This window comes from Lutra lutra, chromosome 8, assembly GCF_902655055.1.
Source record: "Lutra lutra chromosome 8, mLutLut1.2, whole genome shotgun sequence".
Taxonomy (NCBI): Eukaryota; Metazoa; Chordata; class Mammalia; order Carnivora; family Mustelidae; genus Lutra; species Lutra lutra.
Window position 1 is genome coordinate 59,833,215 of NC_062285.1, and position 72,089 is coordinate 59,905,303.

Consider the following 72,089-nt stretch of genomic DNA (forward strand, 5'->3'; position numbering starts at 1 on the left):
TGATTTTACTCCGTTGCTCTGCCGCTCGCCGGGAGCCGGCCCCTCCCCCCGCGGTCTATCTTCCCGTCGCTTTGGATTCACTTCTCCGCCAGTCCTACCTTGCAGAAAGTGGTTGATTTTCTGTTTCTAGAATTGCTGTTCTTCTTCTCTTCGATCTCCCGTTGGATTTGTAGGTGTTTGCAATCTTTAGATAAGCTATTTAGCTGATCTCCCACTACCCGAAGTAGTCTCAGCCTGCTACTTCTCCGCCATCTTGACTCCTCCCTTGTTATATACTTTTATCAGTCTTTTTGTTTGTCTGTTTTTGTTTGTATACCTCATAAATCTTACCTTGGGGCCCATTTGGGCTGAACCTTCTCTTTCATCTTCCCTTTCTTTCCTCTCTCTCTCTCTCTCTCTTTTTTCTTCTTTTTCTTTTCTTTTTTCTCTCATTTGGGTGGGGAATCCTGATTGCTCAGAAGTGTTCCAGGGTGCACTCAGACTGCACCACGGTCGATACAACCAGCTACATCTGTTCAGTCATCTCTCACCAAAATGACTAGGAGGAGGAATGCCCAACAGAAGAAAAATACAGAGGATGGGCCTTCTGCAACAGAGCTAACGGCTATCAACATAGACAATATGTTGGAAAGAGAATTCAGGCTAACAATTATCCAGGCAATAGCTAGGTTGGAGAAAGCCATGGATGACTAAACGGAATTGATTAGGGCCAAGCTGAAAGCGATCAGACAGGATGTTCACAATGTTAGGGCAGAGCTAAAAGCTACCAGGGCTGAGGTTCACAATGCTCTCAATGAGTTCCAATCTAAAATAAATTCTCTCAAAGCTAGGGTAACTGAGACAGAAGATAGAATCAGTGATCTGGAGGACAAACAGATAGAGAGAAAGGATCAAGAGGAAGCCTGGAACAAACAGCTTAGAAAGCATGAAAACAGAATCAGGGAAATAAATGACGCCATGAAACGTTCAAACGTCAGAATTATTGGAATCCCTGAAGGGGAGGAGAAAGAAAGAAGTCTAGAAGATATAGTGGAACAAGTTCTTCATGAAAATTTTCCCAATCTCGTGAATGGAACCAGCGTTCATGTACTAGAGGCTGAACGGTCTCCACCCAAGATTATAGATTCCAGAAAAACATCAAGGCACCTGATAGTCAAATTGAGGAATCATAATTGTAGATATAATCTCTTGAAAGCCGCTAGGACAAAGAGGCTCCTTACTCACAGAGGAAAGCCCATCAGAATAACGTCAGACCTGTCCACAGAGACCTGGCAAGCCAGAAAGGGCTGGCAAGATATATTCAGGGCACTAAATGAGAAGAACATGCAGCCAAGAATACATTATCCAGCAAGACTGACATTCAAAAGGGATGGAGAGATAAAGAGTTTCCAAGACCGGCAAGGCTTAAAAGACTATGCAACCACCAAGCCAACACTACGGGAAATATTAAGGGGGGTTTCATAAAAGAGGAAAAATCCTAAGAATAGCATTGAACAGAAATATAGAGACAATCTACAGAAAGAAAGACTTCAAAGGTAACACGATGTCAATAAAAACGTATCTATCAATAATCACTCTCAATGTGAATGGCCTAAATGCGCCCATAAAACGGCACAGGGTTGCAGATTGGATAAAACGACAGGACCCATCCATATGTTGTCTACAAGAGACCCATTTGGAACCTAAAGATACACCCAGACTGAAAGTGAAGGGATGGAGAAGCATCTTTCATGCCAATGGGCCTCAAAAGAAGGCCGGGGTAGCGATTCTCATATCAGATAAATTAGATTTTAAACTAAAGACTGTAGTCAGAGATACAGAAGGACACTACATAATTCTTAAAGGGACTATCCACCAAGATGATCTAACAATTGTAAATATCTATGCCCCCAATATGGGAGCAGCCAAATACATATGAAAACTCTTAATCAAGATAAAGAGTCATATTGATATGAATACATTAATAGTAGGAGATCTTAACATGCCTCTCTCAGAAATAGATCATCGAAGCAGAAAATCAATAAAGAAACAAGAGCTTTGAATGACACATTGGACCAGATGGACCTCATAGATATATACAGAACATTCCACCTAAAACAACAGAATACTCATTCTTCTCAAGTGCACATGGAACCTTCTCCAGAATAGACCACATACTGGGTCACAAATCAGGACTCAACTGATACCAAAAGACTGAGATTATTCCCTGCATATTCTCAGATCACAATGCTTTGAAACTGGAGCTCAGTCACAAGGAAAAGTTCAGAAGGAACTCAAACACCTGGAAGCTAAAGACCACCTTGCTTAAGAATGCTTGGATCAACCAGGAGATCAAAGAAGAGGTGAAACAATTCATGGAAACCAATGAGAATGAAGACACTTCGGTCCAGAACCTATGGGATAGAACAAAGGTGGTCCTAAGGGGGAAATACATAGCCATCCAAGCCTCCCTCAAAAAAATTGAAAAATCCAGAACACACCAGCTGTCTCTACACCTTAAAGAACTGGAGAATCAACAACAAATCAAACCAAATCCACACATAAGAACGGAAATAATCCAGATTAGAGCTGAGATCAATGAGGTAGAAACCAGAGATACAGTAGAACGTATCAATGAAACTAGAAGCTGGTTTTTTGAAAGAATCAATAAGATCGATAAACCATTGGCCACACTAATCCAAAAGAAAAGAGAGAAAGCCCAAATTAATAAAATTATGAATGAAAAGGGAGAGATCACAACTAACACCAAGGAAGTAGAAACAATCATCAGAAGTTATTATCAACAGTTATATGCCAATAAGCTAAGCAACCTAGATGAAATGGATGCATTCCTGGAAAACTATAAACTCCCAAAATTGAACCAGGAGGAAATCGACAACCTAAATAGACTGATATCTAGTAATGAGATTGAAGCAGTGATCAAAAACCCCCCAAAAACAAGAGCCCAGGACCTGATGGATCCCCTGGGGAATTCTACCAAACTGTCAAAGAAGAAATAACACCTATTCTCCTGAAGCTGTTTCAAAAAATTGAAGCAGAAGGAAAACTTCCAGACTCTTTCTATGAAGCCAGCATTACCCTGATCCCCAAACCAGGCAAAGATCCTACCAAAAAGGAAAATTTCAGACCCATATCCTGGTGAATATGGATGCTAAGATTCTCAACAAGATCCTAGCAAACAGGATCCAACAGCACATTAAAAAGATTATCCACCATGACCAGGTGGGATTCATCCCTGGGCTACAAGGATGGTTCAACATTCGCAAATCAATCAATGTGATAGAACAAATTAATAAGAAAAGAGAGAAGAACCACATGGTCCTTTCAATTGATGCAGAAAAAGCATTTGACAAATCCAGCATCCGTTCCTGATTAAAATGCTTCAAAGTATAGGGATAGAGGGAACATTCCTGAACTTCATCAAATCTAACTATGAAAGACCCACAACAAATATCATCCTCAATGGGAAAAATATTGCCGCCTTCCTGTTGAGATCAGGAACACTACAAGGATGCCCACTCTCACCACTCTTGTTTAACATAGTATTAGAAGTCCTAGCAACAGCAATCAGACAACAAGAGAAATAAAAGTTATCCAAATTGGCAATGAAGAAGTCAAACTCTCTCTCTTCACAGATGACATGATTCTTTATATGGAAAACCCAGAAGACTCCACTCCCAAACTTCTGAACTCATAGAGCAATTCAGCAAATTGGCAGGATACAAAGTCAATGTACAGAAATCAGTGGCTTTCTTATACACTAACAATGAAAACACAGAAAGGGAAATTAGAGAATTGATTCCATTTACTATAGCACCAAGAACCATAAGATACCTGGGAATAAACCTAACCAAAGAGGTAAAGGAACTGTACTCGAGGAACTACAGAACACTCATGAAAGAAATTGAAGAAGACACAAAAAGATGGAAGACCATTCCATGCTCTTGGATCGGAAGAATAAACATTGTTAAAATGTCCTTCCTGCCTAGAGTAATCTATACTTTTAATGCCATTCCAATCAAAATTCCACTGGTATTCTTCAAAGAGCTGGAGGAAATAATCCTAAAATTTGTATGGAACCAGAAGAGACCCCAAATCGCTAAGGAAATGTTGAAAAACAAAAATAAAACTGGGGGCATCACGTTACCTGATTTCAAGCTTTACTACAAAGCTGTGATCACCAAGACAGCATGGTACTGGCATAAAAACAGACACATAGACCAGTGGAACAGAGTAGAGAGCCCAGATATGGACCCTCAACTCTATGGTCAGTTAATCTTCGACAAAACAGGAAAAAATATACAGTGGAAAAAAAACCAGTCTCTTCAATGAATGGTGCTGGGAAAACTGGGCAGCTATATGTAGAAGAATGAAACTCAACCATTCTCTTACACCATACACAAAGATAAACTCAAAATGGATAAAAGACCTCAACGTGAGACAGGAAACCATCAGAATCCTAGAGGAGAATATAAGCAGTAATCTCTTCGATATCAGCCACAGCAACTTCTTTCAAGATATATCTCCAAAGGCAAAGGAAACAAAAGCCAAAATAAACTTTTGGTACTTCATCAAAATCAAAAGCTTCTGCACAGCAAAGGAAACAGTCGAGTAAACAAAGAAGCAACCCACGGAATGGGAGAAGATATTTGCAAATGACAGTACAGACAAAAGATTGATATCCAGGATCTATAAAGAACTCCTCAAACTCAACACACACAAAACAGATAATCATATCAAAAAATGGGCAGAAGATATGAACAGACACTTCTCCAATGAAGACATACAAATGGCTATCAGACACATGAAAAAATGTTCATCATCACTAGCCATCAGGGAGTTTCAAATTAAAACCACATTGAGATATCACCTTACACCAGTTAGAATGGCCAAATTAGCAAGACAGGAAACAACATGTGTTGGAGGGGTTGTGGAGAAAGGGGAACCCTCTTACACTGTTGGTGGGAATGCAAGTTGGTGCAGCCACTTCGGAGAACAGTGTGGAGATTCCTCAAGAAATTAAAAATTGAACTTCCTTATGACCCTGCAATTGCACTACTGGGTATTTACCCCAAAGATACAGATGGAGTGAAAAGAAGGGCCATCTGTACCCCAATGTTTATAACAGCAATGGCTACGGTTGCCAAACTGTGGAAAGAACCAAGATGCCCTTCAACAGACGAATGGATAAGGAAGATGTGGTCCATATACACTATGGAGTATTAAGCCTCCATCAGAAAGGATGAATACCCAACTTTTGTAGCAACATGGATGGGACTGGAAGAGATTATGCTGAGTGAAATAAGTCAAGCAGAGAGAGTCCATTATCATATCATTTCACTTATTTGTGGAGCATAACAAATAGCATGGGGGACATGGGGAGTTAGGAGAAGGGAGTTGGGGGAAATTGGAAGGGGAGGTGAACAATGAGAGACTATAGACTCTGAAAAACAATCTGAAGGGTTTGAAGAGGTGGGGCGTTGGAGGTTGGAGGAGCCAGGTGGTGGGTATTGGAGAGGGCACGTATTGCATGGAGCACTGGGTGTGGTACAAAAACAATGAATACTGTTATGCTGAAAATAAATTTAAAAAAAAAGTTTAAGAAAAAAAAAACCACGTAACCAAGAAGACAGTAGAGTGAAATCTTTAAAGTGCTGCAAGAATGAAATAGTCTACAAATAACTGTCTACTCAACAAAGATAACCTTCAAAATTAAAGAATAAACAAAGATTTTCTAGGCAAACACAACTTTGAGAGACTACATTGCCAATATATATATCGAAAGTATGACGTACTTTATAAAAAGTTAAATGAGGTTTCTCAGGTATATGGAATATTATATAAGCTTAGATTTTGGACTAGTATAAAAAGTGAAGCGGAGTTAAAATTTTGTACTATAAAAATTCTGGACTACAACAAAGAATCAGAAAAAACTGCTGACCTAAAAAATTGGGGATGGCCATATAGAAAAGCATTGGAAATATTTTACCTGTGTCACCCTAACCCCTGGTCCAACGCAGCTCAGTTCCAGGAGGGATCTCCTCAGAGAAATTTCATCCCATGGGGAAAAGGAGAACAGGAGGATGCCAGCAAGCCTCCCTGCTGTGGATATTTGCAGTCTTTGCTCCTGAGGATTCCCACAATCTTCACCAGGGCTTATCCTAGCTGATGGAACTGCAGGAAGTCCCCACCACTGCATCTTCTCCCTGGGGCTGGAGATGTTGCTCTGGTGAGACCTGCCATCAGGGACCCCAATCACTGCTGTGCCCCACTTTCTGGGATCAAGATGCTATAATACCTTGCCATATATGGGACCAGAGCTGCTGATTCTCTGTGCCCTGCTTCTGGTCCCAGGTCATATCTTTGTCCTGCCATTACAAAGGCAGCCACTACTTCTCTGAGCTCTACCCCTTGTCTCCCAAATCACTCTTTGACCACTATTACTTGGGCTATGTTGCTGCTGCTCTGAGTTCTGCCCCCAGATCACAGGTTATGGGTTTGACTTTGTCACTACAGGGATACAGCCACCACTGCTCTGCAATCTTCCCCCTTGGGTCCTGACATGCAGCTTTAATGCACTACCACTGGAAACATGCTTCTGTTGTTCTGCAGTTGCCTCCTGGGGCCCAAGTTGAGACTTTGACCCCTTCATCCATAGGCTGTGCTGCTACTACACCCTGCTGCTTTGGTCCAAGCCACTGCTGTACCCTGTAATTCTCAGTCTGATGCTACTACTGCATTTCTTCTTCCTTCCTGATCAATTATGACAAGCTGTAGAGACCCAGACCCTTTTTCCATGGAAGGTTTGCACATTCTCATACCTTAGACACCAGTACCAGTGCAACAGCAGGTACATTTGTGCCAGGACACTGGCACAAATGCACCTGATCCTAGCATCCCAAATCTGCTATCACTTTGAGTGTCAGCATGCCAGATCAAGCACCAAGAGTGATCCCTTTGATGCTATTCCCATGGGCAAAAGAGGGCAACAAGAAGACCCCAGAAGGTTTCCTCTGAAAATAGTAATAGCCATAGCCACCCCTGCCATCCACAGGAATTCTGCAGTCTTGGCCACAGAAGACTCCCACAGTCTGTGCCAATGTTGACCTCAGATGATGGAGCTGCACAGAGACTATTCTTCCCTGCCCTCCCAGGAACCAAAGACATTGCATCCCACCCAACCAGTGCCATTGCAATGATCTTCAGATGAAGACATTCCCAGCGAAGCCAGTCCAAAATGGATGGAAGAGGTGAGTGCATCCTCAAATATGCAGACATCAATGCAAAGCCATCAGAAACATGAAAAAGCAAGGAAAGATGACACCACCTAAAGGAACACAATAGTTTTCTAGTAACTGATCCTCCAAAAAATGGAAATCTGTAAATTATCAGAAAAAGAATTCAAAATAATTATTTTAAGGAAATTAGTTGAGATTCAAGAGAACACAAATAGAAAATTCAATGACCTCCTGAAAACAATACATGAAAAAAAATGGTAAGTTAATAAAGAGGTAGAATCATAGAAAAGAACCAAACAGCAATTCTAGAGTTGAAGAATGCAATGAATGACATGAAAAATGCAATAGAGAGCTTTAACAGTAGGCTCAGGCAGAAGAAAGAATCTGTAATCTGGAAGATAGAGCTCTTGATATCCAGTAAGAGGAAAAAAGAAATTAGAGTGAAATAAGTCAAGCAGAGAGAGTCAATTATCATATGGTTTCACTTATTTGTGGAGCATAACAAATAACATGGAGGACATGGGGAGATGGAGAGGAGAAGGGAGTTGAGGGAAATTGGAAGGGGAGGTGAACCATGAGAGACTATGGACTCTGAAAAACAACCTGAGGGTTTTGAAGGGGCGGGGGGTGGGAGGTTGGGGGAGCCAGGTGGTGGGTAATAAGGAGGGCACGGATTGCATGAAGCACTGGGTGTGGTGCAAAAACAATGAATACTGTTACGCTGAAAATAAATAAATAAATAAATAAAAGAGTGAAGAAGCCTGTATGAATTATGGGCAACTATCACAAAGGAAAATATTTGCATTATGGGAGTCCTAGAGGAAAAAAGAGAAAAAAGGGAACAAAATCTTATCTGAAGAAATAATGGCTGAAAACTCCAAATCTGGGGAAAGGTATGATCAACCAGGTACACAAAGCTCAAGGATCCCCCAAAGAATTGAACCCAAGGAGATCTTGGGTGAGATACATTATGATCAAGTTCTCTAAAGTCAAAGACAAAAAGGAAAATTTAAAGGCAGCAATAGAAAAAACACTCACCACATTCAAGGCAATCCCAATAAGACCAAGATTTCTCAGCTGTAACCTTCTACCCAGGAGAGAGTGGAATTATATATTCAAAATATGAACAATGAGAGACTATGGACTCTGAAAAACAATCTGAAGGGTTTGAAGAGGTGGGGGGGTGGGAGGTTGGGGGAACCAGGTGGTGGGTATTAGAGAGGGCATGGATTGCATGGAGCACTGGGTGTGGTACAAAAACAATGAATACTGTTATGCTGAAAATAAAAAAAAGATTATAAAAAAATATTCAAAGAAAACAACTCTCAACAGAAAACTCTTTACCCAGCAAAGTAAGTTTTTCTTCAGAAATGAAGGAGGGATAAAGACTTTCCTACAGGAAAAAAAAAAAAGCTGAGGGAATTTTGTCACTCCTAGACATGCCTTACAAAAGAATGATGAAGGGAAATAAAAATTCTGAGACAAACAAAAATGGAAGCACAGAATGCCATATCTTATGAAATGCAGCAAAAGCAGCTCTGTGAGGGAAATTTTTAAAGCACCTATATTGAGAAAAAAAGAAAGATCTCAAACAACTTAAACTTACCTGTCAAGGAAATAGAAAAGAAAGGACAAAATAAGATCAGAAACAAATGAAATAAAGACTAGGAAGACAATAGAGACAATAAACCAAACTGAGTGTTGGTTTTTTGAAAAGACAAAATTGACAAACTTTTGATAACCTTAAAAGAAAGAACTGGTTCATAAATGAAAAAGGAGACATTACAACTGATATCACAGAATATAAGAAACATGAGAGACTATGTGAATAATTATATGCTAACATATTAGATAATTTAGAAAAAAATGGATAAAATCCTAGAAACACATAAGTTACCAGACTGAATTATGAAATAGTAGAAAATCTGAAAAAGCAGTAATGAGAAAAGATTGAATCAGTAATCAAAAATCTCCCAACAAATAAAATTCTGGTACCAGCTAGCTTTACAGGTGAATTCTACAAAACATTTAAAGAATTAATGCAATTCTTCTCAAACTCTACCAAGAAACGGAAGAGGAAGGAACACTTCCAATTGCATTTTATGAGGACAGTATTACCTTGATACCAAAGCTAGACAAGGACACTTCATGGAAGAAAATTATAGGTCCATATCCCTGATAAACATAGATGTAAAAATCCTCAAAAAAACACTAGCAAACTGAATTAAGAGCACACTAAGAAAATCATATGCCATGGTCAAGTGGGATTCACCCCTGGTATAAAAAAATGGTTGAACATCTGCAAATCAATCAGTGTGATACACCATAACAACACAGTGAAGAATAAAAATCTTCACAATCGCTTCAGTAGATGTAGAAAAAGAATTTGACAAAATACAACATTCTTTCATTATATACTAAAAAAACTCTCAATGAATTTGGTATTGAGGGAATGTTTCCCAACATAACAGAGTCCATTTAACCAAGGAGGTGAAAAACCTGAAAATTGAAAACTATTAAGACTTTGAATAATAAATTAAAGAAGACATAAATAAATGGAAAGATATGCTGTGTTGTGTTCTTGGATCAGAAGAATTAATAATGTTAAAACGTCCAAACTATGCAAAGCAATCAGATGCAATGCAATCCTTATCAAAATTCCAATGGCATTTTTCAAAGAAAGAGAAAGAACTATCCTAAAATGTCTGTGGAACCACAAAGGACCCCAAATAGCCAAAGCAATCTTTTGTATTTTTTTTTCAGTGTTCCAAGGTTCATTGTTTATGCACCACACACAGTGCCCCATGTGATACGTGCCCTCCTTAATACCCACCACCAGGCTCACCTATCCCCCCCACCCCTTTCCCCTCCAAAACACTCTGTTTTTCAGAGTCCATAGTCTCTTATGCTTCATCTCTCCCTCTGATTTCCACCAATTCACTTTTCCTTTATTTCTCATAACGTCCTCCATGTTATTCCTTAAGCTCCACAAGTAAGTAAAACCATATGATAATTGACTTTCTCTGCTTGAATTATTTCATTCAACATACTCTCCTCTAGTCCCGTCCATGTTGATACAAAAGTTGGGTACTCATCCTTTCTGATGGAGGCAAAATATTCCATTGTATATATGGACCATATCTTCTTAATCCATTTGTCTGTTGAAGGGCATCTTGGCTCTTTCCACTGTTAGCCAAAGCAATCTTAAGAAAGAAGAACAAAACTGGAGGCTTCACACTTTCTGATTCCAAACTGTACTACAAAGCTATAGTAATCAAAGCAGTATGCAAAGCACATGTATATGGTGAACTAATATTTGGCAAAGGTAACAAGAATACACAACAGCAGAAAGGATTATTTCTTCAATAGTTGGTGCTGGGAAGATTAGATATCTACATGCAAAAGAATGAAAATGGACTCCTATCTTATACCACTAACAAAAATTAATTTGAAATGGATCAAAGATGTAAATGTAAGACATGAAACCATAAAACTCATTGAAGAAAATGTAGGATAAAAGATCCTTGATATCGGGATTGAAAATGAACATTTTTTAAAAAAGTTATTTAAATTTCAGTTAGCTAACATAGAGTGTAATACTAGTTTCAGGTGTACACTTTAGTGATTCAGCACTTATATAGAACACCTGATGTTCATAACAAGTGCACTTCTGAATCACCATCACCTATTTAATCCATCTGCCCACACACCTCCCCTCTGGTAACTATCAGTTTTTTCTCTATAGTTAAGAGTCTGTTCCTTAGTTTGCCTCTCTCTTTTTCCCTCTCTTTTTGCCCTATGCTCCTTTGTTTTACTTCTTAAATTCCCCATATGAGTGAAATTATATAATATTTGTCTTTGACTTACTTCACTTAGCATAATACTCTACCTCCTTCCACATCATTGCAAATGTCAAGATTTCATTATTTTTAAAGGCTGAGTAATATTCCATTATATATAGATTTATTTATTAATATAAGTAATATAATATACTATAATACACACACACACACACACCATCTCTTTCTTATCCATTCATTGGTCAGTGGACACTTGGGCCATTTCCATAGTTTGGCTATTACAGATAATACTGTTATAAACAACAGGGCATATATGTCCCCTTAGTATTTTTGTATCCTTTGGGTAAATACCCAATAGCACAATTGCTGAATCATATGGTAGTTCTATTTTTCATTTTTGAGGAACCTCCATACTATTTTCCAGAATGGTTGCACCAGTTCACATTCCCACCACCATTTTAAGAAGGTTCCCCTTACTCCACATCCTGGCCAAAACCTGTTGTTTCTTGTGCTGTTGATTTTAGCCATTCTGACACGTGTGAGGTGATGTCTCATTGTAGTTTCAATTTGTATTTCCCTGATGGAGGAAAAAAAAAAAATGAATTCTTAAATAAGACACCAAAACCACAGGCAGCAAAAGCTAAAATATTTGTACAAGTGGGATTACACCAGACTAAAGATCTTCTGCATCACAAAAGAAACAATGTATAAAATGAAAAGGCAAATAAAGAATGGGAAAAATATTTTCAAATCACGTATTTGTTAAGGGGTTACTATCCAAAATATATAAGGAACTTATACAACTTATGGCAAAAGAGGAAATAACCCAATTAAAAATGGGCTTAAAATATAGTTCATTTGTCTTAGAAACTCTTTATCTCTCCTTCTATTCTGAATGAGGATCTTGCTGAATAAAGTACTCTTGGTTGCATATTTTTCCCATTTAGCACCTTGAATATATCATGCCAGTCCGTTCTGACATGCCAGGTCTCTGTAGACAGGACTGCTGCTAGCTTTATGTGTCTACCCTTGTAGGTTACCTCTTGTTCTGAACTGCTTTCAGAATTTTCTCTTTACCTTTGTAACTTGCAAAAGTTTCACTATAATATGTCAATGTGTTGACCTACTTTTGTTGCTTTTGAGGGGAATTCTTTGTGCCTCTGGGACTAGAAAGCCTGTTTACTTCCCCAGATTGGGAAGTTCTCAGCTATATTTTGTTCAAATAAACCTTCTGCTTCTTGTTCCCACTCTTCTTCTGGGCCCCTGGTTATCTTGATACTGTTTCACTTTATGGAATTGCTGAGTTCCCTAAATCTACATTCGTGATCTAATAGTTTTCTTTCACTCTTCCTTTCAGCTTCCTACTTTTCCATATTATCTTCTATATCACTGATTCACTCTTATCATTCAATCATCCTCATTTTTGTGACCTCCACTTGGGCTGTACTTCAGTACCAGCATGTTTAATTACAGCCTGACTAGATTTTAGTTCTTTATCTCTACAGCAAAGCTTCTGTAATGTCTTCTATGTTTTTTTCAAGATTTTAAGCCAAAGACTGTAATAAAAGATGAAGAAGGACACTATACCACAATAAAGAGGTCTATCCAAAAAGAAGATCTAACAATTATAAATATTTATGCCTCTAATTTGGGAACAGTCAAATATATAAATCATAATAACAAACTTAAAGACTCATTGATAATAATACAATAATAGTAGGGGACTTTAACACTTCACTTAACAGCAATAGACAGATCATCTAAGTGGAAGGTCAACAAGGAAACAAGGGCTTTTAATGACACACTGGACCAGATGGACTTTACAGACATATTAAGAGCAATTCATTCTAAAGCAGCAGAATACCCATTATTTTCAAGTGCACATGGAACATTCTCCAGAATAGATCACATATTGTGTCACAAATCAGGTCTCAACTGGTGCAAAAAGATTGAGATCAAATCATGCATATTTTTAAACTACAGTGCTATGAAACTTGAAGTCAACCACAAGAAAAATTTTGGAAAGAACTCATATACGGCTAAAGAACATCCTACTAAAGAATGAATGGGTCAACCAGGAAATTAAGGAAAGATTTTTAAAAAACACATGGAAGCAAATGAAAATGAAACATGACTGTTCAAAACCTTTGGGATGCAACAAAGGCAGTCTTAAAAAGGGTGTTTATAGCAATACAGTTCTTCCCCAAGAATGAAGAAAAGTCTCAAATACACAAGGTAACCTTACAACTAACGGAGGTGGAAAAAGAACAGCAAATAAAGTATAAATCCAGTCAGAGAAGGGAAATAATAAAGATTAGAGCAGAAAGCAATAAATAATATAGGGGTTCCTGGGTGGCTCAGTCATTAAGCGTCTGCCTTTGGCTCAAGTCATGATCCCAGGGTCCTGGGATTGAGCCCTGCATTGGGCTCCCTGCTTGGTAGGAGGCCTGCTTCTCCCTCTCCCACTCCTCCTTCTTGTGTTCCTTCTCTCGCTGTGTCTCTGTCTGTCAAATAAATAAATAAATAAATAAATAATTAAGAAAATAATGATATAGAATTTTTTAAAAAGACAGTAGAGCAGATCAGTGAAACTAGGAGCTTGTTCTTTGAAAGAATTAACAAGATTGATAAACCACTTGCCAGACCTATCAAAAAGAAAAGAGAAAGGACCCAAATAAATAAAATCATGAATAAAAGAAGAGGGTTCCCAATCCACATGGCAGAAATACAATTATAAGAGGATATTGTGAGCAATTATATGCCAACAAATTAGGCAGTCTGGAAGAAATGGATGCATTCCTAGAGATGTATAAACTACCAAAACTGAAACAGGAATAAATAGAAAATCTGAACAGACCCATAAGCTGGAAAGAAATTGAATCAATAATCAAAAATCTCCCAAAAAACAAAAGTCTAGGGCCAGATGGCCTCCCAGGGAATTCCACCAAACATTTATAGAAGAATTATTACCTATTCTTCTGAAACTGTTTCAAAAAACAGAAATGGAAGAAAAACTTCCAAACTCATTCTGTGAGGTCAGCACAACTTGATTCCTAAACCAGACAAAGACCCCACTATAAGAGAAGAATTACAGACCAATATCCCTGATGAACATGGATACAAAAATTCTCACCAAGATATGAATTAGTAGGATCCAAGAATATATTAAAAGTTATTCACCATGATCAAATGGGATTTATTCCTGGGCCTCAAGGGTGGTTCAACATTCACAAATCAATCAGTATGATATACCACATTAAAAAAGAAAAGACAAGAACTATATGATCCTCTTAATAGATGCAGGAAAAGCATTTGACAAAATATAACATTGTTTCTTCATAAAAACTCTCTGCTGTGTAGGGATAGAGGGAACATATCTATCTCACTATCATAAAAGCCATGTACAAAAAAACCCACAGAAAATATCATCCTCAATGGGGAAAAACTTTCAGTTTTTCTCCTAAGGTCAGGAGCACAACAGGGATGCCCACTCTCCCAACTGTTCTACCTTCAGCAATCAAACAATAACAAGAAATAAAAGGCATCCAAATCAACAAAGAGGAAGTCAAACTTTCATTCTTTGCTGTTGACCTGATACTCTGTGGAAAATCCAAAAGAATCCACCCCAAACTTGCTAGAACTGATGTAGGAATTCAGCAAAGTTGCAAGATATAAAATCAATGCACAGAAGTCAGTTGCATTTCTATATGCAAATGAGTCAGAAGAAAGAGAAATCAGGAATTGATCCCATTTGCAATTGCACTAAAAGCCATAAGATATCTACGGTAAACCTAACCAAAGACATAAAGCGTATGTATTCAAACTATAGAACAGTTATGAAAGAAATTAAGGAAGACAGAAGGAAATAGAAAAAGTCCCATGCTCATGGATTGGAAGAACAAATATTGTTAAAATGTCTGTGTTACCCAAAGCAATCTATACATTCAATGCAATCCCTGTCAAAATACCATCAACATTTTTCAAAGAAATGGAACAGATATTTCATGAATTTGTATGGAACCACTAAAGACGCTGAATAGCCAAAGGAGTGTTGAAGAAGAAAGCCAAAGCTGGTAGCATCACAATCCTGTACTTTAAGCTGTATTCCAAAGCTGTAACCATCAAGACAGTATGGTACTGGCACAAAAACAGACACATACCTCAACGGAACAGAATAGAGAACCCAGAAATGGACCCTCAACCCTATGGTCAACTAATCTTCGACAAAGCAGGAAAGAATATCCAATGGAAAAAGGACAGTCTCTTCAACAAATGGTGTTGGGAAAATTGGACAGCCACATGCAGAAGAATGAAATGGGACCACCATACACAAAAATAAACTCAAAATGGATAAAAGATCTAAAGTGAGACAGAATTCATAAAAATCCTAGAGGAGAACAAAGACAGCACACTCTTGATCATGGCTGTAGCAGTTTCTTGCTAGACACATCTCCAAAGCCCAGGGAAGCAAAAGCAAAAATGAACCATTGGGGTTTCATCAGGATGAAAAGCTTTTGGGTAAAAAGCAAAGGAAACAATTAACAAAACTAAAAGGCAGCCTTTGGAATGGGAGAAGATATTCTCAAATGACATATCAGTTAGAGGGCTAGTATCCAAAATATATAAAGAATGTATTAAAGTCAGCACCCCCCAAAATAAAAAATGCAGTCAAGAAATGTGCAGAAGACATGAATAGACATTTTTTCCAAAGAAGACGTACAAATGACCGACAGACACATGAAAAAATGTTCTACATCACTTGACATCAGGGAAATACAAATCAAAACCACAATGAGATACCACCTCATGCTGTTCAGATTGGCTAAAATGAACAACTCAGGAAAAAAACAGATGTTAGCAAGGATGCTGAGAAAGAGGAACCCTCTTACACTGTTGGTGGGAATGTTGGAGGGTATTAAGCTAAGTGAAATAAGTCAGTTAGAGAAAGACAAATACCATATGATTTCACTCATATATGGAATTTAAGAAACAAAACAGATGAACATGTAGGAAGGGAAGAAACAATAAAGAGAGAAGCAAATGATAAGAGACTCTTAACAATAGTAAACACAGAGGGTTGCTAGACAGGAGGTGGGGGATGGATCAGTTGGGTGATGGGCATTAAGGAGGGCACTTGATGTAATGAGCAGTGGGTGTTATATGCAACTGAAGAAATCACTAAATTCTACCCCCAGAACTAATAATACACTGTATGTTAATTAAATTGGATTTAACTAAAAATTAAAATAGACGTTAAGAATAGCACTATCCTACCATCGAGCAATTATACTATTAGGTATTTAACCAAAGGACACAAAAATACAGATTTTGAAGAGGTTCGTGCATCCTGATGTTTATAGCAGCATTATCAACAATAGCCAAACTATGGAGTCTACACATCCATTGATTGATGAATGGATAAAGAAGATGTCACACACACACACACACACACACACACAACTAGAATGGAATGCAATGCAATTCAATATTATTCAGCCATCAAAAAGAATGGAATCTTGCAATGATGTAGATGGAACTAGAGTGTATTATGCTAAGTGAAATATATCAGCCAAAGAAAAACAAATACCATATGATCTCACTTGTATGTGGAATTTAAGAAAGAAAACAGATGATCGTATGGGAAGGGCGAAAAGAAAAAAGAGAGGGAAGGAAGCCATAAGTAACTTTTAATGCTAGAGAACAAACTGAGTGTTGATGGAGGGAAGTGGGTGGGGGATGGGCTAGATGGATGTTGTGTATTAATACAAGTATATTAATACAAGTCCTCTTTTTTTTTAAAGATTTTATTTATTTATTTGACAGAGTGATCACAAGTAGGCAGAGAGGCAGGCAGAGAGAGAGGGGGAAGCAGGCTCCCCACTGAGCAGAGAGCCCGACGTGGGGCTCAATCCCAGGACCCTGGGATCATGACCTGAGCTGAAGGCAGAGGCTTTAACCCACTGAGCCACCCAGGCACCCCAATACAAGTCCTCTTTAAAGAGGACACTTGTGATGGGCACTGGGTGTTGTATGTACAAGTGATTAATCACTGCATTCTACTCCAGAAACCACTATTGCACTATGTATTAACTAACAAAATTTAAATTAAAAGAAATTTAAAGGTCCACAATGGACAAGATAATCTTAAAGAATAACTCTAACTTAATTTGTCAGATTTCAAGACTTGTAAAGCAACAGTAATTAAGAAAGTGTGGTATCAGCATAATAAACAAATTGATAATTAGAACAGAATTGAACCATATGTATATGCTTTTGATTTATAACAAATATGCTAATATAAATTAAGTCGAAATGAATGAACTGATTTGTTTGAATGTCCCATATGGTATGACATACTTCACACCATTAGAAATTCAATTTTATCCTATTTGTGATTAGTAAAACAATAACACTTTTAAAAGAAAATCTAGGAGAGTATATTCATGATCCTGGGATGAGCAAAGAGTTTTTGAACAGGAAACAAGAAACACTACTTATAAAAAGGTAAAATGACTAATTGTAGTTCATCAAAATTAAAAATTTCTGCTCATCAAAAGACACATTTAGGAAAGGTAAATGAATTAATTGACTTGGGGAATATATATATATATATGTATATATGTGTATACATATACATATGTATATATGATTTTTATTTTTTTACTTGACAGAGAGAGAGATAGATCACAAGTAGGCAGAGCAGAAGGCAGAGAGAGAGGGGGAACCAGACTCCCTGCTGAGCAGAGAGCCCAATGTGGGACTTGACCACAGGACCCTGAGATTATGACCTGAGCCAAAGGCAAAGGCTTAACCCACTGAGCCATCCAGGCGCCCCAGAATATATATTCTTAATAGAAACAAATGGAAAAATTTTATATCTTTCACCAGGCAAGATATGCAAATACCCAGTAAACATATGAAAAGGTCCCCAATATGCTTGGTAAAATGCAATCAAACCACAATGAATTTCCACTTCACCTGAATCTGATTTGCTAAAATTAAAAAAAAAATAAAGACTAACAATACAAAATATTGATAAGAATGTGAAGCAGCTGAATCCCTTAAAACCTTGGTACCGAGTATTCAGTGTTACACTTTGGAGAATAGTTTGCCAGTTTCTACTAAGACTCCCAGCAATTCCTCTTCAAGTAATATTCAAAGAAAATTACCGTGTATGTCTACATAAAGGATTTTTAGAAGAATGATCATAGTAGCTTTACGCACATTAGCCAAAAAGTGGAAATAATTAAAATACTAATCAACAGAATAATGGATAAATTGTGAAATGTTCATAAAATTGAATGTCACAAGATCAGATTTCAAGTAAATGGCAACATCTTTTTGTACTTTATCTGTCATTGCTATGTGTTTGTAGTAGAAGGATGTGTCAAATAGGAAACATTTGCTTGGTTTTCATTGGAAATCTTCATTGCAATTGGAGTTGAACTCTGGCAGCACTAGTTGTGAAGATCAATTATTATGACAAAAGCACAAAAATTATTTTGACTTACTTTTCCTGTCAGTGTACTAACTTAAATTTATAGGCTTTAGATTTATGTCTTCTCAAAATGATTTTGTGCTGCAACTGTAGATAAAAAAATTTCCTGTTCTCCCCCAGAGATGAGGAAGTCTCCTCTGAGAGGCTGAATGAATTAAATGCATGGTTCTGATCTTATTTGTTCTCACATTCCCCTTTACATTATGTAGCACAAAATTAGCATTGATTTGGAGTCTTGTTGAGTCCACATAGTCAAATAGATACCTCATATAGTCGGTACACAACAATAAGTTGATATGATTGAGAATTGGAATATATAAACTATCAAACCAGATTTCAAATGTATGTCTCTTTGGTATTGATGCAGCAATTACAATATAATGTTCTAGACTACAAAGGTGCTAGCATACATACCCAAGACACAGGTGCAATAATTTTTTTCCTCAGTATAGCACTAATTGTAATTGATTTGACTTGGAATCAGCTTGAATTATCATCAATGGGAGAATGGCTAAATAAATTACAGCAGATCTGCATGATGAATATGACATTGGCATAATGAAGAAAAAGATCTGTATTGCATGTATATTGCAAAGTATATAATTAAATGATGAAAACAATCTGGAGCATACATATGAATCTCATATATGTATAGAAAAATGTCTCTGAGCATATCTGCTAAATCATTATATCTAGATAAAGTGGTATAGTGTCCAGTGATATGGCAGAAGATTGTTTCATGGTTTTTTACATAATGAAAGACTAATGAAAAGCAAGTTTGTCTTGTTTTTACTCATTTGACTCTCCTGATATTCAGCTCACTTGTATTTACAAACCTGTTTCATATACACATGGGAAGATGATCAGGAGATAAACTCAGTCACTTCTCAGTTTCCATAGTAAATCCCAGGAGGGTTCATCCACTTTGTATTTGGCCTGTGGGAAAATCCTGGCTTCCTACACAGGGACCAAATTTCCTTTCCCTCCCTGTTCCTATGAAACTCTCATCAGAATGGTAGGATTTGGGAAGGGAGGGAAAACGGAATGGGAGTAAGACAGAGAGGGAGACAAACCATGAGAGACTCCTGACTCTGGGAAACAAACTGAGGATAGTGGATAGGGAGCTGGGTAGGGAGATGGGGTAACTGGGTGGGTGATGGGCATTAAGGAGGGCACATGATGTGATGAGCACTGGGTGTTATATGCAACTAATGAATCATTGAACATTATATAAAAACCTAATGATATACTATATGTTGGCTAACTGAATTCAAAAGAAAGATAGGTTCGTCTCCCTGAGAAACAAACTGAGGGTTTTAGAAAGGAGCAGAGTGGGGGGATGGGTAAGCCTGGTGGTGGGTATTAAGGAGGGCACGTATTGCATGGCACACTGGGTGTTATATGTAAACAATGAATCTTGGAACACTACATCAAAAACAAATGATGTATGGTGACTAATATAACACAATAAAAAAAAAGAATGGTAGTATTTGTCATTCAGCAGTTCAAAGTGATTTCTTCAACCCAGAATTTCCAGCAATGTTGCATAATAAAGTCCACTGTTACCCTCCCCAAAATTCTTCTTTTTAGTTAATGAGTCCAGAGTCAAACTTCTAGTGTGACCCTAGGGACTGCCTAACATTAGCCAGCTGCCTCTTAGTCTCCCCATTCAATTCTACAACTCATCAACTGACAAAACCCAGCTCCCTACCTCTGATTGGTTACATGGCAGGATCCATTATTAGGACAGTGCAAACAGCAAGGTATTTATCATAATAAGTTAAGTAGGCAAATGATTCTGTGATCAGGATTATGAAAGATGAAAGAAACTTCTGAAATGAGAGGATTCTCAAGCAGAAATTAGAAAAAGTTTCTGAAGATTTACCTATAGGGTCTTTTGGAGCCTGGGTAAACATACTTCTTTTTTCTCATCCAGTTTTTTAGACTGAAAATTATACCTATTCGCAGAGTAGTTGTGGTACATCCTCTCTTTAAGGGAATCATCTGAACAAGTATTGCTTCACTTATTAACCCTGAGCTCCAGAATACAAGCCAAGAGCAAATAATGTCCTTCCTAAACTGTATGATGTTTTTGTTCCTTCTGACCAGCTCCATGAGCTACTTTCTTCTCTCTTCTCTCTTGCCTTCCCTCTCTTTTTGGCTTTCTTAGACACTTATTTTTATTCCTTTCATCTGAACTCTTTTTTACTGTCTTAGAGCTGTCTACAATGCTGTTTCCTCCAGGATGACTAGTTTTTATCTGTTCTCTAAGATGTTCTGGTCAGCTTCTCAGATGTACCTCTTTTCCTCATCCTTTGAAATATTAAGCATTTTAAATAAATTGAAAACTGAGTTGGTTAAAGCTTTTATTTTATGTAAATTAATTAAATTATTATAATACTGCAAAGTGGATATTATCCCCACTGTGCGGATAGGAAATGTGAAATTAAAAAGATGAAATTTCTTTTTAAGCTTGCATATCTAGAAAATAGCAGATCTGGGATAGGGTCTTACATATGTTTGCCTCCAAGGAGGTCTGCCTCTGCTGCTTCTCCTTACCTTTTGACAGAAAGCCTGCATTTTATCAGGGTCTAGAAAGGTTGGTCCACTGAGGTTATCTGAGCAGGTAAGAACATCAAGCACATTTTTTCTAATCTTTGTAGATTAAAATCTACTTTTTGCCCTGAACCCCATGAAGTTGCACTTTTGCAGCTAAAAAATAAATCACAGAGTTTGTATCAGGTAAGTTAGGTTTGTTTTATGTAGTTTTATGAATTGTCAGCATTTCTGTAAATATCATTACTATAAAATGATATATTTAAGAAAAAATGCATACATTGCAACAATAAGTATAACTGGTAGGTCTTGTTTTCTTAAGCAGAGATCTTACCACTTTGTGTGCATAGTTGTGTATAAAACCAAGAAGTAAATAAAGTAAAAACTGAGCATATATAGCATATAGTACATTTGAATCAATAGACTTCTAATTCTGTCACAACAGAAATTGTTGAATCATTCTCAGCATAAACTTATCCATTGTTGGCAATGTGCTTGCTTTTGAATGTCAACATAAAGCAATAAAGAAAAGAAAATCAATAGGATACTTACAAAAAAATCACAACACTGTAAAGCTCACTGAGATGTATATTTGTGGAGCAACTGCACAATCATTTGTTTATAAGTTTCTAGTTCACTGTTTTCTTTTATTTTGCAAATCTATACCTGAAAGTTAAGTTATTTAAAATATTTAAAAATCAAGAAAGTCCAACAGTTCAGTAATTCAAGATGTGTTTTCCATTTTTGTGTTTGACTCTAGTTGCTTTTTTGGTACCATTTGACTGTGAAAATCTGGTTTTAATGCTGTTCACTCAAAGATCTCAAGGCACAACCCTGTTGGCAGAGAGTGCTAACATAGTGAGCGCCATAGACTGGCACTCATCACACCTGAACATTAAAGCAACTGGTCCTGTTACTTGGTTGACACGTGTAGGGAAATAACTTATTGAATTTCTCCTCTAACTAGCTGATTTTGTATTGCATTAACAGAATGTTAGACTTTCTTTTGCTTCAGTTATAGGGATTTGAAGTATGATTCTTCATTTGCTTTTCAGTTTTGGTCGCTTTACCTAGCATATATTTTACATAGGTTGGTTAAGTTCTGCATATTCTTGGTTCTTATGGAGGTAAGACTTCACAGTTTTCGCTTAACAAAATCAAAAGGAAAAGCACAAAAAGTTATTTGAATACATAATTTTTTATTATGTTATGTTAGTTTATTTGGAGTGTGTATGGTGGGTATAGAGGGAGTATGTTTTAACCAAGAATAACATTTTACTATCAGATTTATATTGTAAACCCAATTGCCTTTTAACTAAGGGAAATACACTGTAACTGTTTTCTATAAATTTTTGTATTTTAAGAAACATCATTTAGCTTTAATTTGATCTTCCACAGCGGAAAGGTCTAAGTTAAACTTAGTTATTCAATTTGGCAGGGGGATGTTATTCAAAAATTTTAAAAACATTTTTCACTTCAAAAAATTGTAAACATATAGGAAAATTGTAAGAGTAATATGATAGTATAACTTTCACCTAGACCCACAAATTGGTAGCATTTTGCTACATATACTTTATTAATTTATCTCTATGTATGTATTATGTATGCATTTATATCTGTCTATCTAATTTGACCTGCTGAATCTTTTGAAGTAATGTATGTCAACTGCAACACCTCACTTGTGAATATTTAAGCATTTACCTCCTACGAATAAGGATATTTTCTTACATAATCACAATCCCACTGACAGACCTGCGATAAATAACAGTAATTCAATAAATATCCAATCCTGAGTTTGTGTTTTAACAGATGGAATTTGAAGCCTTTTGAAATGTAGTTACTGCTTCTTTGCCCTCCAAGATAGTATTTCACTTCTAAGGAATTGTTACAGCGTCATTCTTTTGGTACCTCACCATGTTGTCCATGTTCTAGGACAAATGTGGCTGTTATAAGGTACCACAGATATGAGGTAGTAAGCTTTGTCATTTGGAGCTCTTACTGGTAAGCTGGAACTGGAAACTCCAGAAGGTGATCTTAGTTACTGTGCGCTGTATACAGCTAGTCCTCACTCATGTGGAGAAGAAGTTTAAAATCTTGTCAATCAATTGCTTAATAGGAATTATTGTGATTTGTATGTAAATCCTTGGAAAATTTTACTGAAGTCTAATTTATGTAATAATACTATTGATTTCCAGGTTTGTTTAGTAAAGTTTTGTGAAATGAAACCAGACCAAAGACCTCCCTTAACCTACCCCAGAGCATATGAGGTATCTCATGAGTCAAGGAGTGGAACATAAAGCAAAACCAGGACACATATAGAAGGTTATCTTTGGCACTTCTTATTTTATATTTTATTTATATATATTTGATATATTTATATATAAATATTACATATTTATATATTTACATATGTTTATTTATATTTATATTTTATATTTTCCCCCCAATGCCAAGTGCCCCTTATAAAGTAAGGGGCTTCAACTAATACCATTTAGAAGCTTATATCTTGGTTACATAGACTGGCTTGTCTCTTTCCTTACTTCTTTTCTTTCCTTTCCTTTCTCTTTCTTTCTTTCTTTCTTTCTTTCTTTCTTTCTTTCTTTCTTTCTTTTCTTTCTTTTTCTTTAAAGCAGTATCTCACTTATTCATTCACTCATTTGTTCATGTTTTTCATTATCACATTCTGAATAACCCACATGAGTTATTTATTATGCTTGGTACCTTTTGTCTGACTCTGAAATTAACACTTCTCAGGGAACTTTTAGTTTGGGCAAGAGCTAACTAACTAACTAACTTCCTCCACATAATGGTGTTAATATGTAGAAACAAATCTATTCTATTACATTCCCAGAGCTGTTTACTTTACATTTTTAAATAGAGACTAAAAAATAAATCAGTAATGGTCATGTTTCAGGAATGAACCACAATAAAAAATGGAAGTATTAATATAAATTTTAAAGCACCTTATTGAGATGACATTGACAAAAAGCTGAACATATTTAATGTATATACTTGCTGAGTTTGAAGATGTTTACATTGATGAGATCACCATTACAATCTATACCATAAATATATCTATCATCTCCAAAAGTCTTCTCCCATTCTCTTTATTATTGTGACTTATTGTGTGTGATAAGAACATTGAAGATAGATCATGTTAGCCACTTTTTAAATATATAATACAGTATTACTAATTATTGTCACCATGGCATATGGTAGATCTCAGAACTTACTCATCTTATATAACCGATTTTGAACCCTTGATTAATACCTCCCTATTTTGTCCTACTCTTAATCCCTGGTAGCCATATTCTACTCTCTGCTTCTATGAGTTTGACTATTTTAGACTCCTCATATAAGTGTTATCCTGTAGTATTTTTCCTCCTGCATCTGACTTATTTCACTTAGCATATAATCCTCCAAGTTCATCCATGTTTTTGCAAATGGCAGGATTTCCTTTTTTTAAGGCTGAATAATATTCTATTAAATGTATATATGACATTTTCTTTATCCATTAATCTGTGATGGACTCTTACCATGTCTTGGCTACTGTGAATAATGTGACAATGAATATTGGAATGCACATATTTCTTCAAGAGAAGTGTTCGCAAGGAAACTCCTTCACTGTCAGCCAGGCCAGGGATTCTGGGTAGGTTGGTTGATGGAGACCTTGAGCAGGCTGGCTGATGGGAGTATGTGGGTTGGCCTTGTGCCTTTTGCTGGGTATGTGGTCAGGTAAGTCAGGGGTTGGGATCTGTGGGTATGCTTGCTCTCTCTTTGTCCCATGGGAGAACTTGTGGGTCAAGGATATCTTTTTTTGTCGTTCTCTGTGCTGAGTTTTGAGAAGTTTGACACGGGTAAAGTTATTTTTTACCCTTTCAAATGTGTCTTTCTCATTTCTGTGTTCCATCAGGATGCTGTAATCTGTCACCTGGATTCCAGATCTTTCATAAAGGTATTTTCATCCATGGATGGTTGTTCAGTTGGTGTTTCTTTAAGGGAATAAGGGTTGGGACCTCTTATTCCTCCATCTTACTAACATCTATAATTTTATTTTAAAAAGATTGTTCTGAGAACCTCTAAATTATGTTAAAGGAGAAGCTTACTGGGAAATCAAACCCCTAGCCTTGACTTTTATCACAGTGGTTGTTTCTTTACAAGGTATTGCCTTGATCCAAGGTTTGGATTCTCCCTGCAGTTCATAGAATTTCTGGATCTAGTTAGTTGGACTATGTTTGTTAGTAGCCAAGAGAAAGGGAATTTTATTTTGTATGTACAACATACAACACAATACAACACAAGTCTCACTCCTGCTTACTATGAACCCTTACTTGGGTTCTCTTGTTTTGCTCTGGGGGTGACGGGGTGATCTCAGGTTGAGCATTGACAACCCCAAGGATAATATTGTTATATCAAAAGAGTGAAAGAGGAAGAATTTACGAGATTATCTCCATGTTCTGACCCTAAGTAATTGCCCACAATTTATTATTTTACATTGCTAGTGTTGAATCCATCATAAATGTTAACTTCCAATATATGATTTTCTACCTCTCCCTTAAGAATACTAAAACAGTATTCTTAATATTGAGTTCACAAGCTGAAAAATTTTATTACTTACTGGATCTGAAAGTATTGTTGCCACAAAACATTGTACTACTAAATGCGAGTTCAGATAATTAGGTTTTGTCTCTTACATGGGCTGGGATGCTTAACTGTTCAGTTAGTGAATCAACAACAGGATAGTTCCCTCAGTCTTCACTGATGGAGTAAATGAAGTAGTGTTGAATTATAATACCAAGGGCCAGAAAGCACCTCCAGTTTGAGGCAAGGATATTGAACAGTTATATTGAGACTCAGGTGATGTCTAAGATAAAGATACAGATGTAGTGAAAAGAAGGGCCATCCGTACCCCAATGTTCATAACAGCAATGGCTGCAGTTGCCAAACTGTGGAAAGAGCCAAGGTGACCTTCAGCAGATGAATTGATAAAGAAGATATGGCCCATATATATTATGCTTTCATCAGAAAGGATGAATACCCAACTTTTGAATCAACATGAATGAGACTAGAGGATATTATGCTGAGTGAAATAAGCCAAACAGAGAGTCAGTTATCATATGGTTTTACTTACTTGTGGAGCATAAGGAATAACACGGAGGACATTAGGAGAAGGAAAGGAAAAGTGAATTAGGGGAAATCAGAGGGGGAGATGAATCATGAGAGACTGTGGACTCTGAGAAACAAACAGGGTTTTGGAGGGGAGGGGGGTAGGGAGTTAAGTGAGCCTGGTGGTGGGTACTAAGGAGGGCACATACTGCATGGAGCACTGGGTGTGGTGCATAAACAATAAATCTTGAAACACTGAAAAAATAAAATAAAATTTAAAATAAAATAGCAGGCCAGTATGTGGATATATGCACAAGTTTCAAAGTATGAAGTGAGAGTTTAGAGAACCATGTGGGGGCCTTAAAACCTGCAATAATGGACTAGACAGGAGTGGTGACTACATATATTCCTGGATATGTGATTTTTAGGGTTAGCATAGTGATCCAATCAAAGCATTGTCCTATTAAGTAGGAAGAGCTTCTCATGACCCATTGTAGTCATAACATTGCCCACAGAAGCCCACCTAAAACATCACTGGGTATCATGATCTAGGCTACCAATTTTTAACACTTTATTATTATTTTGTGAATGTATGTTAAAATTAAATTACAATATGAAACCATTAAATAAAGTGAAGGAAATTTAAAATTAGAAAAATCCAGAACAATCCAATTCCACATCCAGTTTCTAATTCCTTGATGTCTTATTGTCCTCCTATCCTATAATAGTTTCTTACACTTAATCTTGGCCCCTATGCCCATGATTATGTGCATACTTTTATCATTATCAATAACTTTATAATTTATTGTGTAGATATAGGCATGCTCACACACATACATAAGCACAACAAATAATCTCATTTACACTTTATCAAAAACAAATAGAAATAGTCAAATGGAAACTCACTTCTTGCACTCTTGACCATCTCTCCTAGACATAGACTAGACAAAGTATCTCTGCTTCTACCTAAGTCCTTTTAATCTAGACTTAATCCTACCTCAAATTCTCAAGTAATTCACTCCTGAAATTTTCTTCCCTACCTTCTTCTCATATCAGGAAACTTCTTTTCAAATGTGTCACTCTAAACTACATAAAAGTATTATGGCTCCAAAAAAAGATTATAATCAAGAATAGGATCTTGCCTTATTTAAAATATCAATGACAAGATGATGACCAAGAAATTACCTTTTAAATAACTGAATGTGGATTATGAGACAGTAATGAAAAGATATTTATGTAGGATAAAATCAAGGTGGTGGGGTACTGAGAGGCACTGAAAGACTTTTGGTGGATCTTCTTGTTTTCCAGAGAGAATACTTCTCTATATGGCAATGAAAAACTACAGTGCTATCAGTGAGTTCATTCTCCTTGGACTATCTACTGACCCCAAAATTCAGGACATACTCTTCATGCTATTCCTTCTGATTTATCTCTTCACTCTGATGGGAAATTTCTTGATGCTGCTGGTGATTAGAGCTGATTCCCATCTCCACATGCCCATGTACTTCTTTTTGAGACAGCTCTCCTTCCTGGACCTCTGCCACTCATCTGTCACAGTCCCCAAGATGCTGGAGAATCTACTTTCTGAAAGCAAAACCATCTTTGTAGAGAGCTGTCTGGCTCAGGCCTTCTTTGTGTTTGCCACCGGAGGTACTGAGGCCTGTCTGCTGGCTGTGATGGCCTATGACCGCTATGTAGCCATCATCTCCCCTCTGCTCTATGGCCAGGTGATGAGCAACCAGCTCTGTGTTGGGATGGTGTGGGGTTCCTGGGGCCTGGCCTTTGCTGATGCTCTCATCAATATCCTCTTGGCTGTCAATTTAGACTACTGTGAGAACCAGACTATTTCTCACTTCAGCTGTGAGCTGTCTTCTCTCTTCCCTCTGTCTTGCTCTGATACGTCCACCAACTTCACACTCCTGCTCTGCTCCTCTGTCCTACATTTCTTTGGAACCTTCATTATGATTTTTTCCTCCTATGTCCGAATTGTCTCCACCATCCTGAGCATTAGTTCTACCTCAGGCAGAGGCAAGGCCTTCTCCACCTGCTCCTCCCACCTCACTACTGTGACCTTGTTCTATAGCTCAGGTTTCCTCAGCTACCTCTTGCCAACTTCAGGCTCCCCTCTGGAGATGATATTCTCCTTACAGTACAGTGTGGTCACTCCCATGCTAAATCCCCTCATTTATAGCCTGCAGAACAAGGAAGTGAAGACAGCATTGGGAAGAATGTTCAGAAAATATTTTCATTCTTTCATGTAATAGACCCCAAGTCATGACTAAAGGGAACTGAACTACTATGCTACATGATCAAATAATGGACTTTAAGGAGAGTTTCTTGGTTGTCCATGATGTTAGATGCTACAGAAAACATGGTGGCATTTATTTCCTTGAAGATAATTATGAAGAGGACAGAAAACTAATATCTCAGGATGATTAGTGTACATTCTTGTTCAGAAAAGGAGAAATGAATCAGATAGCCTTCTTTTTTAGGGGATAATTTTATAAAAATGTTAATTTATTTTTCATGTCTATGTGGACATCTGTTGCTATTGGCTCCTCATTACTCCTTCACACTTCTTCAAATAATTACATCTAAATCCTTAGGAAAACTAGTTTTTCTACAGGAAAAAGTATTTTTTCAAATACAAGTATTTGAAAAAAGTACTTATCTGTAAAACGGGGTGATCCTGTAGTCTAGGATAGGCTAACTTTTCTGTCCCTTTCTCCTAACAGTGCGCTGAGGTAAGAATTAAAACCAAGACCCGAGTGAGGTTATTCAGAATCTTACTCTAGGAAATTCAAGTACTTAGCAGGAATAAACAACAAGAAAAGACAGCATTTAGAACAGAGTCAATCTGATTGTAATGCCTAAAGACACCATGAAATCCGGCTCCCCTAGCAGTTGTCCTTCCTGAGGTCATAATAATATAGTAACAATATAGTAACAATTGTTTTATATATATAGTTACAATATAGTATTATATATATAGTTATAATATAGTAACTATTGTAACAATAGCTAATTTGTTATATTTCTTTTTTTTTTAAGATTTTATTTATTTATTTGACAGACAGAGATCACAAGTAGGCAGAGAGGCAGGCAGAGAGAGAGGTGGAGGCAGGGTCCCTGCTGAGCAGAGAGCCCGATGCGGGGCTTGATCCCAGGACCCTGAGATCATGACCTGAGCTGAAGGCAGAGGCTTAACCCACTGAGCCATCCAGGCGCCCCATTTGTTACATTTCTTAACTCATGTCAAGAAGTGTGCTAATAAATTCCTGTGATAGACAGGCTGGCCTCCCAAAGAGCTCCTCCTAAATCCCTGGAAACTATGAATATGTTATATGGCATTAGGTATTGAGCAGATGTATAAAATTATAGACCTTAAAATAGGGAGAGTATCCTGGATTATCCAGGTGGGTTCAGTCTAATCACATGAATCCTTAAAAGCAGGGAAAATTCTCCAGCTGTAGTCAGGAACAACAAGCCAGAAGGGAAGGTCAAAGATAATATAAGCATAAGAACTCAACCTGCCATTGTTACTTTAATCATGGATGAGGTCCATGAGCCAGAGATTGTGTGGCCTCTAGAAACTGAGAGCAACTCCCAGCCAAGAGCCAGCACAGAAACATGAACCTCATTTTGTGGAATTCATAGAATTGACTTCTGCCAAAAATCTGAATGATGTCTTCTCCAGATCTTTCAGGTAAGGCCTGATGGCTTGATTGGGCCTTGTGTGATCCAGAACAGTGGAATCAGTTGAGCCCATCCAGATTCTGATATAAAGATAACTGAGATAATATATTTCTGCCATTTTAAGTCACTAAGTTTGTGGTAATTTGTTATAGGGCAATAGAAAACTAATACAGTACCTTACTTTTGTTACCCTACTTAATCATCTCAACAGGTATGAGATAGGTTTATTGTTAATTTTCCTTTACTGGTGAGGAAATGAAGATGTTTGCCTGTCCAGTGACTCACAGCAAGGAAATGGTGGAGCTGGAGTTTAACCCATGCAGTTTGAACAAAGTCCATACTCTTAGTCACTGACTGCCCTCTCCATTAAGTCTACAAAGCTCGTGGATCCTTCTTAAAATTATTTACTATCAGATGCAGGTGCTTACAATCAAAGAATGGTAACTGATACAGGTATCAAAGGTGAAATTAAGTCAACTGAATTAGTGAAATGCAAAGTGTTTAGAATTAGTTATTTGGTTAAGATTTGAGAAAACAAAGGATTTAGTATGCTACCCTTCCTCTTCTATTTTATGAGTCATCCTCCCCCCCCCCCCACCCCACCACAAAACTTCCTTTTCTGCCTTTAATCAGGTTATCCACAGGCAGTTTCTGTTGCTTTCAAAGAAAGAAAATTAGTTTTGAAATTGGAACTGGAGATTGATTTGTAAACAACTTCTTTCAGGGAAGTAAAGATATGTAGAATTAGTTATTGTGCTAAGATGTGTACAATGAAGTGAATTGTCTTCATTTTTTTTCTGCTCATGATATATAATTGCCACCCTTAAGACCCATGATTGCCTGAGGCAGTGGACATTGTGCTAAGCCTCTGAATAAGGAGAAAATGCTAAAATTTAGCAAGTCCAAGAGAAAGAGGAATGCCAAGACTACAGGTCTTCTATTGTCAAGATAATTATTTCATTTCTTGATTTTTGACCTTCAGGTACAGAATGAACTTCAGGGCCTTTCTTTTCCTATGCTGAAAGGATATCTTTCATTTTATAGACACAAAGTAGAGTCAATACAAAATAACTCAGACTGATTCCATGAATTTACTATCACAACAGGTTGCTTATAGGAGAATTAGATGTTTATCAGGGAATTGTATCATCTGAATAATTGTAATAATGACATCATGGAGAATTTGGAGGACCTAGAAAAAATGAACCTCCAATCCCTCTAAAGCTACAATGTCTACCTTGCTTAGCATGCTATCTCCCTAATGGAAGAAAGCTAGTTTATCATATGCTTTCACTTATGTGGGGAACATAAGGAATGACATGGAGGACATTAGGAGAAGGAAAGGAAAAGCAAAGGGGGGAAATCAGAGAGGGAAATGAACCATGAGAGACTGTGGACTCCAAGAAACAAACAGGGTTTTAGAGGAGAGGGGCGTGGGGGAATGGGTAAGCCTGGTGGTAGGTATTAAGGAGGGTACATACTACATGGAGCACTGGGTGTTATGCATAAACAATGAATCATGGAAGACTGCATCAAAAACTAATGACATATTGTATGGTGACTGACATTAACACAATAAAAATTAAAAAAAAAAAGAAAGCTAGTAACTCCTCCTATCTTATATTCTTCTATGATGCTCTGTTGAGGCTTAGAATTCAAATTAACATGGCCTGAAAGCTAAAATCAGAACCAAAGAAGGAAAGAATTACACATAAAAGAAATAATAGTAATGGATGAATTTTATCTCAAATAATCTAGGGAATTTTTCTAGGAGTATATATTTCTCTTAACTGAAGCATGTATATTTAATTTCTGTGTAGTTTTTAAAAATTTTTTATTTTTAAATTACTTTTCAGTGTACTAGAATTCATTGTTTATGCACCACACCCAGTGTTCCATGCAATACGTGCCCTCCACAATACCCACCACCAAGCTGGCTCAACTTCCCACCCCCGACCCCTTCAAAACCCTCAAGATTGTTTTTCAGAGTCCATAGTCTCTCATGGTTCATCTCTGTGTAGTGTTTTTAAAATATTTTTTACATATATTAATTTATCCAGACATCATTTTATATAAATACCTGAATGGGATCCTATCATACAGTCTATTTCCTGGTGATTTTGGGGGGCAGGAGGAGTTGCTACCCTTCAACATCTTCTCCTACTTATTCTCCACTCAAGGTAACCCATGTTAACCACAAAGTATTTACCTTTCTTAGCTTTCTTTGGCTTATATATTCATGTTCGAGTTTCTGCACACATATTCTATCATATATGTACATATATAGAAGATTTTCCATCTCTGTTTAAAAACTATATATAATATAATACACATTTTCTTTTCTCATTCATTAATAATTTATAAAACTTATTACATGTCAAATGGCATAGCTCCAATTCATTTTTTTGTGTGTCAGCATTAAATCCCATCTTGTGAATGTGTCCTAATTTCTCAAGCCATTTCCCTACATATGGATTCACTTTGCTTCCATTTAAAAAAAAATGTTTATATGAGTATAGTTGACATACAATGTTACATTAGTTCCAGGATTACAACATAGTGATTCAAATTTTATATCTTATATTAGGCTCACCACACGTGTAGCTACCATCTGTCATAATACAACACAACTACAATATCATATTCCTTATGCTGTGTCTTTTATTCCTGGATTTATTCCTTTCATAGCGGGAAGCCTGTATCTCCCACTCCCCTTCACCCATTTTGCCCATCCCCTGACCCATCTTCCTTCCAGCAATCATCAATTCTTTGTATTTACAGGTCAGATTTTGCTTTTTGCTTATTTGCTTATTCATTTGTTTTTTTTTCCACTTTATCTTATTTCTTTTCAGCGTAACAGCATTCATTGTTTATGCACCACACCCAGTGCTCCATGCAATACGTGCCCTCCATAATACCCACCACCAGGCTCACCCAACCCCTTTTGGGGTTCCCCTCCAAAACCCCTCCCTTCCAAAACCCCGTTTTTTTTCTCAGATTCCACAGTCTTCATGGTTCGTCTCCCCCTCCAAGTTCCTGCAACTCACTTCCCTCCAATTCCCAATGTCCTCCATGCTATTCCTTATGTTCCACAAGTAAGTGAAACCATATGATAATGGACTCTCTCTGCTTGACTTATTTCACTCAGCATAATCTCTTCCAGTCCTGTCCATGTTGATACAAAAGTTGGGTATTTATCCTTTCTGATGGAGGCATAATACTCCATTGTATATGTGGACCATATCTTCTTTATTCATTTGTCTGTTGAAGGGCATCTTGGCTCTTTCCACAGTTTGGCATTTGTTTTGTTTTTAGACCACGTATAAGTGAAATCATATGGTATTTGTCTTTCTCATTCTGACATATTTTGCTTAGCTAAAATATGGAAGCAACTTTGTTTCAATTTTTTTAACCACTACAAAAAATGCTACAATAAACATTTCTCAGTACATAACATGAAATTTAGTGTTTTTATTTATCTAGAATTGATTCCCAGAAATAGAATTGTAAAGTGTATACATATTTCTAATTCTAATTTATGTTGCCAAATTGTTTACCAGGTATACTTTACATTTCCACCAGCAGAGTAAGAGTGCCCTTTAACCCCTACTGAGCCTGCAATATGTTATAGTTTATTATATAATGATATTTTTATTTCAGTTTGTATTCTTTTTTTTTTTAAGATTTTATTTATTTGACAGAGAGAGACACAGAGATAGAGGAAACACAAGCTGGGGAAGTGGGAGATGAAGAAGCAGGCTTCCTGCCGAGCAGGAAGCCCAATGCAGGGCTTGAACCCAGGATGCCGGGATCATGACCTGAGCTGAAGGCAGATGCTTAACAACTGAGCCACCCAGATGCCCCTTCAGTTTGTATTCTTTTGACTAGTAGGCAATATTAATGTCTTTTCACATATTAGTTGACCATTTGCATTTGTTGTTTTGTGAAGATCGTATCCATAGCCCATTTTACTTTTGGCTTGTTTGCTGTTTTTATTAATGTTTTAGAGCACTTTACATTTCAGGTATGTTAACCATTTGTATTCTATGCAACAAGTGTCTTTTCAGCTCTATTATGTGCTCTTGTCTTTTTTTATGGTATATTTTGCCAAGCCAAAGTTTTTGTTTTTATGTATTCATACATAATTTATTTTCTTTAAACATTAAGTCTATTTACCTATCTAAGTAAAGATCTACCTCAGCTTTGATTTTAAAAAGTTTCCTAGATGCAGGTGGTGGGTATTAGAGAGGACACGGACTGCATGGAGCACTGGGTGTGGTACAAAAACAATGAATACTGTTATGCTGAAAATAAATTAAAAAAATTATTAAAAAAAGTTTCCTAGATGTTCTTATTAGCCTTTAATTTTTAACTTTTTACATTTAAGTCTGTAATCATTTGGAATTCATGTTTGTACTTGGTGTGAAATAGATGTCCATTTTCATTAAGTTATGATGGATAACGACTTGTGACAACATTAATGACTCATTCTTTGCTGTGAAGAAGCTTTTGATCTTGATGAAGTCCCAAAAGTTTTTTGCTTTTTTTGCTTTGCCTTTGGAGACATGTCTTGAAAGAAGTTGCTGTGGCCAATGTTGAAGAGGTTACTGCCTATGTTCTCCTCTAGGATTTTGATAGATTCCTGCCTCACGTTGAGGTCTTTTATCCACTTTGAGTTTATCTTTATGTATGGTGTTAGAGAATGGTCAAGTTTCATTATTCTGTATATAGCTGTCCAATTTTCCCAGCACCATGAGAGACTGGACTCTGAGAAACAAACTGAGGATTTTGGAGGGGAGGAGGATGGAGTGTTGGATGAGCCTGGTTGTGGGTATTGGGGAGGGCACATATTGCATGGAGCACTGGGTGTGGTGCATAAACAATGAATCTTGGAACACTGAAAAAAAATAAAATTAAAAAAAATTATCTTAGGGAATCATTGTTATGGCTTCCATCACTAATGGCATTCTCTGCAGATCCTATTCCCCTGTGCATGGCACTTCCTTTATTTAAATGAGAGTGGAAGATGGGAGATCATAGGCCTCATGAGGCCAGAAAAGCAGGACAGGGGAAGATGGGTTGCCCAGAGAGTACTCTACTCATAAGCTTCTCCCCAAGTGTAGAATCATTGACAGGAGGGTGAGGAGATTGAGTAGAATTTGTCAGCTCTGTTTTTACCAGTTTGTCCACCACCTTCCATCTCTTCTGCTGTCACCTTTATACAAGCCACCGTATTTTCTTGATTAGATGACCTCAAGGACCTCCTCACTAAGTCTTCCTGCTCTTACTTGTGCTCCTTCATCATCCAAGGTCCATCCAACAGACACTAGGATCATTTTGAGACAAATCAGATCTCCTTATTCCACAGTTAAATATTCCATCTGCCTCTGCCTGCCTCTCTGCCTTCTTGTGATCTCTCTCTGTCAAATAAATAAATAAAAAGTCTTTTAAAAAATTTAGGATTGTTTGTTCGAGCACTTTGAAAAATGCCGGTGGAATTTTGATCGGGATAGCACTGAAAGTATAGATTGCTCTAGGCAGTATAGACATTTTAACAATGTTTATTCTTCCGATCCATGAGCATGGAATGCTTTTCCATCTTTTTGTTTCTTCTTCAATTTCTGCACAGCAAAGGAAACAGTCAACAAAACAAAGAGGCAGTTCACGGAATGAGAGAAGATATTCGCAAATGACACTACAGACAAAGGGCTGATATCCAAGATCTATAAGAACTCCTCAAACTCAACACTAAAAAAATAGATAATCCACATCAAAAAATGGGCAGAAGATATGGTCCATATATGCAATGGGATATTATGCCTCCATCAGAAAGGATGAATACCCAATTTTTGTATCCTCATCAACAGGACTGCAGGGGAGGGGAGGGAGTGGGGTTTGGGTAAGCCTGGTGGTGTGTATTTAAGGAAGGCACATACTGCATGGAGCACTGGGTGTGATGCATAAACAATGAATCTTGGAGCACTGAAAAAATAAAATAAAGTTTAAATTTTAAAAAAATAAATAAAAATTAAAAATTTTAAAAAATGGGCAGAAAACATGAACAGACACTTCTCCAAAGAAGACATACAAATGGCTAACAGACACATGAAAAAATGTTCATCATTAGCCATTAGGGAGATTCAAATCAAAACCACATTGAGATACCACCTTACACCAATTAGAATGGCCAAAATTAACAAGACAATAAACAACAAGTGTTGGAGAGGATGTGGAGAAAGGGGAACCCTCTTACACTGTTGGTGGGAATGCAAGTTGGTGTAGCCACTTTGGAAAACAGTGTGGAGACTCCATAAGATAATTAAAAATAAAGCTTCCCTATGACCCAGCAATTGCACCACTGGGTATTTACCTCCAAAGATATAGATATAGTGAAAAGTAGGGCCATCTGTATCCCAATGTTCATAGCAGCAATGTCCACAATAGCCAACAGTGGAAAGAGCCAAGATGCCCTTCAACGGACAAATGGACAAAGAAGCTACAGTTCATATATACAATGGAATACCCAATTTTTGGGTATTGATGTGAGCCATCAGAAAGGATGAATATTATGCCTCCATCAGAAAGGATGAATACTCCATCAGAAAGGATGAATACTCAACTTTTGTACCAACATGGACGGGACTAGAGGAGATTATGCCTCCATCAGAAAGGATGAATACTCAACTTTTGTACCAATATGGACGGGACTGGAGGAAATTATGCTGAGTGAAATAAGTCAAGTGGAGAGAGTCAATTATCATATATTTTCACTTACTTGTGGAGCATAAGGAATAGCATGGAGGACATTGGAAACGAGAGGAGAAGTGAGTTGGGGAAAATCAGAGGGGGAGATGAACCATAAGAGACTGTGGACTCTGAGAAACACTGAGGGTTTTGGATGGGAGGGGGTGGGGGGTTGGGTGAGCCTAGTAGTGGGTATTAAGGAGGGCACATACTGCATGGAGCACTGGGTGTGGTGCATAACCAATGAATCTTGGAACACTGAAAAAATGAAATGAAATTAAAAAATAAATGACTCATTCTTTCTAACTGAACTAAAATAACAATTGAGACACAATAAAGCCGGGATATATTAATGGGTTTTTAATTTTAATGATGTCCATTGACGTCTTTTTATTAAACTATTATGTGGATATTTGACAAGATAAGGCTCCTTCAATATCTTCCCCACCACCACCACCACCACTATCATTCCTTCTCAGTTCTATTACATGAACCTCGGTATCCTTTTTTCAACTTCAAAGAAAGAATTTTGGGATCACAACTCAAATGGCATCAAATTTAGAAACCAGTTTGGGGATAATAGGCTTTTAATGATATTAAGTCATCGAAGTAAGAATGCTGTCACAATAAGATTGTATCTTTGAATTTGTTCAAACTTTGTTTCTAACCCTGAATAAAATTTCACAGATTATCATTATGGGGGGTCCTGTGCCATTCTTCTTAAATATACCCATAAGTATAAAAATATTCTGTCACTATTATAAATGATTTTCCCCATTTTTGTTTATAGGCTCTTACTAATAGTACAAAGGAAAGATGGCCAGTTTTAAATAATTATTGTTGTTTCCAGTATAGAAGATACTATGAATTGCGTTTGTTTGAATCCCTTCCTATCTTATTCTAGATGCAGAAACTAGAAGGGTAACAACTATATTTGCAAACTCCATTATATCTAGTTTTAAGAAGCTTTCTTAGATTTCAGACATATTCATATGAAATAATAATTTGGACCTCACCTAGGAGAACAATGGAGAGATGTGGGTTATCCTTTTTACTGACCTAGATTATGGTAGAGTTGGCATAACTTCGCAGTCAGTAGCTGTGGTGAAGATCTCCTGATTTAGTAGCTTCTACACTAATATAGACAGCTTTTGATTAGGTTGAAAGTAGCATGGCTCTTTAGTCAAATGCAGCAGTAAAACTTTCCTAATTCCTTGATTTCTGTAACAGTTGCAGCAGCTTTTCCTATTGTGACAAAGGAGTGGTTCTAGGATCTGCGTAAAATTGTTAACCAGAAGATCATTCTAGTGCCTGCTCCTCCAACCCTTCTTAAAAATTTTCATAAGCTGGGGCACCTGGGTGGCTCACTTAGACGTCTGCCTTCAACTTAGGTCATGATCTCGGGGTCCTGGGATCAAGCCCCACATTGGGCTCCCTGCTCAGTGGGGAGTCTGCTTCTCCTTTGCCCCCCTCTCACCCTTCCCCCTCTCATGCTCACTCTCTTTCTCTCTCAAATCAATAAAAAGAATTTTAAAAAATTTTCGCTAGCAACTGAGACCTATAGCAAATTCCTTTCTGTGGTTTCAGATGGAACCAGATGGGTGCAATGAGCCACTGTACCAAAATATCTTATTAACTCTTTTTTTCTTTTACTATAATAATCTCTTAAGTTTCCTAGAAATGCAATTACACAACCAAGGAAAAAAAGATATTTTATAGTGTTTATTTCTAATATCCATATAGTAATTTCATTCTTTTGTTTGTTTGTTTTAGTTTGTGAAAACCTGAATACATATAGACTTTTACATGACAAAAACAAAATTCTGTATTTCTTTTTTTTAAATAAACATATAATGTATTATTAGCCCCAGGGGGTACAGGTCTGTAAATCGCCAGGTTTACAGACTTCACAGCACTCACAATAACACATACCCTTCCCAATGACTATAACCCCATCACCCTCTCCCTCCCCCCCCTCCCCCCAGCAACCCTCAGTTTGCTTTGTGAAATTAAGAGTCTTTTATGGTTTGTCTCCCTCCTGATCCCATATTGTTTCATTTATTCTTTTCCTACCCCCCAAACCCCCCACGTTGCATCTCTACTTCCTCATATCAGGGAGATCATATGATAGTTGTCTTTCTCTGATTGACTGATTGACTTATTTCGCTAAGCATAATACCCTCTAGTTCCAACCACGTCATCGCAAATGGCAAGATTTTATTTCTTTTGATCGCAGCATAGTATTCCATTTTATATATACCACATATTCTTTATCCATTCATCTGTTGATGGACATCTAGGTTCTTTTCATAGTTTGGCTATTGTGGACATTGCTGCTATAAACATTCAGGTGCATGTGCCCCTTTGGATCACTACGTTTGTATCTTTAGGGTAAATACCCAGTAGTGCAATTGCTGGGTCTTAGGATAGCTCTATTTTCAACTTTTTGAGGAACTTCCATACTGTTTTCCAGAGTGGTTGTACCAGCTTGCATTCCCACCAACAGTGTAGGAGGGTTCCCCTTTCTCTGCATCCTCGCCACTATCTGTCATTTCCTGATTTCCTAACTGGTGTGAGGTGGTATCTCATTGTGGTTTTGATTTGTATTTCCCTGATGCTGAGTGATGTGGAGCACTTTTTCAGGTGTCTGTTGGCCATCTGGATGTCTTCTTTGCAGAAATGTCTGTTCATGTCCTCTGCCCATTTCTTGATTGTATTATTTGTTCTTTGGGTGTTGAGTTTGATAAGCTCTGTATAGATTTTGGATACTAGCCCTTTATCTGTCATTCATATCTTCTCCCATTCTGTCAGTTGTCTTTTGGTTTTATTAACTGTTTCCTTTGCTGTGCAAAAGCTTTTGATCTTGATGAAGTCCAAATAGTTCATTTTTGCCCTTGTGTTCCTTGCCTTTGGTGATGTTCCTAGGAAGCAGTTGCTGTGGCTGAGGTCGAAGAGGTTGCTGCCTGTGTTCTCCTCAAGGATTTTGATGAATTCCTTTCTCACATTGAGGTCCTTCATCCATTTGGAGTCTATTTTCATGTGTGGTGTAAGGAAATGGTCTAATTCATTTTTTCTGCATGTGGCTGTCCAATTTTCCCAACACCATTTGTTGAAGAGGATGTCTTTTTTCCATTGGACATTCTTTCCTGCTTTGTCGAAGATGAGTTGACCATAGAGTTGAGGGTCTATTTCTGGGCTCTCTATTCTGTTCCATTGATCTATGTGTCTGTTTTTGTGCCAGTACCATGTTGTCTTGATGATGACAGCTTTGTAATAGAGCTTGAAGTCTGGAATTGTGATGCCACCAACTTTATCTTTCTTTTTCAATATTCCTTTGGATATTCGAGGTCTTTTTCTAGTTCCATATAAATTTTAAGATTATTTGTTCCATTTCTTTGAAAAAAATGGATGGGATTTTGATAGGGATTGCATTAAATGTGTAGAGTACTTTAGGTAACATAGACATTTTCACAATATTTGTTCTTTCAATCCATAAGCATGGAACATTTTTCCATTTCTTTGTGTCTTCCTCAATTTCTTTCATGAGTACTTTATAGTTTTCTGAGTATAGATTCTTTGCCTCTTTGGTTAGGTTTATTTCTAGGTATCTGATGATTTTGGGTGCAATTTTAAATGGGATTGACTCCTTAATTTCTCTTTCTTCTGTCTTGATGTTGGTGTAAAGAAATGCAACTGATTTCTGTGCATTGATTTTATATCCTATACTTTACTGAATTCCTGTACAAGTTCTAGAAGATTTGGAGTGGAGTCTTTTGGGTTTTCCACATATAGTATCATATCATCTGCAAAGAGTGAGAGTTTGGCTTCTTCTTTGCTGATTTGGATGCCTTTAATTTCTTTTTGTTGTCTTTGTTGTCTGATTGCTGAGGCTAGGACTTCTAGTACTATGTTGAATAGCAGTGGTGATAATGGACATCCCTGCCAGGTTCCTGACCTTAGTGGAAAAGCTCTCAGTTTTTTTCCATTGAGAATGATATTTGCGGTGGGTTTTTCATAGATGGCTTTGATATTATTAAGGTATGTGCCGTCTATCCCTACACTTTGAAGAGTTTTGATCAGGAAGGGATGCTGTACTTCGTCAAATGCCTTTTCAGCATCTATTGAAAGTATCATATGGTTCTTGTTCTTTCTTTTATTAATGTATTGTATCACATTGATGGATTTGTGGATGTTGAACCAAACTTGCAGCCCTGGAATAAATCCCACTTGGTAAAATTCTGGGTTTCTTAAGCTATTATCATTTTGGCTTCAGATACTTAGAAATAAACATTATCCCAAAGAATATAGAATTTGATTCCAGGGAGTGGAGTGCTCCATGTAACAAAACCTATAGTATGTCGGGTTGGTGCCAGGACTCAATCAACAGGCAGTAGGGATTTAGAAACTGAATATTATGGGCCCCAAGGTAGCTCAGTTGGCTACGTATCCAACTCTTGATCTCAGCTCTGGTCTTCTTTTTTTTTTTTAATTTTTTATTTTTTCAGCATAACAGTATTCATTATTTTTGCACCACACCCAGTGCTCCATGCAATCCGTGCCCTCTCCAATACCCACCACCTGGCTCCTCCAACCTCCAACCCCCCACCTCTTCAAACCCTTCAGATTGTTTTTCAGAGTCCATAGTCTCTCATGGTTCACCTCCCCTTCCAATTTCCCTCAAATCCCTTCTCCTCTCAATCTCCCCTTGTCCTCCATGCTAATTGTTATGCTCCACAAATAAGTGAAACCATATGATAATTGACTCTCTCTGCTTGACTTATTTCACTCAGCATAATCTCTTCCAGTCCTGTCCATGTTGCTACAAAAGTTGGGTATTCATCATTTCTGATGGAGGCATAATACTCCATAGTGTATATGGACCACATCTTCCTTATCCATTCGTCCATTGAAGGGCATCTTGGTTCTTTCCACAGTTTGGTGACTGCTGCTATAAACATTGGGGTACAGATGGCCCTTCTTTTCACTAATCTGTATCTTTGGGGTAAATACCCAGTAGTGCAATGGCAGGGTCATAGGGAAGCTCTATTTTTAATTTCTTGAGGAATCTCCACAGTGTTCTCCAAAGTGGCTCACCAACTTGCATTGACACCAACAGTGTAAGAGGGTTCCCCTTTCTCCACATCCTCTCCAACACATCTTGTTACCTGTCTTGCTAATCTTGGCCATTCTAACTGGTGTAAGGTGGTATCTCAATGTGGTTTTGATTTTAATCTCCCTGATGGCTCGTGATGATGAACATTTTTTCATGTGTCTGACAGCCATTTGTAGGTCTTCATTGGAGAAGTGTCTGTTCATATCTTCTGCCTATTTTTTGATATGATTGTCTGTTTTGTGTGTGTTGAGTTTGAGGAGTTCTTTATAGATCCTGGATATCAATCTTTTGTCTGTACTGTCATTTGCAAATATCTTCTCCCATTCCGTGGGTTGCCTCTTTGTTTTCTCGACTGTTTCCTTTGCTGTGCAGAAGCTTTTGATTTTGATGAAGTCCCAAAAGTTCATCTTAGCTTTTGTTTCCTTTGCCTTTGGAGACATATCTTGAAAGAAGTTGCTGTTGCTGATATCGAAGAGGTTACTGCCTATGTTCCCCTCTAGGATTCTGATGGATTCCTGTCTCACGTTGAGATCTTTTATCCATTTTGAGTTTATCTTTGTGTACAGTGTAAGAGAATGGTCGAGTTTCATTCTTCTGCATATAGCTGTCCAGTTTTCCGAGCACCATTTATTGAAGAGACTGTCTTTTTTTCACTGTATATTTTTTCCTGTTTTGTCGAAGATTAACTGACCATAGAGTTGAGGGTCCATATCTGGGCTCTCTACTCTGTTCCACTGGTCTATGTGTCTGTTTTTATGCCAGTACCATGCTGTCTTGGTGATCACGGCTTTGTAGTAAAGCTTGAAATCAGGTAACGTGATGCCCCCAGTTTTATTTTTGTTTTTCTCATTTCCTTAGTGATTCGGGGTCTCTTCTGATTCCATACAAATTTTAGGATTATTTGCTCCAGCTCTTTGAAAAATACCGGTGGAATTTTGATCGGAATGGCATTAAAAGTATAGATTGCTCTAGGCAGGATGGACATTTTAACAATGTTTATTCTTCCGATCCAAGAGCATGGAATGGTATTCCATCATTTTGTGTCTTCTTCAATTTCTTTCATGAGTGTTCTGTAGTTCCTTGAGTACAGTTCCTTTACCTCTTTGGTTAGGTTTATTCCCAGGTATCTTATGGTTCTTGGTGCTATAGTAAATGGAATCAATTCTCTAATTTCCCTTTCTGTGTTTTCATTGGTAGTGTATGAGAAAGCCACTGATTTCTGTACATTGACTTTATATCCTGCCACGTTACTGAATTGCTGTATGAGTTCTAGTACTTTGGGGGTGGAGTCTTTTGGGTTTTCCATATAAAGAATCATGTCATCTGCGAAGAGAGAGAGTTTGACTTCTTCATTGCCAATTTGGATACCTTTTATTTCTCTTGTTGTCTGATTGCTGTTGCTAGGACTTCTAATACTATGTTGAACAAGAGTGGTAAGAGTGGGCATCCTTGTCTTGTTCCTGATCTCAACGGGAAAGCTGCAAGCTTTTTCCCATTGAGGATGATATTTGCTGTGGGTTTTTCATAGATAGATTTGATGAAGTTCAGGAATGTTCCCTCTATCCCTATACTTTGAAGCATTTTAATCAGGAACAGATGCTGGATTTGTCAAATGCTTTTTCTGCATCAATTGAGAGGACCATGTGGTTCTTCTCTTTTCTCTTATTGATTTGTTCTATCACATTGATTGATTTGCGAATGTTGAACCATCCTTGTAGCCCAGGAATGAATCCCACCTGGTCATGGTGGATAATCTTTTTAATGTGCTGTTGGATCCTGTTTGCTAGGATCTTGTTGAGAATCTTAGCATCCATATTCATCAGTGACATTGGTCTGAAATTCTACTTTCTGGTAGGGTCTTTGCCTGGTTTGGGGATCAGGGTAATGCTGGCTTCATAGAAAGAGTCTGGAAGTTTTCCTTCTGCTTCAATTTTTTGAAACAGCTTCAGGAGAATAGGTGTTATTTCTTCTTTGACAGTTTGGTAAAATTCCCCAGGGAATCCATCAGGTCCTGGGCTCTTGTTTTTTGGGAAGTTTTTGATCACTGCTTCAATCTCGTTACTAGATATCGGTCTGTTCAGGTTGTCAATTTCTTCCTGGTTCACTTTTGGGAGTTTATAGCTTCCCAGAAATGCATCCATTTCATCTAGGTTGCTTAGCTTATTGGCATATAACTGTTGATAATAACTTCTGATGATTTTTTCTACTTCCTTTGTGTTAGTTGTGATCTCTCCCTTTTCAGTCAGAATTCTATTAATTTGGGCTTTCTCTCTTTTCTTTTGGATTAGTGTGGCCAATGGTTTATCGATCTTATTGATTCTTTCAAAAAACCAGCTTCTAGTTTCATTGATACGTTCTACTGTATCTCTGGTTTCTACCTCATTGATCTCAGCTCTAATCTGGATTATTTCCATTCTTATGTGTGGAGTTGGTTTGATTTGTTGTTGATTCTCCAGTTCTTTAAGGTGTAGAGACAGCTGGTGTGTTCTGGATTTTTCAATTTTTTTGAGGGAGGCTTGGATGGCTATGTATTTCCCCCTTTGGACCACCTTTGTTCTATCCCATAGGTTCTGGACCGAAGTGTCTTCATTCTCATTGGTTTCCATGAATTGTTTCAGTTCTTTGATCTCCTGGTTGATCCAAGCATTCTTAAGCAAAGTGGCCTTTAGTTTCCAGGTGTTTGAGTTCCTTCAGAACTTTTCCTTGTGATTGAGCTCCAATTTCAAAGCATTGTGATCTGAGAATATGCAGGGAATAATTTCAGTCTTTTGGTATCGGTTGAGTCCTGATTTGTGACCCAGTGCGTGGTCTATTCTGGAGAAGGTTCCATGTGCACTTGAGAAGAATGAGTATTCTGTTGTTTTAGGGTGGAATGTTCTGTATATATCTATGAGGTCCATCTGGTCCAGTGTGTCATTCAATGCTCTTGTTTCTTTATTGATTTTCTGCTTCGATGATCTGTCTATTTCTGAGAGAGGCGTGTTAAGACCTCCTACTATTAATGTATTCATATCAATATGACTCTTTATCTTGATTAACAGTTTTCTTATGTAATTGGCTGCTCCCATATTGGGGGCATAGATATTTACAATTGTTAGATCATCTTGGTGGATAGTCCCTTTAAGAATTATGTAGTGTCCTTCTGTATCTCTGACTACAGTCTTTAGTTTAAAATCTAATTTATCTGATATGAGAATCGCTACCCCGGCCTTCTTTTGAGGCCCATTGGCATGAAAGATGCTTCTCCATCCCTTCACTTTCAGTCTGGGTGTATCTTTAGGTTCAAAATGGGTCTCTTATAGACAACATATGGATGGGTCCTGTCCTTTTATCCAACCTGCATCCCTGTGTCGTTTTATGGGCACATTTAGGCCATTCACATTGAGAGTGATTATTGATAGATACGTTTTTATTGACATCGTGTTACCTTTGAAGTCTTTCTCTATATTGTCTATATATTTCTGTTCAATGCTCTTCTTAAGATTTTTCCTCTTTTATAGTATCCCCTTAATATTTCCTGCAGTGTCGGCTTGGTGGTTGCATAGTCTTTTAAGCCTTGCCGGTCTTGGAAACTCTTTATCTCTCCATCCATTTTGAATGTCAGTCTTGCTGGATAAAGTATTCTTGGCTGCATGTTCTTCTCATTTAGTGCCTTGAATATATCTTGCCAGCCCTTTCTGGCTTGCCAGGTCTCTGTGGACAGGTCTGACGTTATTCTGATGGGCTTTTCCTCTGTAAGTAAGGAGCCTCTTTGTCCTAGTGGCTTTCAAGAGATTATATCTACAATTATGATTCCTCAATTTGACTATCAGGTGCCTTGATGTTTTTCTGGAATCTATAATCTTGGGTGGAGACCGTTCAGCCTCTAGTACACGAATGCTGGTTCCATTCGCGAGATTGGGAAAATTTTCATGAAGAACTTGTTCCACTATATCTTCTAGACTTCTTTCTTTCTCCTCCCCTTCAGGGATTCCAATAATTCTGACGTTTGAACGTTTCATGGAATCATTTATTTCCCTGATTCTGTTTTCGTGGCTTCTAAGTTGTTTGTTCCAGGCTTCCTCCTGATCCTTTCTCTCTATTTGTTTGTCCTCCAGTTCACTAATTCTATCTTCTGTCTCAGTTACCCTAGCTTTGAGAGAATTTAGATTAGATTGGAACTCATTGAGAGCTTTGTGAACCTCTTCCCTGGTCGCTTTCAGCTCAGCCCTAAGATTGTGAACATCTTCCCTGGTCGCTTTCAGTTCAGTCCTAATCAATTCCCTTTGGTCATCCATGGCTTTCTCCAACCTAGCTATTGCCTGGATAATTGTTAGCCTGAATTCTCTTTCCGACGTATTGTCTATGTTGATAGCCGTTAGCTCTGTTGCAGAAGGCCCATCCTCTGTATTTTTCTTTTGCTGGGCATTCCTCCTCCTAGTCATTTTGGTGAGAGATGACTGAACGGAATTAGCTGGATGTATCGACCATGGTGCAGTCAAGGTACACCCTGGATCGCTTCTGAGCAATCAGGATTCCCCACCCAAATGAGAGAAAAAAGAAAAGAAAAAGAAAAAAAGAGAGAGAGAAAGACAGGAAAAAAAGGGAAGATAAAAGAATTCCACACTTCTCTCAAGGGAGCGTGTGAGGCGCGCGCTCGCGCATCTCAGGCTCTGGTGGAATGGCGCGGGTCTAAGAGCGTGTGGGGTGGGGGGCATCTCAGGCTCTGAAGCACCTGCCCTCTGGCTCTGGAGCCTCTGCCTTCTGGTGAGGCTCCCAGCCCCTCACAGGATCCAGACCCCACACAATCTTTGTCACGTTGGCAGCTCAGGACCAAGACCTGGTTTCTCTGCCGCACTCTCTCTGGCTCAGCACCAGGGGAGTCTCTCCTGGGTCCAGAGACTTAAGCCCCTGTCCCTAGCCACCCCGATTCCTGCAATTCCCCCCCCCCCCCGCCGCAATCCTTTGCTCTCTTTGAGTGCTTTTAACCAGACTCCAAGTTAATGCTGGTCCCCAGATGCAGGGCACTCTCGGATTGGGGTATTACTTTCCAATCGGTTGCCTCTGGTGGCTCCCTCCCCTTTTTGTTTATCTTCTGATATCATTCCAAAGTTCCCACTCCGCTTTACCTGCCCACTGGCGTCTTCTGCCCCTGTAGAGATCCAGACGTGTATAATTCTGATCTCAGGCTGTTTTCATGGGTGATCGGAATTCTTTGGTAGGTAATCAGCTCACTTTAGGGTACAGGTTGAAAAGGGGCCTCCTCCTACTTCTCCACCATCCAGCTCTGGTCTTAATCTCAGGGTCATAAATTCAAGCCCTGTGTTGGGCTTCATGCTGGGTGTGGAGCCAGCAAATAAACAAAAAAACAAAAAACACAAAAAACCCTGAATACTACAAAATCCAGCACCCTAGTTAAGCTATAATAAACTTTTGGGACTTCGTCAAAATCAAAAGCTTCTGCACAGCAAAGGAAACAGTCAAGAAAACAAAGAGGCAACCCACGGAATGGGAGAAGATATTTGCAAAGAACAGTACAGAAAAAAGATTGATATCCAGGATCTATTAAGAACTCCTCAAACTCAACATACACAAAACAGATAATCATATCAAAATATGGGCAAAAGATATGAACAGACACTTCTCCAATGAAGACATACAAATGGCTATAATAAATTATTTGATCAAAGTCTCATATGTGGTACCTTGAAAGACAACCCACATGCTTACTGACAACATAACATTAGAGGAAATGATAGTAAAAATACAGGATGTTGGTGGTGTTGACTGCCTTCTTTTTATTTTAGCAGAGTCTAATGAGAGGTAAATTATGACTAGAATTCCTGCCCACAAGCAGAAATGGAAAGAAATAGTCTACTGAGTTAATTTTTGCCTACAGTTAACACTCTATATTAGCCGGGGGTTCTCTAATTTAGTCTTATGGGAGTGAAATGTTGATTGCTTCTGTATCTGAAACTGATAGAGTTATAAGCACTGGCTTTAATGCAAAGGCCATAATAGGAGATAAGGCTAAATTCCTTTCATGTGCAAAGGCAAAAACATACTGGCAAAGCAAGGTTTTGAGTGTTACTTTCTCACTCAAATCCATTGCTTCAGATAGCCTCAAAGTGGTCCAATTAAATAGAGGTGAGGGGAGTGCAGAGCATGCTCAGCACAGAGTCGGCTTGAGATTCTTTCTCTCCCTCTGCCCCTCCTGCTTATGGTCTCTCTCTTGAATAAATCTTAATAATAATAAAAAGATAATAGGGTCTTCAGACTTAAAAATCAAGGCTATTCAAGTTTTAAGGCTCTGATTTCCTACACAGAGAACTGACTAGAAGCCTGCCCTGCAAAAACCAGAGTCTGATCAATCCCTAAAGAAAATTCTACATGTTGAAGCCCAATTAAAAAGCAGGCAGTGAAAGTTATGAAGATGCTAAGGAAGACATACTCTCCATTGCTTATCTCAGAGGTGGCCATGCAGGATAATGGACAAGGAATATTCCTGAGAGCAGAGCTAAATGCTAGAAAAAATGATGAATTCAGGAAATCATCCTCCCCAAAAGAAGAACCAGGTCTGTCATGTATGCTACAACAACCTTTCTCCACTGCCAAGGCAGGAGTCTTCATAGCTCCTGAGCATATCTGAAAATTGTGATTGCCATTGATTTGCTGAAGAAACCCATACAGTATTCCTGTGGAATATTTACACTCTGGATTTAGCCAATTTGCTTCCTAGTTGTGTTATCTGCCTTGTCCATTGATCCCACACTTTGACTTGAGTCCTTTCTGAAAATCTTTGTAAGTGGAGTTGTGATCTTCATGTTGCTTACATCAAGAGAAACATGATGTCTGGTTGTCCCACTTTTTTGATGACAAGATTGATTGGTGGGTCCAGGTGATGACACTTGTATTTCTTCACTGTAGAGTTCTCCAACCTTCTTTTACTTAAATATATTCACAAATCATTGATGACAATTGCCCAAAGTAGTTATTTCATTAGAAGTTTCAAACTGGTAATTCTCTTATTTTCTTATTCCTTCTGCATTTATTAGCTGGAATTCATCTGAATAAAATTAAGTTCTCATAACAATTAGGGTTTCTTTCATTACCCTACAAATATAGGGTAGGAATATAATAACTACTTTATTTCATTCCCCTTAATTAGAAATTTCCAGGGTAACTTCTATTGATGTCCAACTGTCATTTGTCCTTTATCAATTGATTGGTTGAATAACTGTGCATTGTTGTGAAATCATCTCTTTTACATATCCAATGTGTTTTAATCAACTTCAGTAACTATTTTTTACTAAAATATTCCATTCTTTTTTTTTTAAAGATTTTATTTATTTATTTGACAGAGATCGCAAGTAGGCAGAGAGGCAGGCAGAGAGAGAGGAGGAAGCAGGTTCCCTGCTGAGCAGAGAGCCCGATGTGGGGCTCGATCCCAGAACCCTGGGATCATGACCTGAGCCGAAGGCAGAGGCTTTAACCCACTGAGCCACCCAGGCGCCTCTAAAATATTACATTCTTGACCTGTGGGCTTATTGATGTGTCCTTTTGGTGACCATAATAGGTTTTGATGCTTTCCTTACTTTCTGGAACAAAAAAAAATCCCAAATTTTTTATGGGCACTTAATGCCCTAAACCTGTAACCAGCCATTTTCCTAAGGAATTCTGGTTCCTTAATGGATCACCATAGGTGATCATTACCACCTTACAATATGCCCAGACTTTTTCAATAGAGCCATTTAAAGTAGAAAAAAAGGTAACAAGTTCATAAATACTTCAATTTCAAATTTAAGATCACAAATTCTTGCTTCTTTGATTCTATATTGTCTTCCTTTGCTCTTTGAATAAATAGTTCTAACCATATTAGCATAATATTTATCTTTCAAATATACCTATAATAATTTCAAAAAACAATATCAACATTATTACTAACAATAAGACTATTGAATGAAATGTCATTCTCACTGAAGCAACGTACTCAAAATCCTATAATCTAAAGTCAGTTGAAATAATTATTTTCTATGGTGATTATATAATTTCTTTTTTATATGGCTAGGCTCATTTGTTTTAGTTCTGTTTTTTAGGATTTTGAATTTATTTTTTAAGCTTTTTAAAATCTAGATTAAAGATTAAAGAACTTAATCTTTTTTGTTTGGTTAAATAGATTATTCAGAAGTCAATACTGTATAACAAGTTACATTAAAAACAGCATAACTTTCTTCTCTGTTTTCCCCATCCTGTTTGTTTTCTCCATCCTCCAATATGTAATCATTTTATTTTTATTTTATAATTAAAATTTTTTTTCCTTTTTTTTTTAAATTTTATTTTTTATAAACATATTTTTATCCCTAGGGGTACAGATCTGTGAATCGCCAGGTTTACACACTTCACAGCACTCACCATACAACATACCCTCCCCAATATCCATAACCCCATCCCCCCTCTCCCAAACCCCTCCCCCCATCAACCCTCAGTTTGTTTTGTGAGATTAAGAGTCACTTATGGTTTGTCTCCCTCCCAATCCCATCTTGTTACATTTATTCTTTTCCTACCCACTTAACCCCCCATGTTGCATCTCCTCTCCCTCATATCAGGGAGATCATATGATAGTTGTCTTTCTCCGATTGACTTATTTCGCTAAGCATGATACCCTCTAGTTCCATCCACGTCGTCGCAAATGGCAAGATTTCATTTCTTTTTATGGCTGCATAGTATTCCATTGTGTATATATATCACATCTTCTTTATCCATTCGTCTGTTGATGGACATCTAGGTTCTTTCCATAGTTTGGCTATTGTAGACATTGCTGCTATAAACATTCGGGTGCACGTGCCCCTTCGGATCACTACGTTTGTATCTTTAGGGTAAATACCCAGCAGTGCAATTGCTGGGTCATAGGGTAGTTCTATTTTCAACATTTTGAGGAACCTCCATGCTGTTTTCCAGAGTGGTTGCACCAGCTTGCATTCCCACCAACAGTGTAGGAGGGTTCCCCTTTCTCCGCATCCTCGCCAGCATCTGTCATTTCCTGACTTGTTAATTTTAGCCATTCTGACTGGTGTGAGGTGATATCTCATGGTGGTTTTGATTTGTATTTCCCTGATGCCGAGTGATATGGAGCACTTTTTCATGTGTCTGTTGGCCATCTGGATGTCTTCTTTGCAGAAATGTCTGTTCATGTCCTCTGCCCATTTCTTGATTGGATTCTTTGTTCTTTGGGTGTTGAGTTTGCTAAGTTCTTTATAGATTTTGGACACTAGCCCTTTATCTGATATGTCATTTGCAAATATCTTCTCCCATTCTGTCAGTCGTCTTTTGGTTTTGTTCACTGTTTCCTTTGCTGTGCAAAAGCTTTTGATCTTGATAAAATCCCAATAGTTCATTTTTGCCCTTGCTTCCCTTGCCTTTGGTGATGTTCCTAGGAAGATGTTGCTGTGGCTGACGTCAAAGAGGTTGCTGCCTGTGTTCTCCTCAAGGATTTTGATGGATTCCTTTCTCACATTGAGATCCTTCATCCATTTGAAGTCTATTTTCATGTGTGGTGTAAGGAAATGATCCAATTTCATTTTTCTGCATGTGGCTGTCCAATTTTCCCAACACCATTTATTGAAGAGGCTGTCTTTTTTCCATTGGACATTCTTTCCTGCTTTGTCGAAGATGAGTTGACCATAGAGTTGAGGGTCTATTTCTGGGCTCTCTATTCTGTTCCATTGATCTATGTGTCTGTTTTTGTGCCAGTACCATGCTGTCTTGATGATGACAGCTTTGTAATAGAGCTTGAAGTCCGGAATTGTGATGCCACCAACTTTGGCTTTCTTTTTCAATATTCCTTTGGCTTTCTTTTTCAATATTCCTTTGGCTATTCGAGGTCTTTTCTGGTTCCATATGAATTTTAGGATTATTTGTTCCATTTCTTTGAAAAAAATGGATGGTACTTTGATAGGAATTGCATTAAATGTGTAGATTGCTTTAGGTAGCATAGACATTTTCACAATATTTATTCTTCCAATCCAGGAGCATGGAACATTTTTCCATTTCTTTGTGTCTTCCTCAATTTCTTTCATGAGTACTTTATAGTTTTCTGTGTATAGATTCTTAGTCTCTTTGGTTAGGTTTATTCCTAGGTATCTTATAGTTTTGGGTGCAATTGTAAATGGGATGGACTCCTTAATTTCTCTTTCTTCTGTCTTGTTGTTGGTGTAGAGAAATGCAACTGATTTCTGTGCATTGATTTTATATCCTGACACTTTACTGAATTCCTGTACAAGTTCTACCAGTTTTGGAGTGGAGTCTTTTGGGTTTTCCACATATAGTATCATATCATCTGTGAAGAGTGATAGTTTGACTTCTTCTTTGCCGATTTGGATGCCTTTAATTTCCTTTTGTTGTCTGATTGCTGAGGCTAGGACTTCTAGTACTATGTTGAATAGCAGTGGTGATAACGGACATCCCTGCCGTGTTCCTGACCTTAGTGGAAAAGCTTTCAGTTGTTCTCCATTGAGAATGATATTTGCGGTGGGTTTTCATAGATGGCTTTGATAATATTGAGGTATGTGCCATCTATCCCTACACTTTGAAGAGTTTTGATCAGGAAGGGATGCTGTACTTTGTCAAATGCTTTTTCAGCATCTATGGAGAGTATCATATGGTTCTTGTTCTTTCTTTTATTAATGTGTTGTATCACATTGATTGATTTGCGGATGTTGAACCAACCTTGCAGCCCTGGAATAAATCCGACTTGGTCGTGGTGAATAATCCTTTTAATGTACTGTTGAATCCTATTGGCTAGTATTTTGGTGAGAATTTTTGCATCTGTGTTCATCAAGGATATTGGTCTGTAGTTCTCTTTTTTGATGGGATCTTTGTCTGGTTTTGGGATCAAGGTGATGCTGGCCTCATAAAATGAGTTTGGAAGTTTTCCTTCTATTTCTATTTTTTGGAACAGTTTCAGGAGAATAGGAATTAGTTCTTCTTTAAATGTTTGGTAGAATTCCCCCGGGAAGCCGTCTGGCCCTGGGCTTTTGTTTGTTTGGAGATTTTTGATGACTGTTTCAATCTCCTTACTGGTTATGAGTCTGTTCAGGCTTTCCATTTCTTCCTGGTTCAGTTGTGGTAGTTTATATGTCTCTAGGAATGCATCCATTTCTTCCAGATTGTCAAATTTGTTGGCGTAGAGTTACTCATAGTATGTTCTTATAATTGTCTGTATTTCTTTGGTGTTCGTTGTGATCTCTCCTCTTTCGTTCATGATTTTATTTATTTGGGTCCTTTCTCTTTTCTTTTTGATAAGTCTGGCCAGGGGTTTATCAATCTTATTAATTCTTTCAAAGAACCAGCTCCTAGTTTCGTTGATTTGTTCTATTGTTTTTTTGGTTTCTATTTCATTGATTTCTGCTCTGATCTTTATGATTTCTCTTCTCCTGCTGGGTTTAGGGTTTCTTTCTTGTTCTTTCTCCAGCTCCTTTAGGTGTAGGGTTAGGTTGTGTACCTGAGACCTTTCTTGTTTCTTGAGAAAGGCTTGTACCGCTATATATTTTCCTCTCAGGACTGCCTTTGTTGTGTCCCACAGATTCTGAACCGTTGTGTTTTCATTATCATTTGTTTCCATAAATTTTTTCAATTCTTCTTTAATTTCCTGGTTGACCCATTCATTCTTTAGAAGGATGCTGTTTAGTCTCCATGTATTTGGGTTCTTTCCAAATTTCCTCTTGTTATTGAGTTCTAGCTTTAGAGCATTGTGGTCTGAAAATATGCAGGAAATGATCCCAATCTTTTGATACCGGTTAAGACTTGATTTAGGACCAAGAATGTGATCTATTCTGGAGAATGTTCCATGTGCACTAGAGAAGAATGTGTATTCTGTTGCTTTGGGATGAAATGTTCTGAATATATCTGTGATGTCCATCTGGTCCAGTGTGTCATTTAAGGCCTTGATTTCCTTGTTGATCTTTTGCTTGGATGATCTGTCCATTTCAGTGAGGGGAGTGTTAAAATCCCCTACTATTATTGTATTCTTGTCGATGTGTTTCTTTGATTTTGTTATTAATTGGTTTATATAGTTGGCTGCTCCCACGTTAGGGGCATAGATATTTAAAATTGTTAGATCTTCTTGTTGGACAGTTCCTTGGAGTATGATATAGTGTCCTTCCTCATCTCTTATTATAGTCTTTGGCTTAAAATCTAATTGATCTGCTATAAGGGTTGCCACTCCTGCTTTCTTCTGTTGTCCATTAGCATGGTAAATTCTTTTCCACCCCCTCACTTTAAACCTGGAGGTGTCTTCAGGTTTAAGATGAGTTTCTTGTAGGCAACATATAGATGGGTTTTGTTTTTTTATCCATTCTGATACCCTGTGTCTTTTGATTGGGGCATTTAGCCCATTAACATTCAGGGTAAGTATTGAGAGATATGAATTTAGTGCCATTGTATCGCCTGTAAGGTGACTGTTATTGTATATTGTCTCTGTTTCTTTCTGATCTACTACTTTTAGGGTCTCTCTTTGCTTAGAGGACCCTTTCAATATTTCCTGCAGAGCTTGTTTAGTGTTTGCAAATTCTTTCAGTTTTTGTTTGTCCTGGAAGCTTTTAATCTCTCCATCTATTTTCAATGATAGCCTAGCTGGATATAATATTCTTGGCTGCATGTTTTTCTCATTTAGTACTCTGAATATATCATGCCAGCTCTTTCTGGCCTGCCAGGTCTCTGTGGATAAGTCTGCTGCCAATCTAATATTTTTACCATTGTACGTTACAGACTTCTTTTCCCGGGCTGCTTTCAGGATCTTTTCTTTGTCACTAAGACTTGTAAATTTTACTATTAGGTGATGGGGTGTGGACCTATTCTTATTGATTTTGAGGGGGGTTCTCTGAACCTCCTGGATTTTGATGCTTGTTCCCTTTGCCATATTGGGGAAATTCTCTCCAATAATTCTCTCCAATATACCTTCTGCTCCCCTCTCCGTTTCCTCTTCTTCTGGAATCCCAATTATTCTAATGTTGTTTCAGTCTTATGGTGTCACTTATCTCTCGAATTCTCCCCTCGTGGTCCAGTAGCTGTTTGTCCCTCTTTTGCTCAGCTTCTTTATTCTCTGTCATTTGGTCTTCTATATCGCTAATTCTTTCTTCTGCCTCATTTATCCTAGCAGTGAGAGCCTCCATTTTTTATTGCACCTCATTAAAAGCTTTTTTGATTTCAACTTGGTTAGATTTTAGTTCTTTTATTTCTCCAGAAAGGGCTTTTATATCTCCTGAGAGGGTTGCTTTAATATCTTCCATGCCTTTTTCAAGCCCGGCTAGAACCTTGAGAATCATCATTCTGAACTCTATATCTGACATATTACCAATGTCTGTATTGATTAGGTCCCTAGCCTTTGGTACTGCTTCTTGTACTTTTTTTTGTTGTGAATTTTTCCACCTTGTCATTTTGTCCAGATAAGAGTATATGAAGGAGCAAGTAAAATACTAAAAGGGTGGCAACAACCCCAGGAAAATATGCTTTAGCCAAATCAGTAGAGATCCCAAATCGTGAGGGGGGAGAAAGGGGATAAAAAGGGGTTCAGAAAAGAAAAAAAAAGAAGCTATTAAAAAAAGAAAGCCGATAAAAAATATAAAAAGGAATATATATATATATATATATATATATATATTAGATAAACTATTTATAAAACGTTAAAAAAAGAAAACGGTAAAAGTTAAAAAAATTTAGCAGAAGAAGAGAAAAAAAAATTGAAAAAGAGAAAAAAAAATTAAATTAACTTCAAGGCTAAAGAATCATGGGGAGAAAGCCATGAGTTCCATGCTTTGCTTTCTTCTCCTCTGGAATTCCGCAGCTCTCCTTGGTATTGAAACTGCACTCCTTGGTAGGTGAACTTGGTCCTGGCTGGGTTTCTCATTGATCTTCTGGGGGAGGGGCCTGTTGTAGTGATTCTCAAGCGTCTTTGCCCCAGGCGGAGTTGCACCACCCTTACCGGGGGCCGGGCTGAGTAATCTGCTGGGTTTGCTTTTGGGAGCTTTTGTTCCCTGAGCGCTTTCCATAGAGTTCTGGAGGACAGGAGTGAAGATGGCGGTCTCCCAGTCTCCAGCCCGGAGGAGCCGAGAGCCCGGGGCCCCACTCCTCAGTGCGCCCTCAGAGAACAGCGCCCAATGACTCCCGTCACCCAGGCCTCCGGCCGCGCTCCGAGCTAACCGAGCCTGCAACTGGCCCAAGGCAACCCCGAGTTTAGAGCTCACTCCTCGGCTCTGTCTCTGTAGCCGACTTCCCTGTTCTAATACCGGTAAGCTCTGCGACACTCAGACACCCCCGATCCTTCTGTGACCCTGTGGTACCTGAGGCTGCGCTGACCCCGCCTGGGCTTCACCCCAGTTAAGCTTCTGGAGCGATGTCCCTCAGGGGAACAGACTTTTAAAAGTCCCGATTTTGTGCTCCGTTGCTCCGCCACTCGCCGGGAGCCGGCCCCTACCCCCGCGGTCTATCTTCCCGTCGCTTTGGATTCACTTCTCCGCCAGTCCTACCTTGCAGAAAGTGGTTGATTTTCTGTTTCTGGAATTGCTGTTCTTCTTCTCTTCAATCTCCCATTGGATTTATAGGTGTTTGCAATCTTTAGATAAGCTATTTAGCTGATCTCCCGCTACCTGAAGTAGTCTCAGCCTGCTACTTCTCCGCCATCTTGACTCTTCCTCCTATAATTAAAATATTTTTTGAAAACTAAATTATATATATGTGTATGTGTGTACATACACATGTCCGTATATATAAAATTCATTTTATACAAACACACACAGATTAAGACATATACAGACAATACCATACTGATTCCTATGGATACTTCCCTAGTTACCAGGTATAATTAGGCCAAATATCTTTAACAACTCCTCCCCTTCTGTTTCCCTGAAGAATAGGAGGGATCACAGGAAAGCTACTGAAACTTACATTCTGCTTATATACTTTACCATGACCACCTATTTGTTGTATTATAAGATACAAATTAGTATTTAGTTATTTTAAAATGTTAAAAATTAGCCTCACTTGATTAATATTAATTTTGATAAATGTTAAACCCAGTTGAATGAATAAAATCATCTCATACACACATGAAAGGATAATCTGGAGCTTAGCTGTGATTCCCCTTTCAGATCCCAAGCGAATTCTCTGAGGGTCCATATGGCCTGTATGTTCTATGTGCCTGAGGGAAAGACTCTGAATTCTCTTTTCTAACCCTGCTTCTCTTTAGTTCCCAGGAGACTAGCAGGAAAGCACATCTAGGAGTTCAAGTTGATTGCTTCAGTTTACAAGTTGCAAAGGTCACATGTGAGAAAATCCCTAATGCCTTTTCTCTCTCTTTTTTTTTTTTTGTAATTTTATTTTATTTTTTTCAGTGTTCCAAGATTCATTGTTTATACACCACACCCAGTACTCCATGCAATATATGCCCTCCTTAATGTCTTCTTAAAAGTTCAAGCTTCTTAGCAACTTAGACTGTAGCTTCAAGCTGTAACTCCTAGGAATATATATTATTGAGCCAGTCCCCCGTGGTCCTTAGTTCAGCCTAAACCAACTGGTCTTTTGATTGGTGGGGCATCAGAGTCCTTTGTTCAGATAATGCTATCAGCAAAATATTTAGAGTTACAAGGAAAATATGCAAAATGTTAATTCCCAGAGTCGGGAAGTTGTAGTACATCTTACATTAATGAGTATCACCTGACCCCTGATCCTTTAACCTATTGACTCAAAACTTCAGGACACTTTCTCCACTAAGAGAATTCAAGAGTATGAAAATGTTCTTCTGAATCCTCTGATGATTTTGCCTCCTCCTAACCTACTCCTTGAGGTGCTTCCTTTTCCCCCTCACTCCATTCCTCTCTTCTTTCTTTCTAAGAGGCTTAGATTCCCCTTGAATATTTCCTACTCTTCATAACCCATTCCTCAAGTAACTGAAAATAAATATGCATATATTGGAAAAATAATATACACAATTCATCATCTCTTATTGCCAACATATATTTCACTACAAATATGAATTTTCTCTTTTTTATTGTGTTAGTCATGATACAGTACATCATTCATTTTTGATGTAGTGTTTCAAGATTCATTGTTTACATATAACACCGAGTGCTCCATGCAATACGTGCCCCCCTTAATACCTACCACCAGGCTCACCCATCCTCCCACTTCCTTCCCTCTAAAACCTTCAGTTTGTTTCTTGGAGTCCACAGTCTCTCATGGTTCGTTTCCCCCAGAAGTCCTCCCCAATCTCCCCTAATACAGGATTCTCAGTACTACCTGAAAAAGCTGAATTATTTTCCCTGGGTATGAATAATTTGTCAGTGAATCTCAAAGTATAGCTGCCAGTAACACCTGGTGTTACTGGTTATTCAGATAGGTAATTGAACTTAGTCATCCAGTGCTTGGTTAACAGTCAAGAGAAGAGAGACCAGTCTTTGATCAACTGAATATAGTTAGTTGTATTCAGTTAGAAGGAAAGGCCGGGGCAGCGGGGTGGACTTGGACAGCATTAAACAGTAGTTATCCTGAGTCTGAGGTTACAAGGCATGTTTGTTAGAACAAAGCAAGTGAACACAGGCAAGTTTTAGAGTGTGAAAATGTGGGTTGGGTTAGCATGTGGACTTCCAAGCTGGCTGAGACTTTGACAGGAGCAGAGTTTGCTTTAAGCTCAGCATGGGATATGTAATCAGATATCCTGTTCCAGGGGAACAGCTTCTCTGATCAAACGCAAGTAGGGCATTTCATCCAATAGCACACTAGGGTTATAACTTGACTGATTATCTTGGGCTGAAATTTTTTCATTGAATTTCTTTAAATTCTAAATATTAAGGAGGGCATGTGTGGTGATGAGCACTGGCTTTTATATGCAACTAATGCATTTTTGAACACTACAACAAAAACTAATGATGTATTATATGTTGGCTAATTGAACATAATAAAAAATAAAAATTAATCTTTATTAAAGGCAATAAGAGTAAAATTTAAAAAACAAACAAACAAACAAAAATTCTTACCATGCTAATTCAGCACTCTAGACTTTGTCTTCTACAGTGCCAGAGACTGAATCTTTTACCCCATCTTAGCTTCCTGATCTCAAAATAACACTCATCACTTTGTCATACAAATAGTTACACCTACGAAATCTGAATTTCAGACCTTCCTCTATCTTACCACTATCTCCAAAATTTATAACTTGCTTACCCTAGTGTTCCTACAGAAGCAGAAGCAGTTCTTTGGACCCAAACTAATGGATTTACTGCCTTTGCCCTAGCCATAATCCTCTGCACATTCCCCACTTAATTCTTTATATAGCCTTGTTTCTGTGATCTATTCACTTTGAAAACATGCTTTATTTTTCTTACCTTTTTTTTCTTTGTCCCTGCATATTCTTGGAAAAAACAAACCACATTTAATACCAAAACTAAATTGGAAGAAATCAGAGAGGGAGACAAACCATGAGAGACTCTTGACTCTGGGAAACAAACTGAGGGTTAAGGAAGGGAGGTGGGTGAGGGGATGGGGTAAACTGGGTGATGGACATTAAGGACATTATGAACATAACATCATCTGATGTGATAAGCAATGGGTGTTATATGCAACTAAGAAATCATTGAACACTGCATGAAAAACTATTGATATACTATATGTTGGCTAATTGAATTTAAATTAAAAAAAATAATACCAAATCACTTTCTGTTCCATGCATATGCTTAAGCAGCTAACTATTACTGAAGATAATCACATACTTGTTCTACTTAGTCCCCAAATCTCAAATGGGCAAATATATCACAGGTAATCTTACTGCATTTCCTTCGTAAATTAGTCTTCTACTTGATGTACCTGAGTTTTGTGTTCTTAGGTCATCAAAATCCCTCACCACTAAAAGCACACACCATATATACACACAAATGATAGATAGATAAATAGATAGGCAGATAGATAGGGAGACTCTCTTCACAATTGCATCTCATATTTCATCAAAAACTTTGCAGTGATCAGCTAGAAAGTCTCTCATATTCCAGCCATAAAATCTACCAAGCTAGCTGCCTCAGTCACCGCTCTCTTTACCTTACTTCTTATTTACAAGAGATAAAGGGCCTCTCCTCCTACCTATGGACAAAAACACTTGTGCTCTGGATCATTTATTGTCCCTTTATCAAGGATCTTACTTCTGTTATTTACCTTTTACTTTGCCACATCATCAAATTTTCTCTATTTCCACAAAATATACAAAGGGTGTGGTGCAAAAACAATGAATACTGTTATGCTGAAAAAAAATTAAAAAAAAAAAGAATTATATTGAAAAAAAATGTTCTCTGTGTTATTATCCATCTTAAAAATAAAGAAGGGAACCTCTAGAGGCATAAGATGAGGGTCTACAAAATTACATAAGGAGTTGATAGGGGGTGGTGGACTCTCATCCAAGAATATCAAATTTACTGTCGTGATTAGGAAGTCAGCTTGGAAATATTTGAACCTGGTTTCCAGTACATTTGTAAAATGATGTACAAGATCAGAAGGGCTAAGGCAGTGAGGGTAATTGGGAGGCACAAAAGGAGTTCTAGTATCTCTTGGATTCCCAGGGTAAATATTTTTATCACTATGGGAAAACCACAGCATGTTTAGTGAGTTCATCCTCTTTAGGTTGTCTCCTGACCCTCAGACCCAGATTCTGCTCTTCATGTTATTTCTGGTGATTTACCTCCTCACTCTGATGGGGAACCTGGTGATGCTGCTGGTGATTAGGGCTGATTCCCATCCCCCATGTACTTCTCCCATGTCCATGTACTTCTTTTTGAGCCATCTCTTCTTCCTGGACCTCTGCCACTCATCTGTCACAGTCCCTAAGAAGCTGGAAAATCTACTTTCTGAAAGCAAAACCATCTTTGTAGAGAGCTGCCTGGCTCAGGCCTTCTTTTTGTTTGCCACCAGGGATACTGAGGCCTATCTACTGGCTGTGATGACCTATGACTGCCATGTAGCCATCATCTCCACTTTCTTCTGTGGTCAGGTCATGTGCAACCAGCTCTGTGTTGGAGTGGTGTGAGGTTCCTGGGGCCTTTGCTGATCATCAATATCCTCTTGGCTGTCAATTTAGACTACTGTGTGGATCAAACTATTTCTCACTTCAGCTGTGAGCTGTCTTCTCTCTTCTCTCTGTCTTGCTCTGATAACCTCCACCAAATTCATATTCCTGTTCTGCTCCTCTGTCTTGAATTTCTTTGGAACTTTCCTTATACCTGCATTGCCTCCACCATCCTGAGCATCAGCTCCACTTCATGTAGAAGCAAGATTTTTTCTACTTGCTTTTCTCACCTCATTACTGTGATCTTGTTCTATGGTTCAGTTTTATGTTTTATGATTGGAGTTGATGTTCTCCTTACAGTACAATGTGGTCATTCCCATGCTGAACCCTGTATTTACACTTGGCAGAACAAGGAAGTGGAGACAGCCTTGAGAAGAATGTTATGAAGATATGTTAATTCTTTCGCATAGTGGACCAGAGAAACAGGACTATGGAGAAGCTAAACTACTTTGCCATAAGATATTTTGTAACTAAAAATTAGGATTCTTTCCCCTCTCCCTCCCTCCCTCTCTCTTTCTTTCTCTCTCTCTCTGCATTAGACTCCATGCTCAGTGGGGAGTCTGCTTGAGATTCTTTCCCTCTCCTTCTGCCCTTCCCCCCACTCACACGCATGCACATGTTCTCTGTCGCTCTCTCTAAAATAAGTAAATCTTTTTTAAAAAGGAAAAAAAGGGGGAGCCTGTGTGGCTCAGTTGTTAAATGTCTGAATTCAGCTCAGGTCATGATTCCAGGGTTCTGGGATTGAGCCCCGCATCCAGCACTGTACTCAACAGGAAGCTTGCTTCTCCTTCTCCCACTTGCCTTGCTTCTGTTCCGTCTCTCGCTCTCTCCATTGAATAAATAAAACCTTAAAAAAATAAAAAATAAAAAATGAAAAAATAAAGACACACCCTAACTTAAATGTTTTAGACATATAATCCTCTTTAATTATTTCATCAACCTTATATGACCTAAGTACTATTATTCCTGTTTCACCAGTCTGAATCCAGAGTCCATTTTTACAAATGCTTTCTTAGTGTGGTATCCTTTGCAAAATACCTTTTTCTTTTCTTTTTTTCCCCTGCCAAAGATTTTATTTATTTATTTATTTTTTGCACACATGAGAGAGAGAGAGAGAGTGAGCAAGAGCAAGCTCGAGTGGTAGGGAAGCAGAGGGAAAAGCAGACTCCCCACTGAGCAGGGAGCCCAATGTGAGACTCATTCCAGGACCCTGGGATCATGATCTGAGCCAAAGGCAGACACTAACTGAGCCACCCAGGTGCCCAAAACATCCTTTTCTTAACTAGCGTGAACCAAATTAAAATTATATTGGTTGGAACCAAAGAATCCAAACTGGTATTCAAATTGGCACTAAAAAGTAAGTTATGTTCTTCACTTGAGCTGCAGTAAAATGTGTGGGCTTTTAAAATTAATATATAAGGAATTGCAAAAAACAGGAAATCTATTTATATTCCCTTATAATTCTCTTATATTCTCACCATGGTATTCAAAGGTGAGTGTACTTACCACCCTGAACACCTCAAATTATGCACCCATTGATAATGAAGTTATAATGATTAAGACACTGCTGCTCTCATCTTGGATGTTGGGGATAAGATTATTAATACTCAAGGATAATTTCAAGCAAGACAAATTCAAATCTAGAAATTCTGACCTTACTTATGGCTTAGAGACAATCTAAAGCCAAGCTTTTAGAAGTTCATTCTCTAGCTTACTGAATTACAATCCTATTAGAATTAACTATCATATTGGATTGCATGTGTAAAATTAGGGAATTGGTCAAGAGTTTAACAGTGACACCTAGCAGAATTTGAGGTCTCAGAGTACCAAACTTCCAAACGACTAAGAAACACTCCTGCAGCTGCATCTGGCTGGCTCAATCGATGGAGTGACTGACTCTTGATCTTGAGATAGTGAGTTTGAACCCCACTCTGGGTATGGAGATGACTTAAAAAAAAATCTTAAAAAAAAAACAAAAAAACACCTACTGCACTTCCCTCAGCCAGCTTCTTCCTCCTTTAATGCAAAAGCACACGATTCTCCTCATGCCTTCCCTTCCTGTTACTCTGTTAGTTTCCAAGAGCCAAAATTAATGGAACTTGGGGTGGAATGAAGATCCAGAAAAGAAATTAGGAAATTTCCATTTAAAACAATAGTCCATTAATTCCTATTTCTAAACTGTGGAGATAATTTGTGGGAAATGATTTTAAGTATGTTCAAGCAAGGAGTGGACTTGACATTTAAAAAATAATTTTAAAATCTTTTTACACATAAAGATATCTATATAATTTTATGAGAATATGTAAATGAGATTATTTTATGTAAGGTGCTTCATGGTGGTCCAATCTTATTTTTTTTTTCTTCACCTACCTCTCCTTTCCCCAATTTCTATTCTTCCTTCAACCACTACCTCCCTCTCTAGAAACCCATTAACTGAATATATTTTCTTTCATCACTTCCTCATACTCATATAATCACACATAAGTCCTCATACATATGTGCACAGATATACATATTCATTTTACATATTCAGCTGTTCTGTTTTTTTAAAAGACTTTTAATTCTGATCTCAGGCTGATTTCATGGGTGATCGGAGTTCTTTGGTAGGTAATCAGCTCACTTTAGGGTACAGGTTGAAAAGGCGCCTCCTCCTACTTCCCTGCCATCTTGTCTCCTCTATCACTTTACACCAGTTAGAATGGCCAAAATTAGCAAGACAGGAAACAACATGTGTTGGAGGGGATGTGGAGAAAGGGGAACCCTCTTACACTGTTGGTGGGAATGCAAGTTGGTGCAGCCACTTCGGAGAACAGTGTGGAGATTCCTCAAGAAATTAAAAATAGAGCTTCCCTATGACCCTGCCATTGCACTACTGGGTATTTACCCCAAAGATACAGATGTAGTGAAAAGAAGGGCCATCTGTACCCCAATGTTTATAACAGCAATGGCCGCGGTCGCCAAACTGTGGAAAGAACCAAGATGCCCTTCAACGGACGAATGGATAAGGAAGAAGTGGTCCATATACACTATGGAGTATTATGCCTCCATCAGAAAGGATGAATTTGTGGAGCATAACAAATAGCATGGAGGACAAGGGGAGATGGAGAGGAGAAGGGAGTTGAGGGAAATTGGAAGGGGAGGTGAACCATGAGAGACTATGGACTCTGAAAACAATCTGAGGGGTTTGAAGGGCCTGGGGGGGGGTGGGAGGTTGGGGGAACCAGGTGGTGGGTATTAGAGAGGGCACGGATTGCATGGAGCACGGGGTGTGGTGCAAAAACAATGAATACTGTTATGCTGGAAAAAAAAAGACTTTTAAAACTTCCTTTAAATATCAGGTTTTGGGTGCCTGGGTGGCTCAGTTGGTTGGGTGACTGGCTTTGGCTCAGGTCGTAGTCCTGCAGTCCTGGGATTGAGTCTCCCATCAGGCTCCCAGCTCCATGGGGAGTCTGCTTCTCTCTCCGACCTTTTCCCTTCTCCCTTCTCTCTCTCAAATAAATAAAAATAAATATCTTAAAAAAAATAAATATCAGGTTTTATAAATCAAACCACTATGAGATACCACTTCACACCAGTCAGAATGGCTAAAATTAACAAATCAGAAAACAACAGATGTTGGCGAGGATGCAGAGAAAAGAGATCCCCCTTACACTGTTGGTGGGAATGCAAACTGGTGTACCCACTCTGGAAAACAAGTTGAAAACAAGTTGAAAATAGAGCTCCCCTACAATGCAGCAATTGCACTGCTGGGTATTTACCCAAAGATACAGATGTAGTTATCTGAAGGGGCACCTACACCCCAATTTTATAGCAGCAATATCCACAGTAGCCAAACAATGGAAAGAGACTAGATGTCCATTGACAGATGAATAGATAAAGAAGGTGTGGTGTATATATAAAATGGAATATTACTCAGCCATCAAAAAATGAAATTGTGCCATTTGCAACTGTGTGGATAGAGCTAGAGGGTATTATGCCAAGTGAAATAAGTCAGTCGGAGAAAGAGAATTATATGACCTCACTCATATGTGCAATTTAAGAAACAAAATCAAGAATCATAGGAGAGGAGAGGAAAAAGATAAAACAAGACAAAATCAGAGAGGGAGACCAACCATAAGAGACTCTTAATCATAGGAAACAAACTGAGAGTTGCTGGAGGGGAGGGGTTGAGGAGATGGGGAACCTGGGTGATGGACATTAAGGGGGGCATATGAAGTAATGAGCACTGGGTATTATATAAGACTGATGAATTAAACTTCTACCTCTGAAACCAATAATACATTACATGTTAATTAATTGAATTTAAATTTTTAAAAGGTGGTATAAAATAATAATAAAATATATTCAGTTGAATTGTTGTTTAACAATAGCTGACCTCAATAACCATACCAGGATCTGGGCCTGCCATTATTGCAAATGCTTACACTTTCTAAGAGAGCAGTATCTTTACCACTTTTGGAGAGATGCATCCATATGCATATATGGCTTTTCTTCAACAAATATGGCAAAAGAAAAAGGGGCAAAATGACTTCTTGATTGATTATTTATTCCATTAGTGTTTCAGTCAATAAATTATGTTCTTAAGGAATTAGCAAAGACTGGCTGTTCTGGTTACCCTAAAACCAAAAATTTCTCCATTTCCTTCTCTTCCCTCAGGAAACTTTATATCTCTGCTACAGTCTTTTACAATGGTAATATAGTTCTAATTGAACATTGAATTGAGTTTATTAAATTTGCTTATAATAATTTATTTGGTGTTATGTGTTGCTTCATTAATATTTTAGGCGTTTGGTTCATACTATGATAATTTTATGGGTCCTGTTAACTTTTACACTACTCAAAAGTGGAACTTATTATGAGAGATTAAATCAATTTTTGAAGTTCAGAACTACAGCCATCCCAGTGGATTTCATCTTAGAATACAGCTGTTGGACTTTTCCTAGAACTACATTCTTATACAACTCCTTGCCTATACTGGATATAATGGATTCCCTTATTTCCTTACTGATTTCTCCTGAGAGCATTTACCTATTAAATCACACATCAGTATTCTTACTTGTCTCTGGTTCTAGGGAATCCAACCTAAGACACTCCGTAATGCTTGATCAATCTCTCCAGCCTCCCAGGAGGTAAATTACCTGATTGGTGAGTTAGGGAGAGGAAGCATTGCTCAATCCCACCTTTCTCCTCTTTCCTATCTGCTCATAGAAAAGGTACATGCTAGTTTACTCATTTGGCCATGTGATAAAAAGGAGCAACCTCTGCCCTCTGTTGAGATATGTGTGGTTTATATTGTGCAATCTATGATGGGATGGACAAATAAATCTAATTTAGGGGGAGTGTCAACTACTCATGACTCAGTAGAGCTCGTGTGTGTGTGTGTGTGTTCCTTATGTTATATTCCTTAGTTTTATTTATTTATTTTATTTCTTAGTTTTATTAGTATTCATTCTTTGTCTTAAGTTGAATTTGTATTAGCAATTAATTTTTTATCACAATTTCTGATTCCTATGAGCATTATTCATTGGGTTCAGAATATAAGTTGAGAAGAATCATCCATTAGTAATCATCTCCTCACCTAAAGTACGCAAATAAAATTTCATAACAGACAACTTTAGAGAGAAAGGGAAACAGAGACAGTACAGAGTACAGAGTACAGTAGTGTGTATACTAGTAAAATAAAAAATATATATGAATATATATGTGTTATAAATATTTCTAAATTTTTGGAGTATCTCTGGGCAGATACACAAGGTAATAATGCAAGAGTAGATATTTATAGTCATTGTGCAGAGTGATATTACAGAGGTCAAATTAAATATATGCATGAATTATGACCTACTGTTTTTCTCTTCCTCCCATCCCATCTCTCCTTCCCCCCCTCACCCTGTCTTTTTCCTTCTCCTTTTACCCTTCTCTCCCTGCTTATATGTGGTCTGTAAAGGAATACATATAAGAGTTTCATTTTAACATTGCTTGTAGAGGAATGGAGTTGTAAACTTAAAATTACATAATGGGTGTCAATCAGAGAAGCAGAAAGGAAAAAAAAAAAAACCTTGGTGGATACATACCATGGGGCACTACAAAGTAGTTAGAAAAAACAGACTAGATACACTGATACTATACTGCTGAATATTAAAACCACAGTGCTGATTGGCAATGCATAAAACAGAGTAAGCCATTTATATAGTAAATAGTAAGCCAAATACTATTTACATAAACTGTACAAACCAACAATATACAAAGGCATGTTCTAATGAAAGGAGATGGGTCTGTGCAATGAGGATAAAAGTAAACAAAGAATATATTTCAGGGAAGTATAATGAAAAAATGCCATGAATTTAGAAATTATACAATATTTAACCACAACAAAAAACAAAGGAAACCAAAAAAACAACAGAAACAAAAACTAAGTTGAAAGCTTGGCTTCAGGCTATGCCTCCAAGAAATGTTGGATACCATCCCAGCTATCTTCTGGGTCCAGTTCAGCTGCCCACCCGTTGACTACTTAAACATCATGGCACCTCTTGTTGACTAGACCAGAGAATCCTTTGTTGTTTTTTTGTTGTTGTTGTTGTTGTTTGTTTGTTTTGTTTTTTTAATTTGTACTTCTATATTTTTTATTTTTTTAAATTTTTTAATTTATTTTCAGCGTAACAGTATTCATTGTTTTTGCACCATACCCAGTGCTCCATGCAATCCGAGCCCTCTCCAATATCCACCACCTGGTTCCCCCATCCTCCCACTCCTGCCCCTTCAAAACCCTCAGATTGTTTTTCAGAGTCCATAGTCTCTCATGGTTCACCTCCCCTTCCAATTTCCCTCAACTTCCTTTTCCTCTCCATCTCCCCTTGTCCTCCATGCTATTTGTTATGCTCCACAAATAAGTGAAACCATATAATAATTGACTCTCTCTGCTTGACTTATTTCACTCAGCATAATCTCTTCCAGTCCCATCCATGTTGCTACAAAAGTTGGGTATTCATCCTTTCTGATGGAGGCATAATACTCCATAGTGTATATGGACCACATCTTCCTTATCCATTCGTCCGTTGAAGGGCATCTTGGTTCTTTCCACAGTTTGGCGACTGCGGCCATTGCTGTTATAAACATTGGGGTACAGATGGCCCTTCTTTTCACTACATCTGTATCTTTGGGGTAAATACCCAGTAGTGCAATGGCAGGGTCATAGGGAAGCTCTATTTTTAATTTCTTGAGGAATCTCCACAGTGTTCTCCAAAGTGGCTGCACCAACTTGCATTCCCACCAACAGTTTAACAGGGTTCCCCTTTCACCACATCCTCTCCAACACATGTTGTTTCCTGTCTTGCTAATTTTGGCCATTCTAACTGGTGTAAGGTGGTATCTCAATTATCCAGGCAATAGCTAGGTTGGAGAAAGCCATGGATGACCAAACGGAATTGATTAGGGCCGAATTGAAAGCGACCAGAGAGGATGTTCACAATGTTAGGGCAGAGCTAAAAGCTACCAGAGATGAGGTTCATAATGCTCTCAATGAGTTCTAATCTAATCTAAATTCTCTCAAAGCTAGGGTAACTGAGACAGAAGATAGAATTAGTGATCTGGAGGACAAACAGATAGAGAGAAAGGATCAGGAGGAAGCCTGGAACAAACAACTTAGAAGCCATGAATACAGAATCAGGGAAATAAATGATGCCATGAAACGTTCAAACGTCAGAATTATTGGAATCCCTGAAGGGGAGGAGAAAGAAAGAAGTCTAGAAGATATAGTGGAACAAGTTCCTCATGAAAATTTTCCCAATCTCGCGAATGGAACCAGCGTTCATGTACTAGAGGCCAAACGGTCTCCACCCAAGATTATAGATTCCAGAAAAACATCAAGGCACCTGATAGTCAAATTGAGGAATCATAATTGTAGATATAATCTCTTGAAAGCCACTAGGACAAAGAGGCTCCTTACTTACAGAGGAAAGCCCATCAGAATAACGTCAGACCTGTCCACAGAGACCTGGTAAGCCAGAAAGGGCTGGCAAGATATATTCAGGGCACTAAATGAGAAGAACATGCAGCCAAGAATACTTTATCCAGCAAGACTGACATTCAAAATGGATGGAGAGATAAAGAGTTTCCAAGGCAAGGCTTAAAAGACTATGCAACCACCAAGCTGACACTGCAGGAAATATTAAGGGGATACTATAAAAGAGGAAAAATCTTAAGAAGAGCATTGAACAGAAATATAGAGAAAATATAGAGAAAGAAGGACTTCAAAGGTAACACGATGTCAATAAAAACGTATCTATCAATAATCACTCTCAATGTGAATGGCCTAAATGCACCCATAAAACGACACAGGGAATCCTTTGTTTTGATAATACTTTTGGGTACTTAGAATGGTCTGAAATCTATTTGGGGGTGGGGTGGGGAGTGAATGTATGACTGGGAATGAAAAACATGAGATTGGGTTTTCAAATAATTACCTGGAGAGAATTGTAACTTTGTTTGTTTGTTTGTTTGTTTGTTTGTTTAAGTAGGCTCCATGACCCTGAGATCAAGAACTGAGCTGAGATCAAGAGTCAGATACTTAACCAACTGAACCACCTAGGCACACCTAGAATTGTAGCTTCTTGATTGATCTTGGCTCTCTTCAGATTACACAGTCCAAGTTCAGAAATGCTTCTGAATATTTTGACTAGTGATTCCTGTAACCTTAATCAATATGGTTCTCTTTTCTCACAAATTATTTCCAGGAAGAAAAACAAAAACCCTGTTTGTCCCCACGATTTGGATAGCTAACTATATGCAAGGTTTCCTGATATCAGACCTATTCACACATCAAGGCAGAAAACCTGTTCACTCTTTCAATCTGCAGAAGATAGAAGCAAGCTACCATCTCACATTCTCCTGGCTATCTGCCAGATGTTAAATAACAAAATTCAAACAAGTAAATTTGAAGATCTAATTGGTTAATCATGTTGAACATTTTTTCATGTGTCTGTTAGCCATTTGTATGTCTTCTTTGGAGAAGTGTCTGTTTATGTCTTCTGCCAGTTTTTTTTTTTAATTTTTTATTTTTTTAGTGTTCCAAGATTCACTGTTTATTCACCACACCCAGTGCTCCATGCCATACATGCCCTCCTTAATACTCACCATCAGGCTCACCCAACTCCTTTCCCCTCCCCTCCAAAGCCCTCAGTTTGTTACTGAGGGTCCACAGTCTCTCATGGTTCATTGCTCCCTCTGATTTCCCCCAATTCACTTCTCCTCTCCAACTCCCAATGTCCTCTGTGTTATTCCTTATGCTCCACAAGTAAGTGAAAAAATATGATAATTGAGTCTCTCTGCTTGACATATTTCACTCAGCATAATCTCCTCCAGTCCCGTCCATGTTGATACAAAAGTTAAGTATTCAACCTTTCTGAAGGAGGCATAACATTCCATTGTATATATGGACCATATCTTCTTTTTTTTTCTTTTTTATAAACATATAATATATTTTTATCCCCAGGGGTACAGGTCTGTGAATCGCCAGGTTTACACACTTCACAGCACTCACCATAGTACATACCCTCCCCACTGTCCATAACCCTACCACCCTCTCCCAACCCCCTCCCCCCAGCAACCCTCAGTTTGTTTTGTGAGATTAAGAGTCACTTATGGTTTGTCTCCCTCCCAATCCCATCTTGTTTCGTTTATTCTTCTCCTACCCCCTTAAGCCCCCATGTTGCATCTCCACTTCCTCAAATCATGGACCATATCTTCTTTATCCATTTGTCCATTGAAGGGCATCTTGGCTCTTTCCACAGTTTGGCTATTGTGGACATTGATGCTATGAACATTGGGGTACATATGGCTCTCCTTTTCACTACATCTGTATCTTTGGGGTAAATACCCAGTAGTGCAATTGCAGGGTCACAGGGTAGCTCTATTTTTAATTTCTTAAAGAATCTCCACACTGTTTTCCAAAGTGGCTGCACCAACTTGCATTCCCACCAACAGCATAAGAGAGTTCCCCTTTCTCCACATCCTCTCCAACACTTTTTGTTTACTGTCTTGTTAATTTTGGCCATTCTAACTGATGTAAGGTGGTATCAGTGTGGTTTGGATTTGAATCTCCGTGATGGCTAATGATGATGAACATTTTTTCATGTGAAGGTTAGCCATTTGTATGTCTTCTTTGGAGAAGTGTCTGTTCATGTCTTCTGCCCAGTTTTTGACTTGATTATTTGTTTTTTGGGTGTTGAGTTCTAGAAGTTCTTTATAGATCTTGGATATTAACCCTTTGTCCAAATATCTTCTCCCATTCTGTGGGTTGCCTCTTTGTTTTGTTGACTGTTTTCCTTTGCTTTGTAGAAGCTTTTTATCTTGATGAAGTCCCAAAAGTTCATTTTCACTTTTGTTTCCTTTGCCTTTGGAGAGATGTCTTGAAAGAAGTTGCTGTGGCCAATGTTGAAGAGGTTACTGACTATGTTTTCCTCTAGGATTTTGATGGATTTCTGTCTCTCACATTGAGGTCTTTCATCCATTTAGAGTTCGTCTTTGTGTATGGTGTAAGAGAATGGTCGAGTTTCATTCTTCTGTATATAGCTGTCCAATTTTCCCAGCACCATTTCCATTGGATATTTTTTCCTGCTTTGTCAAAGATTAGTTGACCATAGAGTTGAGGGTCCATATCTGGGGTTGCTATTCTGTTCCATTGATCTATGTGTCTGTTTTTGTGCCAGTACCATGCTGTCTTGGTGATCACAGCTTTGTAATACATCTTGAATAGCATCATTAGCTATCAGGGAAATTCAAATAAAAACCACAGTGAGATACCACCTTACACCAGTTAGAATGGCCAAAATTAACAAGACAGTAAACAACATGTGCTGGAGAGGATGTGGAGAAAGGGGAACCCTCTTACACGGTTGGTGGGAATACAAGTTAGAGCAGCCACTTTGGAAAACAGTGTGGAGATTCCTCAAGAAATTAAAAATAGAGCTACCTGATAACTCAGCAATTGCACTACTGGATGTTACCCCAAAGATACAGATGTAGTGAAAAGAAGGGCCATATGTACCCCAATGTTCATAGCAGCAATGTCCACAATAGCCAAACTGTGGAAGGAGCAAGATGCCCTTCAACGGACAAATGGATAAAGAAGATGTTGTCCATATATATAATGGAATATTACTCAGCCATCAGAAAGGACAAATATCCACCATTTGTATTGACATGGATGGAACTGGAGGGAATTATGCCAAATGAAATAAGCCACACAGAGAAAAACAATTATCAT

At 38.0% G+C, this 72,089-nt stretch overlaps 1 protein-coding gene and 1 pseudogene across 1 annotated transcript; both read left to right on the forward strand.

Annotated features, from left to right (window-relative positions):
• Positions 1–27,523: 27,523 nt before the first annotated feature.
• LOC125107335 (olfactory receptor 8S1-like) lies at positions 27,524–28,459 on the forward strand. Its single transcript, XM_047742310.1, has one exon. It carries the CDS (start codon positions 27,524–27,526, stop codon positions 28,457–28,459), a length of 936 nt encoding a protein of 311 aa, XP_047598266.1.
• Positions 28,460–60,346: 31,887 nt separating this feature from the next.
• Positions 60,347–61,215, forward strand: LOC125106912 (olfactory receptor 8S1-like; annotated as a pseudogene).
• Positions 61,216–72,089: the final 10,874 nt, after the last annotated feature.

Bases quoted from the DNA above. Each gene is read 5' to 3' on its own strand.
- LOC125107335 (XM_047742310.1), top strand. From the start codon at position 27,524: ATGGCAATGAAAAACTACAGTGCTATCAGTGAGTTCATTCTCCTTGGA.